Raw genomic sequence first — 72,089 nt, forward strand, 5'->3', positions numbered from 1 at the left:
TGTAGTAGAGTATAACTTGTTTGTGGGCCTGACCCACCATTATTTTTCAGGTGTTCGTCAGGAGTAGAGGTTGTTCGTGCTGAGCGGGGATCAGTCTACTTCATTCTTCCGATGCTACATAGGAGTTCCTTTATGATTCAGTTTCCTGATTTAGACAGTTATTGCTGTCATTTGTTTAGTTTGGATTTTGTAGGGGTCTACACAATATGGATTCCCGAGTTGTATTTTGGAGGATTAGTTGTATCAGAAGAGTTTATTAATTAACAGAAATATATTCTGAGGTTTATTATTAGATTATCATTTTAATTTCTTGTCAGCATTTTATTTATTCTTCTTTATTCTTTTGTACTCTGTATTCGTTTATTGCCAATTTTGTTTTTGATATTCTCGGGTATTCAGGCGTGGGCCTGGCCAACCCGCATTCGGAAATCCGGGGGTATCACAGTAGACGCGTTACAATGGCCTACGGCCTCATTACAATCCATTTACAAAATTTGACATACCAAACCTCCAATTTCACAAAATAAGCTATTATGGCCAAACTTGAGTTTTAAAAACATACATTGAGAACTTTAAGTTTAATGGCCTTAGCCTCATGTTATACATACAAAATATGCATCAAAAGGTGTACTTAGATACACATTACACATTAAAGAAGTCATCTTAACTTTTAAAATATTATACATCCATGGTATACAAAATATATCATCCAAAAATAAAGCATGCTAAACAAGTGCATGTCAATATACAAAAATGTTCCAAATCGTTCATAAGCCTCTAAAGATGATGAGCATCCAAGAACATAGTCTTCTTACTTGTAAAATAACCCAAACGACTAGGGTGAGTAATCAAGTTACTCATAGGAATAAGCATATGCGTATACCCTAAAGTTTCAATATCATTGCAAGATCAATATAGACGAATACAAGGGATTATTCCACTTAACGTCTATGTCCAAGGTGTTCTAAAGGATCATCTTAAGCTAACTTAAATGATTCTATCACAACACAATATCAATATCAATGTACTTAACAACATTAAATCGCAAAAACCAAAATTACAAGTCACAATTAAACATTAGTTGTCAATTTGGGATTGAATGCGAAACCAAATAGTGAAAAACTTGGACATCAAATCCCGGATTAAACCAAAACCTAAACGATTATTTTGGGCATTACCCGTTGGGAATACCACCCTAGTGTGCACTATCTCAAATGGGGAGAACTCGTACCTCTCGCACTAGAGCCAAACTCTAGCCATAAAAATCGTAACAATGTCCCAAGAGAATCCACAATCATGATTAACTTCAAAACTTATATACTACAATCAAGGCATGTAAACCACCTTCCATGCACAAGAAATTTGAAACCACACAAATCATGTCTTAGGATTCCAAGTCTAGAATGGCATAATAAATGACAAGTCCTCATCATGATATAATGTACAAACAATACCACCAACTTATCAATTAAATCATGCCTCAACAATAAGCTTTATATACTAAAAGTAATCAACAAGAATATAGAATTGTTATCACAACAAATATAGCAATTCAAGTCAATAAGAATTGTATATGACATCAATAATTCTATACAATATAAATACATATAATGCATGCTTAAATCCATAAATCATAAGTCACATGTGAGGATTTCCTATAATATGCAAGACTGTAATACTAAAAGTATGTACACAATATATATTAAACCCCAAAGGATCATAAAACACTTAAAGTATAAACATACTACCTCCTCTACCTCAATAGATAATTGAATCTCTATAATCCAAAACAATCAAACTTAAAATGGAAAACAAAAACTAGGGTTTTGTAGAGGAGAGTGAGAGGAAACTTTTATTTCCCAAGGTTAAAGGTCTAAGGTGAGTGGAAGGAGGCCAAAATGAAACAATAAGCTCTAAACAAAATTTTTCTTCAATGGTGGCTAGGTTAGGGTTTTTGAGAACAAAGGAAATGAAAGAGATAAAGTGAAATGTGGTGAGTGGAGGATCTAGTATTCCTCCACTCACTATGTGCTCTTACACTACCTCTTACACACACACACACACAATGCAATACTTAATTTGGTGCCTACACTTGTCACCAATCCATAGCTCCTTCCTAGGCTTAATCCTAAGCCTACACTTGTTAATCACCAAGTCAACAAGTGCAACTATCCTAGGTCAACAAGTGGGTGAATCTCCACCTTCCAAATGTCACAAGATGATGCATCCAACTCTTTCCACCCCAATGCCAACAAGTGGCTCCATGAGAGTGTGACACTTGTCACACTTTCCAAAAATTACAAAAAGGTCTTTTAACAAAATATCTTCCAAATTAAATTACAAAATAATCCCTAAGATGAAAAATAATTACTTTACATAATTACACTAAAACCCTAAAAAACATAAATATTTCCAAATAAACTATGCATCCATGCCCTTTACGAAAAAGAAGCAACTAACATACTTTTCTACAAAAGTAAAAATACAATTACGTTGAAAATCAAATATCATGGATGCATCAAAGCAAGAATCAAATCCAAGCACAAAAAGTAGAGTTATGCAAAGAAAAACGATAAACGGGAACGGGAAAAAGACAAAATAAGGAAAATGAAGAAAAAAAGAAATTACCGAAAAAAGAAAGAAAGGAAAATGACCGGGTCATTACAAGCTTGACATGCTCTATCATATACATTAAATTGAGAATATTTGAGTTACTTTGTAATCTTAATAATTTAATTAAATTCCATTATATGCTTCCATTGAGGTAGTTATGTATTGAAGTTGTTTTCATGCTTAACTTGTAAATTTGAAACTTATTGTATGATTACATTATAGTATTCCATGAGTAGAAGTTATAGTTTAACTTGCTTATATGTACATTATATACTTGACATGTCATATGCCATTGTAGCTTGAAGACATATGACAAATATTATGTGTTTTACTTGACTTGTTTGTGCATGGTAGTTGACTAATGTATTATATATATGTATTATATTATACCTTGATGCACAACTTGTTAATTTTAGAAAAGCTTACATGAACATTGAATATGTTACGGTTAGGCATGACTCTAGTACGGGGGATGTGAGCTCCCCCTGTAACATATAGTGCGCACTGGGTGGTTCCCTGTGGGCTAGTAACCTAAAATCACCAATATACGATTTTATTCCGGATTTAGTGCGCAGTAGGTAGCACCTTGAGGGCTAGTAACCCGTGATTACTTGCTTGGTCATTGAGACCATATGTCCTTATCTTTCCGCCACTACTTGATTTCGCATTCAATTCTAAGTTGTTTAATATGAATTGATTTATACCTTGCGATGTGTTGTTTGACATTTCAATTAGGTGTAGTATACATATGCTTAGTATACTTGCATGCCTTTTCTTATACAAGTTAATAGCACTAAATTGTCATAACTTGTTGTTTCCGTATTTTAGATTTTAAGTTGTTAACTTTGATAATCAATACTTTGATGCGTTGTATTAGAAGTTCTATTTTTAGTTAAAATTGCATTGAAATTATAATTTATGTTTTTATTGTTCAATGTAGCCTAGGATGATTCCTTAAACTCATTTGAAACATAAACGTTAGGTGGCATGAACCATTTCAGTTGTTTTACGTATTTTAGGTTCCAAGTTGATAACTTTGAATACCTATGTCTTGGTGCGTTGCACTATATGCTCCTATATTATTAAATTGCATGAATGGTGTGGTTTATGCTAAAAATGTTCTAAGATAGCTTAGGATGCTCCCTGAGTCTCATCTTTGACATAGACGCTAGGTGGCATGACCGTATGAATGGATTTGTATCAACTTAATAAGTTTGTAAAACGCTAGGTCTATGCATGCTCATCTCCTATGAGTAACTTTATGTTACTCACCCACGTAATGGAGACATTTTTCAGGTACAGGAATTAAGATTCGAGATTCACATTATGCTTGGGATGATTTGTAAACTTGAAGTTTATAATTCATGTAAATGTTAGCATGAAATACTATTTGTAGTTTTATATGTCAAAATTTGTATATTTGATTCTAAATATGTAATGTGTACATAAGTACACCTTTTATGATGTATTTGACATGTATGAGATGAGGTCATAGGTCGTGGACATTTATTTTGCATTCTAAGTAATTTTATTTTCAAGCCTATTTTGTTGAAAAATAGAAAAGTGCAATACTTTAACTCCATTACATTTGCATAGGTGGTGGGAAGTGGGCTTTAGCACTTCCATAGGGTCTCTTCAATTATGCATGAAGTGTGGACAAAGGCGAAACGGTCCTTTGAAACCATTTGATAATTTTTAGTTTCAAATTTCTTTTTTAAAAGCCATTTTAGGCAAAATTTTAGGTTTAATAGGTGATATTTTGTATTTAGCGACCATTGAGGCCGTATGCCATTGGAACGCGTGTAAATATGTATATTACGTTTGCGTGAATACTCACCTTATATAAAATATCACATTTGTATGAAATGGATGCTTGTTGGTCTAAAGTTTTTCCATTTAAAGTATTTTCTTTGCATTTTAAGGTTTGGATAGGTCGTATTTTATATCGGGCATTTTTGGGAGCCGCGGACCATTCCCGCGCACTTAAAATCACTATTTACGTTTGCGTGCATAATCGTTTTGGCACAAAACACTATTTAGGGTCAAATGAGCACTTGGTGCAGAGTTTTTTTTTTTTTTACCTAAACTGATTTAGGGACATTTTAGGAATTTTTTTTGAAAAATAAATTCCGGCCTTGACATAGTCACATAGAAAACGTGATTTTAGGGAAGGTTTCTTCATAACATTTTTCCAGAAAATGCTATCTCGGTCTCGAAAACCCTACGTCAAATCTGATTGTCCGGTTTTTTTTTTTAAAATTGCTTCCGCTATGCTTTCTTATGAGTTCCGTGACTTCATGGGAAGTCACGGATGTGTCTTGGGAATGATGTACATTTCCAGAGATATTGCTTCTATATAAAAGACTATTTTGCCCTTGGGGGCTTATTTGGTCTTTTTTTTATCTTTTCTTCCGCGCCGGTTCTCGTGGAGTTCCGTGGCCTCATGAAAGGTCACTTTGGTGTCCTAGCGATGTTCTATATCCCTAAAGACTTGTTTTCTGTTTTCGCTTTCGTATTTCGGATCCGTTATCGGGTCAAACTACAGTTCATTACAGGACGCACTGGCTTGAAAAACCAGAGCCGTCATATATATAGTTTGGGAATGTTTAGTTTGGGTTTTATTATATTCAGTTTTGGGGTTTTTTGGTTTAGTTTATCCCATTCTTAAACAAAATGAAGTTTATTTTATTCTTATCACACACAAACAAAATCCTGTGATTGGTGGGATAGATCGTCCACTTTTTCTTCATCTCATGCAACAAATCATGCCAAGGCCCTAGTACACAAATTAGACAAAATGATCATTTTACATGGTCTATATTTATATTTATTAATTTATTCTACTGAAATGAGGGTATTATCGTCATTTTAAGTCTCCAGAGACTATTTACACCAAATCAATAATATAGGGGTATTTTTGTAATGACCCGGTCATTTCCTTCATTTCCTTTTTCCTCAAAATTTTACGGATGAATTTTTTTCGTTGAAATTTCTTTTCTGAGTTCAGTTTCTCGTCGCTTAGTGTCGTCTCGAGTGCCCTGAAATGGTTTCTAAGACTCTTTTCTTTGGATTGACAACTTCGTTTGAGGACCGAGTCATTTCCACATTTTTCGTTTTTCGACACTATTCACTTTTCGTCCTTTTCCCTATTTCGTCCATTTCCCTATTTTGTCTTTTCCCCGTTTGTCACTTTATTAGCGTAACCTCACTCTTTGTGTTCAGAGTAGGTTTTTGACTTCGCGTATCTTCATTCTAAGTGGTTTCCACGAAATACGTATCTTCACTTCTGCAAGAAAGTACTCTAGTTGCTCCCGGAGTCCATAGGGGCATGGATGCACAGTTTTTCAAAATCTTTTTCTTTTCTTGGGGTGTTTTTCGTAAATATCTTTTGAAGATATTTTATTTCAGGGGTTTTTAAGAAAATATTTTTGGAAGATATTTTCATTCTGGGGCATTAGTGCAATTAACCCTTTTTGGAGGGGTCATTTTGCAATTAATGAAAGTTATTGTAAAATACTTCGTCTGGAACTTGGATCCTCGTACGGGATTCATTTTCACTTTTCGTTGACTTGTAAATTCTTGGAATTTCCTTCTGGTCGTTTTTCTTCAATTTCAGGGTTCTTGGCCCCGGTTACCGCTGAACTTGTTCGGGGCATAACTCTCTACTTAGGACTCAATTTTTTGACGTCATTTCTTCCATTATTCATATTTTCTCATTTTGAATCTTTTTCGTTCACGGAGTTTTGCCATTTGAGCGCGTCTGCTCAAATTTCACTTTTTCGGACCCGGCGGGGCCCGTTCGGGGCACTTTTTGAGATTTTCTATAAATAGGAGGTTATAAAATTGAAAAGCCATCTTCTCCTCTCATCAAGCACGATTAGCAGCTCCCATGGCTGCACAAAAGGGGCTACCGCCCTTCTTCACTCAATTAAACCTCATTCCCTTTGTTATAAAGTCATAGTGCCTTCGCGTTTTGTACTTGTTTTGACGGCACGCATCTTTCACCCTTATTAGAACCCGTTTCTGACCGTTTCTTGAGTTCGGGTTTGAAGTCAAGTTGTGATTTTGATGGGGCTTTTTGTGGGTTCATGTAGATCGTGTTGTTCCCGACAAAACCTAAGAGTTTCGTTTCGGTGGGCTTTTGAGATTTTCATCTCAAATTGAGGTAGGGGATGTCTTAGGTTTATATTATTATTGTATTGATTATTTTATAAGCATATACAACTTGTGAGCATGCCTTGTTCAAGTTTTTAGAATTTAATTTATTTATTTTCTTTATTTAGGATTTAATTCTAATGATGATATATAGTTTAAAATTAAATTGTGGCATGCTAGTAAATTAGGCCTTGGTGAGTTGTGTAACATATATTAAATTTGGAGTATTTGAGTAAGAATTACAAAACTTATTTAATATTTATCTTTTGTGAAAGATTAATTCACATAATTATATCAAGTATGAAACCAACTTGTAATGTGATATTAAAGTAGGCCTTGGTGAGTTCTTTAACATATATTAAATTGAGGACATTTGGATATATTTGAAAATCTAGAGAAAAATTAATTAATGAGCTTGATTAATTTTATTTTAAGTGTATTGGTCACTTAAATTGATATTGGAGGTAATAGGTTGATAATCCCTTGAAATGTAGTCTGTTTAATCACCTTGTAAGCATGTTACTAATTTGATGTAGAATTAGTACTTGAGACCACTTGAAATGGTAATTGGATTTAGCATGATATAGAATATCATTGACTTGCATAGCTTGTTTAGATATATCTTGTGTAGGTGTATAACTTGTTAGAATATTACAATTGTTTACCTTGGAAGGTAGTTACTAAATTGGGACTTATTTAGTACTTGTGGCTTAGTGTGGTAATGTGGTTCAATTGTTGTAAAATATTCTTGTTTTGGTATATAAATTGCATATTGGAGGCTTGACATATCATATGTTATCTAAACTTGAATTATAGGACATGGTTTGTGTGGATTCAACCTTATTTGTGCATGGAAGATGGTTTTATGCATTAGTGGATTTGGTATAAGTTTGGTTTAACTTATTGATTTTTGTATAAGTTTTAGACTTACTGATTTTGGAAAGCTTGTAAGGACATATTTCATGTTATGGCTAGGGTTTGGCTCTAGTACGGAGATAAGAGTATTCTAAGTCATAAGTGCGCACTAGGTAGTACCTTGTGGGTCGTAATTGCCCAGAATAACTTATGCATGTGCGCACTAGGTAGTGCCTTGTGGGTCGTAATTATCCAGAAACACTTGCTTGGTCTAGTGACCACATGTCCTAGTTTTTCTACTTTGTTTTCGCATTCAATTTCAAGTTGTTAATCATGGATTACTTGTAGCTTGAGAATTGGTGTTTGCTTATGTATTTTGATCTCATTTAGTATACTTGAAACTGTATACTTGAATTTGTATCCTTATTGGTGTATCTAAACTCTATCTAGTGTACTCACGCTTAGTATGCTTGTCTTGTGTGTGCGAATTTCATTTTAGTATACTTGTGCCATGTATAATTGTCTTGTGCGTACATGTTTAGCTTAATATACTCGTGTTAGTATACCTGATTTATGAGTACTCTATACATATATCTTATACTTGTATATGTATGCTAGATATTGCTTATCCCGTTTAACATGATTTAGTATACTTGTGAGCATGTGTACTTGAATGTCGTGCATCATGTTTTAATATGGTTTAGTATACTTGGAAAATGTATGCTTGTATATTGTATAACATATTTTAATATTGCTTAATATACTTGAGCATGTATACTTGTATGCCGTTGTTCACTTTAAATTGCATGAGTAGCTTAGGATGATCCCTGAGTTTTACTTTGATATAGACGTTAGGTGGCATGAGCCCCTTTAACTTGTTTCACCTTAAGGTGATATAATTGTAAAATGCTAGGTCGATGCATGCTCATCTCGTACGAGTAGCTTTATGTTACTCACCCAAGTAGTGGAGACATTTTTCAGGTACCGGGATCAAGATTTGGGATTCACATCGTGCTTGGATGATTTGTAGACTTGAAGTTCTCATTTCATGTAAATGTTGGCTTGAAATGCCATTTATAGCTTTATATGTCAAAATGTGTAAATTTGATTCTATTTTTGTAATGTGTACATAAGTACACTCTTTACAATGTATTTGATATGTATGAGATGAGGCCATAGGCCAATGACATGTATCTTGTATTCTATGCAACTTTAACTTCGTGAAATATTATGGAAATAATGAAAAAAATGTTACGTCATTGCTTCATAACTTTTGCATCCGATGTGAGAATTCTATTTTTCTTCTTTCATAGGATCTTATAAATCATGTTTGAAGTGTGGCCAAGGGCCAAACGGTAAATTGAAATCATTTGAAAATTTTGGTTTTCAAATTTCCCTTTTCTTGTTCATTTTTTCCTTTTTACCCGTTGGGGGGTCAGATTTTGTAGTGGTGGTATTTTTAAGCCGTGGACCATTGTAGCGCTTTAAAATAGGTAAGTTACGTTTGCGTGCATAGTCGTTTCCAGGCAAACCTTCTTCTTTGGTGAAATGAGCCTCCTATGGACTCATTTTGAAATTTTGTTGCATAGTCTGATCTAGGGGCATTTTAGACCTTTCACATCAGTTTTAATTTCTTTTTTCGACATGGTCGAATAGAAAATGTAATTTTAGGGGGGTTTCTTCTTCGTGTTGTTCTAGAAAATGTCGTCTTGGTACCGGAAATCCCTCGTGAAGTTTCAGCTTCCAGTTTGCATTTTAGCAGCTTTTTGCCTCTCTTAACCAGTTCTAATCTAGGGGCATTTTGGGAATTTTACAGTGAGTTTTTTTTTAATTCTTTCGCGAGTCACGTAGAAAACTTGATTTTAGGGGGGGTTTCTTCTTCGTGTTTTTTCAGAGAAACTCGTCTTGACCTCCGTTTTAAGCCTCAGTTCTGGTAACTCATTTTTTTTCTCTTGCTATCAGCATGTGCATGCCCTCGGGCGCCAGTGGGCTCGTGCATGGGTGCCGTGCGCGCCATGGCCTTCGTCGAGCCGCCGGGATATCTCAACTTCAAACCCTCGTTTCTCCCTCATCCGGACTCCAAATCGAATGAACTTTTTTTTGAACTTGACTAATTTTTTTCTGTCTTTCCAACAGTGTGCTCGGTTGCACCTGGATCTTTCTAGATAATTACCAGTTTACCCTTTAGCCTTAAGTGCTCGTTGTTCTTCGTCAGGCCGTTTCTCCTTTGTCCAGACTCCGAATAATACGATTCTTGAGTCCATCTTGATTTTTTTTATTGTCTTTCCAGCGGTGTGCCCGGTGGCACCCGAATTCACATTTTTTAAAAATGACTATTTTGCCCCTGGGGGCTTATATGTCATATTGTTGATCTTTTGCTTCCGCATCAGTTCTCATTTAGTTCCACGACCTCATGGAAGGTCACTTTGACTTCTTAGAGTCTTGTTTTCTGTTTTCGCTTCCCATTTCGGATCCGTTATCGGATCATCCTTACTATTCATCACAGGACACGCTGGCCTAAAAACCAGGGTCGTCACAGGTGGTATCAGAGCTCCTAGGTTCGAAAACCTTAGGACGACGGGTTTTAGATGCATATCATACTTGTGTTGTCATGTTCTATGTGTTTAGTGGCTTCTTTGTAACATGTTTACGTACTTCTGTGGACGTATGTTTAGAAGTTTACTTAACTGTCTCAGCATGATAGATATATACTTGTTGCTTTAGTATATAGTATATATTTGTGGGTCTTAGCATGTTATATGTGCTTGTTGTCTGGGGACATTGTATATGCTTGTCTGTTTCAGCATGTTGATTTACGCTTGTCTACTTAGCATGTGGGTTATACTTATTTACCTTGGCATATTGCATGTGCTTGTTATTCCTAACATGATCGTATGATGCTTACATTGACATGCCTTATGTGATTCTTTTCTACTTGTGTGAGTACGTAGTCCATTGTTGTGTTACGTGACAACTGCTTACTTTTATGTCTTGTTTAGGCATTATGGGTTGTTCCAACTTGGTTGGTTGAGACTGATGCTAGGGCGTCATCACTTGGGGTTTCATGGTGACCTTGATGTGATGATGTCATTGGGGTATTGTTTCTAGCGTCATAGGACGATGAGTCGGATTGACTCTAGTCCTTCCTTGGGGATTGGGAGGTTTGTTTTCATGAGCCCCAACGGCGGGTTCTCGTGTCTTTTCTTCTTAGAGTGATGGTTAGGGATTTAATAGGTGTGTTAACTTGGAATTCTTCTTGTCTTGCCTTGGACAGCTCTTACGAGCTTAGGTTGGGGTGTGAGTGTTCCCGTGTAATTAATTGCATTGGTACAATTAATTACTCTCCCTCGTCATTGGAGACTTGGGATTTTGCGTTTAGGGTTCTGATAGGATCCTGTGGAGTTCTTATTGAACTCATTGGCATCTTGAGTTGAGTTTTCTTGTTGGTGTTATGTAATGGTTAGTATTAAGACTCTCCATTGCGTCGTTTTGTTTTGTGTGGCGTTAGGATTCCACTATGTGTTGGGGCCAGTCTTGGGAAAGACTTGTAGGCTCTTTGTTTCAGGGACCTTAGTGTTCATTCTAGGAGATGATTCATTTCCTCGCAGTGGGGGATTTGACTCATCCAGGTTTTAGGGATTCAATTTCGTGAGTTTGTGCTTTCGAGAGGCATTTCACCCCTTCTTGCTTATGATTTTGCAAGATTGTTATTTGCATAATCATTCCTATATGTTTATATACCTTGTTGTTTTGAGCATGCCTTAGAAACATGTTAGGGGATGTGACTATTTGGTGGTTATGTGATGATATAGATGATGTGTTTTTCATTTACTATATCTGTTTGTCATACTAGCGTCATAGGTGATGTGTAGCGTGTCTCTGATGCTTGACCCCTATGTGATAGGTAGCATATTTGATTACCCTTGTACACTATGTGTTTAGTTGTATGGTGCGATATTGTTTCTGTGAAATTATTCGTAGAATTTCATTTACGTTTAGTATACTTGTACCTAGCATACTTGCGCGTTGTTTATTTCATTTCACTTTGATTTAATATACTTGAGCTTGTATACTTGTTCACCATAGATTTAGTGTTGTTTAGTATATTTGTGAATGTATACTTATGTATATATACGTGTATGTTGCATGACTAATTGCTTTATTAGTTCATTTCCTTTATCATTCCGCACTTTGCTTGGGGTTGTGTGACCTTGGTTGTCGAGATTGTGTGTGTGAGCTTGATCCAATGTCTTGATTCTTAGGCGTAGCCTTGTAGTAGGTCAGCGTTAGGATGACGTAGAGGATTTTGGGTGCATTGTCTGGTTAGAAGTCATTGTGGCTAGGGCAATGATGATGTTGTTTGATTTGTAAAGTCTGATCCATTGGCTTGAGGGCACAGACTTATCAGGCTTTGGATTCGTGACTGGTGTTGTTGACAGTGGTGTTTTGAGATTTGGGGTTGTCAGTTTTTCTAGTATTGGGGATTTAAGGCCTTAAGCATAGCGGTGCCTATGACATTGTTGTCAGGCTTTTGGATTGGCCAAAATGGTCCAACCGGACATTTTGGACCATATCGCAACTTTCACAGAATGCCTGGTTTCCGTGGTGCTTTTGGTAATGATCATTTTGACATTGATGTCATTTGTATCGATAGGTTTCACGGGTGAGCGTGTTGGGGGCAGGTGATGAATTAGGGCTTTATACTGTCATGCTTCCATACAGGTTGTGTGTGGGCAAGTACTAGTTGCCGTCGATGCTACCTTGCATTACCTAGCTAGTAATGTGAGTGTGGGCGGGCACTTGACACTGTGGATGCTACCACACCTTGGGTACGTTGTGGGCGGGTTCTAGTCAGTATTCGTGCTACCATGTTGCTTCTGGTTGTGTTCCTTGTTTCGATGTGTAGTTGCCTTGATCTCCTTGGGGTGGTTGACATTGGGTTAGTATGTCAATTTGTTGGAGAGGTGTCTCTCGGTTCGTGGTTTCTTGTCCTTTCGTTGATCTTGAGACCTTTGGAGTTATCCTTGGGTACTTTATGATCTATTCCTTGGTGTGACCTTATGTACGGTCCTTGTTCGGTTCTTCTGGGAATGTTCCTGATTTCGGGGACGAAATCTCTTTAAAGAAAGTAGGTTGTAATGACCCGGTCATTTCTTTCCTTTCCTTTTTCCTCAGAATTTTACGGATGAATTTTTTTCGTTGAAATTTCTTTTCTGAGTTCAGTTTCTTGTCGCTTAGTGTCGTCTCGAGTGCTCGGAAATGATTTTTGAGACTCTTTTCTCTGGATTGACAACTTCCTTTGAGGACCGAGTCATTTCCACATTTTTCGTTTTTCGACACTATCACTTTTCGTCATTTTCCCTACTTCGTCCTTTTCTCTATTTTATCTTTTCCCCATTTGTCACTTTGTTAGCGTAACCTCACTCATTGTGTTCGGAGTTGATTTTTAACTTCACGTATCTTCATTCTAAGTGGTTTCCACGAAATACGTATCTTCACTTTTGCAATAAAGTACTCTGGTTGCTTCCGGTGTCCATAGGGGCATGGATGCACAGTTTTTCAAAATCTTTTTCTTTTCTTGGGGTATTTTTCGTAAATATCTTTTGAAGATATTTTATTTTAGGGGTTTTTAAGAAAATATTTTTGGAAGATATTTTCATTCTGGGACATTAGTGCAATTAACCCTTTTTGGAGGGGTCATTTTGCAATTAATGAAAGTTATTGTAAAATACTTCGTCTGGAGCCTGGATCCTCGTACGGGATTTATTTTCACTTTTCGTCGACTTGTAAATTCTTGGAATTTCCTTCTGGTCATTTTTCTTCAGTTTCAGGGTTTCTGGCCCCGGTTGCCGCCGAATTTGTTCGGGGCATAACTCTCTGCTCGGGACTCGATTTTTTGACGTCATTTCTTCCATTGTTCATATTTCCTCATTTTGAATCTTTTTCGTTCACAGAGTTTTGCCATCTGCTCAAATTTCACTTTTTCAGACCCGGCGGGGCCCGTTCGGGGCACTTTTTGAGATTTTCTATAAATAGGAGGTTATAAAATTGAAAAGCCATCTTCTCCTCTCATCAAGCATGACTAGCAGCTCCCATGGCTGCCTAAAGGGAGCTGCCACCCTTCTTCTCTCAATTAAACCTCCTTCCCTTTGTTATAAAGTCATAGTGCCTTCGCGTTTTGTGCTTGTTTTGACGGCACGCATCTTTCACCCTTATTAGAACCCATTTTGGACCGTTTCTTGAGTTCGGGTTTGAAGTCAATTTGTGATTTTGATGGGGCTTTTTGTGGGTTCATGTAGATCGTGTTGTCCCCGACAAAACCTAGGAGTTTCGTCGGATTCGGAGCGGTTTCATTTCGATGGGCTTTTGAGATTTTCATCTCAAATTGAGGTAGGGGATGTCTTAGGTTTATATTATTGTTGTATTGATTATTTTATAAGCATATACAACTTGTGAGCATGCCTTGTTCAAGTTTTTAGAATTTAATTTATTTATTTTCTTTGTTTAGGATTTAATTCTAATGATGATATATAGTTTAGAATTAAATTGTTGCATGCTAGTAAATTAGGCCTTGGTGAGTTGTGTAATATATATTAAATTTGAAGAATTTGAATAAGAATTACAAAACTTATTTAATATTTATCTTTTGTGAAAGATTAATTTACATAGTTATATCAAGTATGAAACCAACTTATAATGTGATATTAAAGTAGGCCTTGGTGAGTTCTTTAACATATATTAAATTGAGGACATTTGGAAATGTTTGAAAATCTAGAGAAAAATTAATTAATGAGCTTAATTAATTTTATTTTAAGTGTGTTGGTCACTTAAATTGATACTGGAGGTAATAGGTTGATAATCCCTTGAAATGTAGTCTGTTTAATCACTTTATGAGCATATTACTAATTTGATGTAGAATTAGTACTTGAGACCTCTTGAAATGGTAATTGGACTTAGCATGATATAGAATATCTTTGACTTGCATAACTTGTTTAGATATATCTTGTGTATGTGTATAGCTTGTTAGAATATTACAATTGTTTACCTTGGAAGCTAATTACTAAATTGGGACTTATTTAGTACTTGTGGCTTAGTGTGGTAATGTGGTTCAATTGCTATAAAATATTCTTGTTTTGGTATATAAATTGCATATTGGAGGCTTGACATATCATATGCTATCTAGACTTGAATTATAGGACATGGTTTGTGTGGATTCAACCTTATTTGTGCATGGAAGATGGTTTTATGCATTAGTGGATTTGGTATAAGTTTGGTTTAACTTATTGATTTTTGTATAAGTTTTGGACTTATTGATTTTGGAAAGCTTGTAAGGACATATTTCACGTGATGGTTAGGGTTTGGCTCTAGTATGGAGACAAAAGTATTCTAAGTCAAAAGTGCGCACTAGGTAGTACCTTATGGGTCGTAATTACCCAGAATAACTTATGCATGTGCGTACTAGGTAGTGCCTTGTGGGTTATAATTACCCGGAAACACTTACTTGGTCTAGTGACCACATGTCCTAGTCTTTCTACTTTGTTTTTCCATTCAATTTCAAGTTGTTAATCATGGATTACTTGTAACTTAAGAATTGGTGTTTACTTATGTATTTTGATCTCATTTAGTATACTTGAAACTGTATACTTGAACTTGTATCCTTGTTGGTGTATCTAAACTCTATCTAGTGTATTTACGCTTAGTATGCTTGTCTTGTGTATGCGGATTTCATTTTAGTATACTTGTGCCATGTATACTTGCCTTGTGCGTACGTGTTTAACTTAGTATATTCGTGTTTGTATACTTGATTTATGAGTACTATATACATATATCTTATACTTGTGTATGTATACTAGATATTGCTTATCCCGTTTAACAAGATTTAGTATACTTGTGAGCATGTGTACTTGAATGTCGTGCATTATGTTTTAATATGGTTTAGTATACTTGGAAAATGTATGCTTGTATGTTGTATAACATATTTTAATATTGTTTAGTATATTTGAGCATGTATACTTGTATGTTGTTGTTCATTTTAAATTGCATGAGTACCTTAGGATGATCCCTGAGTCTCATTTTGACATTGACGTTAGGTGGCATGAGCCCCTTTAACATGTTTCACCTTAAGGTGATATAATTGTAAAAAGCTAGGTCGATGCATGCTCATCTCCTACGAGTAGCTTTATGTTACTCACCCACGTAGTGGGAACATTTTTCAGGTACCGGGATCAAGATTTGGGATTCACATCATGCTTGGATGATTTGTAGACTTGAAGTTCTTATTTCATGTAAATGTTGGCTTGAAATGCCATTTATAGCTTTATATGTCAAAATGTGTAAATTTGATTCTATTTTTATAATGTGTATATAAGTACACTCTTTACAATGTATTTGACATGTATGGGATGAGGTCATAGGCCAATGACATGTATCTTGTATTCTATGCAACTTTAACTTCATGAAATATTATGAAAATATTGAAAAAATGCTACGTCATTACTTCATAACTTTTGCATCGGGTGTGGGAATTCCATTTTTATTCTTTCATAGGGTCTTATAAATCATGTTTGAAGTGTGGCCAAGGGCCAAACGGTAAATTGAAATCATTTGAAAATTTTGGTTTTCAAATTTCCCTTTTCTTGTTCATTTTTGCCTTTTTGCCCGTTTGGGGGTCGGATTTTGAAGTGGTGGTATTTTTAAGCCGTGGACCATTGTAGCGTATCTAAATAGGTAAGTTACATTTGCGTGCATGGTCGTTTCCGGGCAAACCTTCTTCTTTGGTGAAATGAGTCTCCTATAGACTCATTTTGAAATTTTGTTGCATAATCTGATCTAGGGGCATTCTAAACTTTTCACATCAGTTTTAATTTCTTCTTTCGACATGGTCAAATAGAAAATGTGATTTTAAGGGGGGGTTTCTTCTTCGTGTTTTTTCAGAAAATGTCGTCTTGGTACCGGAAATCCCTCTTGAAGTTTCAGCTTGCAGTTTGCATTTTAACAGCTTTTTGCCTTTCTTGACCAGTTTTAATCTAGGGGCATTTTGGGCATTTTACAGTGAGTTTTTTTTTTGCTTCTCTTACGAGTCATGTAGAAAACTCGATTTTAGGTGGGGTTTCTTCTTCGTGTTTTTCCAGAAAAACTCGTCTTGACCTCCGTTTCAAGCCTTAGTTCTGGTAGCTCATTTTTTTTCTCTTGCTGTCAACATGTGCATGCCATCGGGCGCCGGTGGGCTCGTGCATGGGCGCCGTGTACGCCATGGCCTTCGTTGGGCCGCCGCGACGTCTCAACTTCAAACCCTCGTTTCTCCCTCGTCCGGACTCCAAGTCGAATGAACTTTTTTTTGAACTTGACTAATTTTTCGCTGTCATTCTAACGGTGTGCTCGGTTGCACCTAGATCTTCCTGGATAATTACCAGTTTACCATTTTAGCCTTAAGTGCTCGTTTTTCTTCGTCAGGCCGTTTCTCCTTCGTCCGGATTTCGAATCATGCGATTATTGAGTCCATCATGATTATTTTTTTATTGTCTTTCCAGCGGTTTGCCCGATGGCACCCGAATCCACATTTTTCAAAAATAACTATTTTGCCCCTAGGGGTTTATATGTCATATTGTTGACCTTTTGCTTCCGCATCAGTTCTCATTGAGTTTCACGATCTCATGGAAGGTCACTTTGATTTCTTAGAGTCTTGTTTTCTGTTTTCGTTTCTGCATTTCGGATCCGTTATCGGATCAGCCTTACGGTTCTTCACAGGACACGCTGGCCTAAAAATCAGGGTCGTCACAATTTTACACTACACATGGACTACTTTGCACTAAATCGATAGTAGAGGGGTTTTTTTTTTTTTTTTTTTTTTTTTTTTTGCAGTTAAACCCTATATATATTAATGTGTGTGCGTATATATAGTAATGTTCAACTGCTCCCTGGAGCAAGAAATTATATACCCACTTTTAATTATGGCCTTAGGATATAATCTACGGTAAATATTTAAGTAACTTTTCTTTTCTTTCTTTTAATAAACTTATTCTTTCTTTTCATATCATTAAATATCGTTATAGGGAAATGATAGCACTAGACAATTTATTAAAGGAAACAATAATAAAACAATTTGACTTCTATTTGCCCGGGCTTCTTCATTATCATGCCTATGTTCAACCATGAAAAGCCAATAAAAAATTTACAACCAGTGGCGGAAACCAAGTAAAATTAATCAAAAGAAGTATATAAAATGGCCATTAAATAAGATTGCTCGAGAAATATTGATTATAATCAAAATCTAAATTTCAAGATTGATCCATGTTTTATACTCAACTTAATTAAAGACTTTGAATTTGTTCAACAACTAATTAAAAATTAGGATATGATTATTGGCTTCATAATTTTTTTTGCAGGGTCTAGCAAAACAACCCTTAATATATTATTATATATCTATGTAAATGTTCAAAGTGTTAAGCATGTAAGAACATGCCAAAATGTGTATTATTGCACAATCCTAAGTTTTTTCAAAATCCTTAATTTACAGTAATTTAATGGAGAATTATGTTATCTATTTATTTACAATCATTTTGGTATATGTTTTCTTAATTTATTGCATAATTTATCAATATAATTGATAAAGTGTGGGAAGAAACGACAAATAATGAATTTTAATTTTTCAATTAATTTTACTTGATCTCAGTAACCAAGGTCGCATGGAGAGAGAGCATAACGAATAAAGCTTGGCATTAATCTTTGAAACAAAATCAATGAGAAATAAGTTTTTATGAAAAAGAACGAATCGATTTTGTATTTTTCAACATAAAATTACCCAAAATTCAATATATTAAAGAAAAGTGAGGCGATATTCGCACTTCACTTTTCTGCAATTGCACTCCATTTACCTTTTTTCTTTTAAAATAAATGACAAGAATGTCCTTGAATGCATTAATGTTTCATCTCTTAATTTATAATGTCATAACTACCATTTATATAACTTTAATTTTTTTATTTTTTACCTTTTTTACTTTCTTTACTATTTATTTTTTCCTTTCTATTTGTTATTTTTCCGGAGGTACTCTCAAAAAAAATAATTTATTCCATACTAATAATTTTATTTTTGGTATTCAAAAGAGATAATTTATTTCATAATGACATTTTTTTTAAAAAAAGTGAAAGGGATATTTATTCAACAAAGTTAACTTTTTTTTCAGTCCTATCAAAAAAGGAAACATTTTTTTTTAGGTAATTTTTTATGGGTCCTATCAAAAGAAATAATTTATTCGATAAAAATAAATTTTTTTTTTCTTACCAGAAGAGATAATTTATTCAATAAAGATAAAAAAAAATTTAATCCTCTTCTTTTAGTACTTTTTTTTTTTTGGATCTTGACAAAAAAAAATAATTTCTTTAATAAAAATATTTTTTGGGGTTTTTTTTTTCATGTCAAAAGAGATAAAAAAAAAATTGGTTAAATAAAAGAGATAAATTTTTTAATAGTTACTTTTTTATTTTTTTGTTCTGGTCAAAAGAGGTAATTTATTCAACATAAATTTTTTTTTTTTTGGTCCTATAAAAAAAAATTTATTGAAATCTTTTTTTTTTTGCCTTGTCAAAAGATTCATTATAGATCGTAGATAAGTAGAGTACATTTAAAATAACAGTTGTGTCATTTAAAAATTAATAATTATTTACTTGTAAAATTAGAGTTAAAATTGTCATTTTATTTAGATTATAATACAAATATTGAAAAGTAAAGTACAAATATCACGTCTCTGAAAGTCGTATATGTACTAAATATGATTTGAATCTCCAGCCATCCTTTCAGGCATTGATCTAGGTGATAGATAAAATATCTTATTCACACGCAGATTAAATAAAATCAATCGGCCTAATAATTTTTCACGAGTTAAAATGTAGAGTGGTGACATAGCAATAATTGTAAACCCACTTGATTGACCCATGGAATTGAGGAATAACAATTCTTGAGTACAAGAAGTTTATAAATTGACTGCTGAAAGATGAATTATTTTATTCTTGTTTCTTTTAATAAATTGTTTAGTTTTGTTCTTTTTTTATAATAATATTTAATGATATGAAAAGAAAGAATAAGTTTCTTAATATAAAAAAAGAAAAGAAAAAGAGTTAATTAACAAATTGTTATAAAATTATTAGATCTAAGACTATAATTAAAAATAAGTATATTTCGCATTGAACTAAGCACTATATTATTTAAAATAAAACAATAGTATTTAACAAAATTTTAATATTTGTTAAAAAAAAAAAAAATTAATATTTCAATTTAAACATATTAGAAGTGTATGCAGAAGCTGTGGGTGCGTGTGAGAGAGAGACAGAGGGCAGTAAACGCACACAAACACACCAACGCATCTCTCTCTAAATCTCGTTCATCGGGATTCCTTCACCACTCTCGAGATTTTCTTTCCCTTAGAAATTTATACTACGTAATTTAGTACTACTACGTATTTGTTTTATTTGATTTGTTCCTCTGTCGACTCGAGGGAGAGACTTTGGAAGCTGGAGATACCCCATGGATGAGGATGAATGGAATTAGTGCATTCCTTGGGTTTGACGGACTTTTCATGAAATACCCACAGGTGAGAGAGAATCCTCCTACAAATTTGCTTTTTGTTTGTTTCCTAGGTTTTTTTTATTTTTTATTTTATTTAATCCATGTCATGTTGAAGTTGCTTATCAACAGCTGTCTGTCTGTGATGGTCTTTATCTTGTTACCCTTTCATTAATTCACATGAAGATTGCTTGTGTGTTTCTATAATTCTCAAGAACCCTCTTTCGCTTTACTGTGATCTGTGAGATCTGGTGAATGTTCTGGGTGGTTAGGATTGTGTTCAAAAGCCACGTCTTTTTTTTTTTCCTTATTCTTATTTATTTATTTATTTATAAAACCCTGTTGTTACTAGGTTCGATGGTTTTGAATTGAATTGGGATCTGCGTAGTTTGGTTACTAGGTTTATTTTTATCTATTCTGTTTAATAATTTACATTCTTATCTTATAGGGAATTTAGGACATCCATCGCCTAGTGTTTTAAACCATTACATTTTGTAGCTCTGCTTTCATGGATTGATCTCTCAAGTAAATAATGGATAGTCTTTGTGAAGAAGAAGATCATTTCTATGATACCCGCGAAGGCATCACCTCTGCTTCCGATTCGGATTCAGACGGAGTGGACAATTTAGATACTGATTCAAGCGTTGTTGATTTGGTGCCTTCTGGAATTGGATACGAGGTCTGGAATAAAAACCCAGAAAGCATTCGTGAACGGCGCCATAAATTCCTAAAATGGATGGGATTTAGTTCAGAAGAAACTGTGAGGGAGGTTGATGAAGATGCAAATTGTGACCAATTGGAAGTGGAGATTGAAAGAGCTAAACAAAATAGTGGGGCTGTTTTGAGAACATTGGGTTTTGATGATGGGCATTCATCCAGCCAATCATCCATCTCTTATCGGTCAAATGATACTGGAGAGTTGTTAGATGGGGCATTGGACGAGAATTTTTCGTGTAGATTCAAAAATTTGGATGATGGGACTGAGTTCATTGTGGATAAACTGGGTTTGGATGGTTTTCTCACGAGACTGCGTGAAGTGGGCTCCAACCGTTTGATTACCTTTGAAGAGTTCGAGAGAACTCTGGGTTTATCCCCTTTGATTCAACCAGTCATGCGAAGACAAGTTGAAGAGGTTTCTGGTCAAAGGGAGGTAATGAAGCAAGTGAAGAGGGGATGGCTGAGGAGATTAGGTGTTGTGGCCTGTGTTGTGGATAGACAAGTTGAAGCTGGTAATTCAAGACCTCATGATTCATATCCAATTTCTGGGGTTGGGACTAAAAAAATTAGAGTTCGCACTGTCAGGAAACGGTGCAAGGAATTTTCAGCCCTTTACATGGGACAAGATATCTCAGCCCATAAGGGTTCAATTTTGACAATGAAATTTAGCCCTGATGGGCAGTACCTCGCAAGCGCTGGTGAAGACGGCATTGTGCGTGTATGGCAGGTGATGGAATCAGAAAGATCACACGAGTTTGATTTGTCTGACGTTGATCCTTCATTTGTATACTTCACAGTTAATCATCTTTCCGAACTAGTACCCCTCTATGTGGATAAAGAGAGAAGGGTTAAACCGAAGAATTTGAGCAAATCATCTGATGCAGCTTGTGTAGTTTTCCCTCAGAAACTTTTCCGAATATCTGAGAAACCCCTTCATGAATTCCATGGGCACTGTGGTGAAGTCTTGGATCTCTCCTGGTCAAAGAATAAGGTTGGTATGTCCATAGAAGCAAATCTTTCTAGTTTCCTAAATTGAATTGGCTTCTCACGATAGTTCTACTTTATGCAGTGTCTTCTTTCATCCTCCATTGATAAGACTGTTCGCTTGTGGCAAGTTGGATCTGATGAATGCCTAAAAGTCTTTATCCATACTGATTATGGTGTGCCTTTCTTTCCAATGTGTTTTTTATTATATATGTCATTTATTTTGATTGTTCTTTTAGAAAATCTTGATCTGGATACCTTCTCATAGCCTTTTCTGTTACTGCGTGAGACAGTTACATGCATTCAGTTTAATCCTGTGGATGATAATTACTTCATCAGTGGCTCCATAGATGGGAAAGTACGCATTTGGGCAGTTCCTTCTTGTCAAGTTGTTGATTGGACCGATGTAACAGAGATAGTAACGGCTGTGTGTTATCGCCTGGATGGAAAGGTTTGGTAATTTGTTGTTTTTTTTCACTTGTTGAGATGGTAATGTGGTATCGGCAAGCAAAAGCAATTATTAGTCATTTTACTTCCTATTGCAGGGTGGAATAGTTGGCTCCTTGACTGGAAATTGCCGCTTTTATGATGCATCAGGTATGCGTTCAATTTCTCAGATTTTAGTACAATAGTAAATCGCAGGGTTTCCTATATGTTGTTTTAGTAGAATTTGACATGCTTGGGGTACATATGGACCATTGTGCTCTCTGGCAGTGCTTATCTCCAAGTATTGCCTAATATTGCAAGAGAGCTTTTCTCCCTGGATACATTTTAAGTCTATCTAATGGTATCTCTCATCAACATTTGAACCACTAATTTAATCTTGTGCGTGTGTGTGTGAGATCGTTTTATCTGTAGTAGCCGAACCTATGCATGAGTAGTTTTTAGGTAACGTACACAGGGATTGAGGACACTCATTTGAAATACTTCTTCACAAAGTAAAGTTGAAAAAAAAAAAAAAAAAAAAGAAAAAAAAAAAAGAAGAGTAAAAACAATGAAAATAAGCAATTGTGGGGTTCCTTTGTAGCAGAAGATCTGAGTCCTTAAGATGTAGAATTTCATCATGTACTTGAGCACCATTGTTGTTTGTTACGACCAACAGCTGCGGAGCAAGAAACAATTACGAAACACAACATAAAAGTAAACACGCCACACACAAAGATTACAAAGACGTATGTGGTGCAGCACAAGTTGTACCTATGTCCACGGGGAAGATCCGGCAAAAGATTTCACTATGCGAAAATCCGGAGATTACAAGTTTCAGCCCCCATACCTAAGCTCTCACTCTCACCCTCACTTGCTTTCAGCGATTTTCAGTATTCTCTTTTCATTCCACCCCAAACCCTAAACACCCCTTATATACCGGGCTACAAGATAGTACTAAATAGGGTGCATGACCCGCAAGTGAAAAAAAGGGGTCAAAACTGGGTTGCAACACGACCCGGTCCAAAACAAAATTCGGGCCACAATATCACACTTTTCATCATAGAGAAGAAGAAGAAAAAGAGGTCAAGATGTTTCCGTTTGTCAATTTTATTAGTATGTGGACCGGAAACTAAGTTTAGTCGATGACATTATGTTTATCAGCAAGTTGTTAAAGCGCTAGCCTCATTTTTCATTATTAACTTAAAATTCCATTACTATTACATTTTATTTGTAATTTTAAGATTTTTCAAATTTTTTATTATTTTATCATTTAGTTTTCTTAGCATTTTGAGAGGTGCTATTACATGGATCAAGGTATGTGTGTCATGTGTATTAGTGCGTGTGTCTGTCTGATTATCAAATCCTTAATTCTAAGGACATATGGGGATTGGGGACATTGCTAAGTATTCATAGTTTCTAAAATTCTTCTTTCACTTTGTGATGAAAAAAAAAAAGTATTTTTTCATATATATAAAGTAGAGTGTTCAACATTCGCACCCACTTATTTTAGAGAAATAATGTAACAAAAGGAACATAATAAAGATATTTGTGCTCAATTATAAAATTGACTTTAATTATTTAAATATGTTTTAGTTGCATGTCAAACAATGCATTTCTGACACATCCCATATCCAAACCCAAGTTTTGTGTATCCAAAAGGCTCCTTTACGCATTTAGAAGAGTCCATGTGATGTTGGTGAGGTGTTGATGGATTGAAATTTTAGGTTTTTGTTTGCCACATCAACCTGTATCAATGTGCTATTTCAGAAAAGAAACTGAAACGAATTTTGTCATTTTAGAAAGCTATGTCCTAGTTCTAATACCTGATCTGGAGCAAGCCTTCGATAATGGATAGTATTTATGTTTTGTGCATCAGATTTTTTAATTAATAATTGTGTAGCTAGCTGCTGTAAATGGTATTAGAATATCTTGCTTCTGAGATAAGGCATGATTAATTTGAAACCTAGCTTGCCATTTGTTTCCTCTTGTTCGGAAATAGAAAGTATAAACAACATTAAGTGACAAGGCAATACAAATTTCACCTTTTAATAATTATGGGTTCTGTGCTTATAATGCTCGTACATTATCTGCTATGGAACAATAATCCTGTCAAATATGTTGGTCTAATGTAATCTGGCTGAACGTTGTACTTTAATTCTTTATCAATATGGCTGTCAGGCTTAACACTATGTGCAGCCATGCTTATCATTTTTTATGTGGATATGATTTGTAAGATACTAAATTGGAAGGTTTATATTGAAGAACCGGTAATTTAGATCCATGTGATGCTAGTTGGATTACTGCAAGGAAGATTTTGAAGAAATGTCCCATGACCATCTGGATTTATGTTTTAATGAGCCTTTTGTTTGACATTCTTGCCCTCCCCTTTTTAAATAGACAAGCTGGACTTGTCTCTACATACAACTGAAGCAGGAATCTTGTAATGTTGATGGTCCAGCTGTTTCAATGAAAGTTAATAAATCTGCAATTCAATTGACTTCTATTGAAAGTTCTTGTGTTATGATACAGGACGATTGTCTTTACACACACTAACTGATGTATTTCACATATATCAGATAATCGTCTGCAATTGTATGCTCAGATATGCTTACAGAGCAAGAAGAAGTCACCTTTTAAGAGGATAACTGGCTTCCAGGTATCAAATGCCTCTGTTCCTTATCCTTTTTCTTTGTTCATGTCTTTTGTGCTTCATCTTATGTTTAAAAACTCAATAATGTATTGCTTTCACTCTGCAGTTTTCTCCAAGTGACCCAAACAAATTAATGGTCACTTCTGCTGATTCACAGGTGCGTATTCTTCATGGGGTTGATGTCATCTGCAAATACAGAGGTCAGTGCTTGTTTTTTAAAATTAAATGCATTTAGAAATTTATTCTTTGGTAGTCTATCACCTAGTGCATTAAATGCCACGGAGTTCAGAACTACAGATCTTACAATATATTGAATTCAAACTCGACGACAAAAGGCAACAATTTTTTGGATTGTTTATGGTAATATGATTCAAAAACTGGATTGCATAGTCCACATTTATAAAATTGTTGGACCACTAAATAAAAACTCCATACCTTAAACTAGGAAAAAAAAAAGTACTCCATACCTTAATTTATATTCCTTTCAGCTACAACAACAACATAGCCTTTTTCCAATTACTTGGGGTTGGCTACATGAATCCCATGTTTCCATTCCGCTCTATCTATGAGGCCATAGTCTCAGTCAATCCACATGCTACCATATCTTTCTTTACGAACTCTACCCATGTTAACTTTGGACTCCTCTTCCCTTAGTAATTACCCTCAATGCAGAGTTTATGTTAAACTGTCAGCTGTTTTACTTTTTTCTTTGTTTCCTTGTATTCCGTGTCTCTTCAGGGCTTCGTAATGCAGGAAGTCAAATATCAGCGTCATTTACTTCAGATGGGCAGCATATTGTCTCAGCAAGTGAGGATTCTAATATCTTCATGTGGAATTACATTAGTCAGAATGGGCGTGTGTGTTCCAAAATGAAAAGCAATTTGTCTTGTGAGCGTTTCTTTTCAAACAATGCATCTGTTGCTATTCCTTGGTGTGGAATGACATGTGGAAACTCCATCTTCTCAAATATCTCAGTAGCATCTTCATCCCCTAAAATATCTGTGAACCAACCAAAATATGGCTCAGAATATGGATCTCAGCAATGCCACTTGGGTGATAGTCCACTAAACAAATTGCCGTTCTTCTCACATGATTTCTCTCTAAGCCATGGATTTTTCTCGGACTCCTTGCCAAAGGTATCTGCAACCTGGCCAGAGGAGAAGCTTCAGGCTTCAAGCTCACTTGTGGTCCCATCTGCAATGTGTAAATCTCAGTACAAGCTTCTGAAGAGCTCGTGTCAGAACGTGTTTGGCTCTCCTCATATGTGGGGTCTGGTAATTGTAACAGCTGGGTGGGATGGACGGATCAGAACATTCCAGAATTACGGATTACCAGTTCGTAGCTAAAAATAGAGAGGTTCAGCACAATGTATGTCAAGCCTGTTGTGTTGAAGGAATCTTTGGATGACTTATTTTGCCAAAATGAAAGAACTGAAGCCATGGTTGGTCCACACCTTAGTTTTGTATATGCATGTGCATTTTGAGGAGACCATGAAGAAGCCATGGTGTGTTGACCAAACATTTCAAGGCGTATTTTGATGGAACCAGTGAGCAACTTGTGGCATTGTTCCTTTGTGGAGATTTAGTTTAGTTGAGCATCAAGTAGGATGAGGTAATTTGGGATTTAATACAGTGTAATTATACCATTCTTTGATTTATTTAGTCTCAAAAGAAAAGAGAGGGTGTAGGGGGGGCCGTGTTGAGGTTAAACATGTCAATTGTGGTTTCTGTGGGGTCTTTTTGGAAATCTACATTCAAAAATGCAAGTGAAGAAAGGGAACCCGACGTTAAAACGGTAATCTTGATCTTCCAAAGCCTAACTGATACTTTACTCTTTATGACATTCATCTTAGTGCTATTTTTTGCAACAACTCATTGTGCCTTAAAAACTTTTATTACTCTCTCCATCCCATTTACTCATTTAGTAATGCTCAATAAATTACAAAATATATTCATGGTGTGTTGACAGTAATGTGATGAAGTTTTATATTTAATTAATTTTCTTAGTTTAATTCAAGAAGGGTAAATTAGGAATGTAATAAAGTATAATATATTTATTTTTTAATTGGGACAATTATCTTGGAACAACTAAATATATTTTAAAACAGATGGAATATATAAGATGAACAACTAACGAGCAATTTAGTTATAAGAATTTTTGTTACCTCTCCACTAGTGAATCTATATGACTCCATACTGCAGGAGAGTTGTTGAAATTTTGTTGATTAGCCCTCACCAATCATTATTAGAAATCTAAGTAAATGTGTAAGTTTTATTTAATTTTTTATATATAAATTTTATTCAATATTTTATTTAAGTATCAAATAGTGATTGATCAAGATCTATAGTGTGGGCAATGTGTAATAATTAATTTCCTATTCCAAATGGGGGGTAGAATTTGCAGAAGTTTAATGGTGATGCAATATGCAATTGCTGGCTGTTTAATGGGCCAAAATACACTCGTCCAAGTTGTTTTACATGACCTAATAAGTCCATGCCAATCATTGGTAAACAAAAGTTTTGCATGAGACTGGATTAACTTCTATTTCTAGCGTGACAGCCCAATAAAGATCAATGTACGTTGAAACTGTAGTAGTAGTAATGATCACTTCATGAATGACAGAGCTTCGGTTTTGGACTGTGCAAATAAAATTACGCAAAAGGACCAATGTATGGTCGTGCTTCATGACTTTTTTGCTTATTTAAGTTACGGGAGCAAAAGCAGGAGTAAATTTGAGAGTGGGAGTGCAAGTGTCAGAGTAGCAAAATTAAATCATAAATAATTAGAATTTGAGTCAAAAAGCGTGCGGAGCGTGAAAGTGAGAGTACGCTCGGAATGTGAGATCAACATCCGTTAAAAAAAATTGTGTGACTTGACTTTCAGTGCAACTCTGAAGAGCTTAAATTTAACAATTTTCTCTTTTTCATTCTTTTTTATTTTTTATATATATTTTTTGCATCACACACACACACACACATACATATAAATGTGGAGGGCCGAGGAGAAGGGCAGATGAGGAAGAAGGGTAAGTAGTCAGCTGCTTGAATACATTGTTGGCGAAAATAAGAGGAACATAATTGTCACGTGGTCCCTTGAAAATAAGCATACGTCAGATTACAATTTGGTATAAGACGCGTTCCATCATATGAGGAAAACTTCAATAGATCCTAATGGTTTAAAAAGGGAACCTCAAGGTTGTGTTTTCCTTTGTGCTGTTCAAGAGCATCAACATCAGCTAGCTCTCAGTACTAGCTAGCACCATATATATATATATATATATATATAGCTGTATATTAGAGATAGAGAGAGAAATAAATCAATAAGAGAGATGGGTAGGGCTCCTTGTTGTTCCAAGGTCGGATTGCATAGAGGTCCATGGAGTGCAACAGAGGATGCATTGCTTACCAAGTACATTCAAGCTCATGGTGAAGGAAATTGGAGATCTTTGCCCAAGAAAGCTGGTAATTAACTATGTCCATCGATCACGTACCATATATATATATTTAACCCCGTGCATTTCCTAGCTATTTTTATAATTATTTTCTTCAAGTATTTAATTGTTGCTTAATTAGCTAAATATAATCATCTCTTTCTTTGGTTCCTGAAGCATAATGATCAACACACATGACACACACATCATATGTATATATATATATATTAATGTCTACATGATGGATGAAGGTAGGTCTACTTAGATGTGGAAAAAGCTGCAGGCTAAGATGGATGAACTACTTAAGACCGGACATAAAGAGAGGGAACATCAGCCCGGAGGAAGATGACCTTATTGTCAGAATGCATGCCCTTCTGGGCAACCGTTGGTCTCTCATCGCAGGAAGGCTTCCCGGTCGAACCGATAACGAGATCAAGAACTACTGGAACACCCATCTCAGCAAAACCCAACAACAAACTAATGATCCCCGAAATACCCACAAAAAATCATCATCACAACCGTCCAAGTCCACCAAGAGCAGCAAAAACAAAAGCAAAAAGGCCAAAATTTACATTCCAAAGCCCACTAGGTTTCATTGTTTGTCAAGGAACAGCAGTTTTGATTGGACAGACACAGGCACAGGCGCAGGGACAGAGGTTGTAGTAGACGATGATATTATGAATGTGCCGTGGTCGTCGTCTAACAAGGTGATCACAGACAATGATGATGACAATAATCATGAGGTTGGCAGCTTTTTTATGTTAGGTACGGGCAATGATGATCATGGTGTTGTTAACGGCTCAGAATATTGTCAGTCTGCAGGCAACGGCAACACTAGTAGTAGTAGTCGTCGTCTAGAGAATGTGTTTGATGAGTATCTACGTACACTTCTGAATACAGATGAAGAGGATGATCAACTACTACTACTTCATGATGATCAGTTAGATTCCTTTGATATGGACTCATTATTCTTTATGTGATCCATCATATGTTCGTACGTAATTATTAGTACTGGCCGGTCTAAGCTACTTTGATTATTTCACGTGCTCACCAGCTTCCTCCATCTGGCCGTTAATGCCAACTTCGTTTGGAATTACTTCAATTGCGAGTATTAGTGTTGTTTATTTCTGTCTAGGTGCATGTTAATTAATGTAATAAGGTTATATGTGTGTGCAATTAGATATGTTAATTAATTGTGTTTTCCATTGCTTGGATTAATTTCCTTAATTTAAATAAAAGGGAAACATTAAAAAAATGTAAGTTGATCTTCTTCTACTATTAATTAAAAAAAAAAGAGATTAATTAATGTGTTGAAAAGTACATACTGTAAGGGCCCGTTTGGGAAGTATTGTGTGGTGTAGTGTAATGCTCTAACCTAGAACAGAACAAATGTTTTGTAATGTAGTGTTCTGAAATGAGAGCAAAATATGTTTGTGATGAAAATTTGGAGTGAGAATTTTGGAATTGAAATTGATTTTTTTTTTTTTTTTTTTTTTTTTGATTAGAATAAATTAACTACAGAGCTTGATTAGTTTGCAAAACAAGAATTACAGAGCTTGATTAGTTGATTTAGAAAAAAAATTAAAACAAAACCCATACACACATAATTGCAGTTGCAAAAAGAGAGAGACTAGGGCAATTGGGAGGTTGAAATAATTTGCCCTAAAAATGGATTTGCATAGTTGAGAACGAGAGATGGAGGCGTTTTGGAGGCTGAAATGATTTGCCCTAAAAAAATTAAAACAAAACCCATACAAGTTTGCAGTTGCAGAGAGAGAGAGAGAGCGAGAATAGAGATGGAGGCGTCTAAGAGGCTGAAATGATTTGCCCTAAAAAAATTAAAACAAAACCCATACAAACAAGAATTACAAAGTTTGCGAACGGCAAACCAGAACTAGAACAGTGGACCCATACACACAATCTGAAAAAAAATTAAAACAAAACCCATACACGCAAGCTAAAACAAGACCCATACACACAATCAAAACCCATACAAACAAGAATTACAAAGCTTGCGAATGTCGAACCGGAACTGGAACAGCGGGCGATGGAAACTAAAAGATATGGGTTTTGATTTTTTTGAACAATCTGAAATAATATGCCGATATGGGTTTTCAACTTCACAAATCTAAAGATTTTGTAGGGGGGGGGGGGGTGCAGGTTCCGAAGTTGAGAACGAGAGTACAGATGGAGGCGGGTTCTGAACTTCTGATCCTTGTAGATTTTGTGTTTGCAGTTGGAGAGAGAGCGAGGGAGCAAGTTCCAGAGTTCGAGAACGAGAATAGAGACGGAGGCGATCGGGAGGCTGAAATGATTTGCCCTAAAAAAAAAATTATTATTATTTCTGCTACAGTAAAAAATAAAAATAAAAAAATGGGCCTGGAACAACATAGGACACCAAATTATTGTTCCAGCTTTTGAGCCGAATATTGGATTTGTTCTGAAAGTGTTCCACTATCGTTGAGAACACAACAAGGCGGGCCAAACAATATGTGTTCTAAAAATGAGTACTGTAGCACTGTAAAAAACAACACAGAACACGGTAGAACAAACACCAACCAGGCCCTAAATACCACCATGATAACATATGATTACAGCAAAGAATTGGAACTACTCTTCTCGGACACTATGCATATACACCAGATGGACCCACTTAGATATTGATAATTCCTGCAGGCCGGGAAAGAACCCTAAATGAGCATGCAAGATAGAGTTCCTAATTTAGAGAATAAATTTAAAAAGAATTAGCCTAATTAATGTCTTCTCTTATATATATATATATATATATATATATATATATATTGTGGGATGTTGATAGAGGGAGGACTCGGATCTCGATCCATTCGCAAACACAAGGAAATTTTAGTAATGAGCAGTACGTACGTAGTATTACTAGTAAATGAAGGTAATTAGTGATCAATTAATTGCTAGCTGCAGTAGTCAGCCCTCTCCTACTATATATATATATGTATATATTCAATTCTTCGGAAGTAGCAGCCCTCTCCTACTATATATATATATATATATATTCAATTCTTTGGAAGTAGCTCCTACTATATCTATATTCTTGAGAGCCTTGGAAGTTGCCAACTGAGCAACACAATTGAATTCTTGATGAATGTAACGTGTAACACACAACATAACTATAATATAGGATGATAAATATATATTTGAAACGGCTCTAAACCAACAAAACTACCATTCTTACCAAGTGCAAAAGATTCGGGAAGAATGAAACATAAATGAAGCCCAATACAGGCTACACTTCCCATATTACATAATTTTAGGATTGAGAAATTAAACCATCCTCTCTTTTTTTAAATGAATAAAGAGTATTTATAATTTTTAATTAAGATCAATTGAAGATCAGAAATTCATTATGCATACTATGATAATTGAAGGGTCCGAACTCAGTCAATCACTATTCAACGTACAAGCAAAAAATTAAAGTTGATACATTTACTTATGTGTCTAATTTTCACCGACTAAAATTATGTAGTCCCGAACCAAATAAGAAATAAGAAATATTTAATTGTCTAATATTTGGCTCAACATTGCCCCTATAGTTTGTAGATGATCATGTGTTGATTTAGGATTTGACTAAACAAAAACTTTACCTACAAATATATATATATATATATATATATATATATATATATATATATATATATACAGTTAGATTGCAACGTGCATGAAGCATATGGGAATTTGATTGAGGTGTTAGATGGAGAAGTATAATTCCCTTAATCAAAGATATTTGGGGGCGTGACAGCCGACAAGATCCATCACAAAATTATTAAAAGAAGAACCTAGCTGTTGAGATTCATAATCATAATCAGGCAACATATATTCTAAATTAATTTCGTCCACCACCTCTTGAGGGAGGGGTCTTTATCACACAAGAAGTAGTTAATCAAAAAATATCAAGTGATTGGATGATTTTCAATTTAGGAAACAATCACTGTCTAGAAAACTAATTAATACTACTTTAAATTAACGTACATGGCAGTTCAGAAAATTTTGTTTGAATTAAATTCAATGAATCTATAATTTATAAGCTTACGCATTCAATCTGCAGATATTTCCAACAGTACATTGTCAGATGATTAATTGCAATGCAATATTGTCAATGATGAAAATGAAATTGAAAATTAATGGACCAATTGAAGGAACCCAACCCATTTGTCATGATAGGACATTAGTTTTGTTTTGTTCATGAATGACTTAGTTGAACTCGTGATCACCTACAATTCTAGAATTGATCGATAGTCCATATATATACTGGAATTATTTATGAGAGAGAAAAAATAGTCAAGAATGGTTATGCAATTTCATGGTCCCAGTAATTGGGTCATCAATTTGACGTTGATTCTTGCTATATGAAACGGATTTTGGCGCAGGTGGCCGGACAGAGGACGTCCACCACCTCATAATTTGTTCTATCGGCTTTAACTTGAGCCGAATACGCCCTACGAAAAAAAAACTTTTTCTTCTGATATTTAGGCGTAAAATATATATATTTTTTTGTAGGCTTTAACCTTGAGCCGAATACGCCCCACAAAAAAAAAAAAATTTCTTTTGATATTTAGGCGTAAAATATATATATATTTTTGTATTTAATTGTTTTAAAATATTTATTAAAAAAAATAATATTAAAATTTAATAAAAATAATTTATTCATTAATTTTTAATAAGTTAAATTATTTTACACACACCATTCTATGTATTCGGCCTCAATGGTGTTACTATTATTTTAGGGATGCTCTTGTATTCAAAGATAGGGAATAGTGCCCCCGAGGCGTAGCAGGGATAGTAAGGTGCTTGCATGCGGCTGTCGTGACCTGTGTTCAAGTCCTCTCAAGATAGAAAATAGTGCCCCCGGATAATAAGGTGCTTGCATGCGACTGCCGTGGCCCCATGTTCAAGTCCTCTCAAATTTAATACTTCCCTGACTTACCGAGTGTACCATTGGGGCGGTACTCTACATCCCCAGGTTTGTAACCTTGAGTTGGTCCCGAAGGAGCTGCCAAGGGAAGTTCCTGTTGCTAACCAAAAATATATATATTTATATATATTTCATTTTTCAAGTCTTATGGGAGACATCTTTTCCTTTTTTAGAAATGCATCTTGCATCTCCCCGCTCTTCTATCCATTTTTTATATTTTTAGGTTTGAAAACTTGCTAGTTTCTAAAATCTTGTAATCTCCGGTAAGAGATTAAAACACTGTTTTGTCAAACTCTATCTAGGGCGTTGGAATCCAATTCCAAACTCATCAAGGTAGTGTAATTCTCTTTAAAATTGATTGTTTTACAGTAGTCAGCAGTAGTCTGTTGTTTTTAATTACTAATTGGTTTTTGCTGTGGTAGGGTTTCAGGCAACCATTGGATCGGAGGATACAATGGCAGAAATTCGTATCGAAATACTGTTGTTTTCAGGTACTCTCTCTCTATGTGTTCAAATTTCTCAAATTTATTTACTGTATATATATATGGTTTTCATTGAAGATACTGATTGCCATCGTCTCGCAAGGTTTTTTTTTTTTCTTTTCTTAATTTATACCCGTTCTACTTCATTGTTACTATTTCAATGAATTAATTAATAATAATAATACTTATACACTTCTTAAAACCTAATGTGTTCTGTTCTGTTCTATCTTACATGATTAATTAACGCGTGAGATCCGATGCTTTCTATATGTTGGTGGGGACCTGGAGTTGACTTTTTTACTTAAACAATTACAGATTAATGATCTTTAACATTGCCCATGTGCTCAGGTTATTTAATTAATACTATATATGCATCCCCTATTACTTTATTCTTATACAATTCTGCTGTATTTAGTAACCTTCCAGGTGGTGAATTGCTCAAGATTCTTTCAACTTTTTTATTTATTTTTTTAATTTTATATGTTTTAGATTTGTAAATATTTTTACTAACCCCAATTTTGGGAGCAATTCCGAGTCCTGATTCCGTAATGCTTTGAGTAAGATCAAACCCTTGTGCAATTTTCAATCGCATTGTATATACCATTTTTAACCTGAACTATCTCACATTCAACATTATTACATAAATAAATAGGTGCTACTTCAACCAACTCGCAAATGTATTCTTTCTAATACCATACACCACAAAAACTCATCTTCAACTCTGTCAGTCCATCCATAACTAAAACGCAAAAAAATAGGAGCTTGTTAAGGAAAAGTTTCTTGTTTGTGTTGGCATATTTTGCGAGCAAAAGTTGCCTTGATCTACATGTGGTGTTGCTTCAATGGAATGTTCACATCTACGTTGAAGCCATGATTGTCAATCGAAGACTGAGGCAAAGGATCACATCTATACCTTGCTTCAGCATTGTTCAGATGGACTTTGCCAGGACAAGTGAAGCTACTAATGAGTTTAGTGAATGTTTTGACAAACTTGAGAATCATATTCTTCGACATTTGTATCTTCTAGTTGGAAGAGCTTTGAATTCTGAAACAAAACTATCCATGACATTAGAAGAAGATTGAAGATGCAAATTACTTTAGAAATTGACATTCTTCTTAATTATGGAAGCTGGTGGAAAGATTATTTTGGATGCCTTTCCCATTTTAAGTAATAAGAGCTAAATGCATTTCCTCTTGGAGAAGAAATTAGTAGCACAAAACTTAGGTGTAATTTTGTGCAGGTTAGTGTGCTTTAATTGAAAGGAGTACTTGTAGTCTGAATCATTCATAGAATTCCATGAAGTTGTTACTCTACTAAAACAACTAAAAGTTCAATTTGTATTCGGAGTCAAAAACACAGTTTGGGCAATTACTTTGATGGATCATTTCTCTGTCCGGTGCTTAGTATGGCAATCTGGTAACATATTGGTAATTCTTATTAATATTTAATGGCTATAGAGCAATTGCATTTGCAAATAACACCATTTCTCTTGGTATATATATTGTACAACTCTAGAAAGCTTTCTCTGAATCTCATGTGTCTAGGTTGATGCGGTGCATCCTCTTTCTTATATGTACTTGTTAAGTTGTTAACCTACTTGTACCTACAGGCTACAGCTGTTGACATAGTACTTATAGTAAAGAATGTTGAAATTTATCACTTCTATTTCAGGTTTTGAACTGCAAGATTAATCTTTCTTGAAGTGGTCAATTGGTGGAGCAGTTATGTAAATCACATTAGCTTATGTTGAAATTGTCAAAACGTCAATTGAATTCGCTAGTAATACAACATTCATTCATTTTTGGATATGGGATTTGTTTGTATCTATAAATGTAGTTCTGCTTATGCATAATAATACTCCTACCTGCTGCGGTAATATTTTGCAATTATAATTGATTTCTTTTACCTTTAAAGTTTAAATAACAAATTATTCTAAAAATCTACGATGTAGAAAAAGACTCTAGTATTTGGGGTCTAATACAGGTCTTCCCTCTCTAAGTGAATAGTTATCCTACAAGTCCTCTTCAAATCCTTCTACAGGTCCAGTTGTTGGCTTATTGCATTTCATCTGCTAGTTCTAGATCACAACCAGGTCTAACATCTCTGATCTTGTATTCTTTTGGTAAAAATTTTGTTTTCCCTATTGTTATCAAGCATAAAACAGAAGTGAAGAGAGAAATGAAACACGAAGAACATAAAGATATTACGTGGTTCAGCCACTAGGGCCTACATCCATGACACAAAAAGCCCAACGGGGTACATCACTTTATAATATATTCTCTCTTAATCTTTGTATGCAATGATCAACTCTATTTATAGGTGAAAGAATAGAGGTGATAAATATGGAAAATACATTAATGGAAGATTCCTAAAATCAGTACCATAAATCACTTTAATCAATATTCTATCATAGGCTAAAATCTCTCCTATTATATTCACATATCAAATATTCTGTCAAAGAGTAATTGAAGGGTTCCTATAATAATATTTTCCAAATATAGCATCTTCTAACACTCCTCTTCAAGCTGAAGGGTGTATGGAAATAACGCTCAGCTTGCATATCAAATCATGAAACAGATCCTTTTCTAACGATTTGGAAAAAGACAATAAAACTGCTAGAGACATGGTGAATGCGAAGAGCAATGTTACCGAACACACCGGCAGCCCAAACAAGTCCACATAGCACCGAACACATGGCGAAGGTGACGAACAATGCTACCGAACACACCGGCAACCCAAACAAGTCAATAAAAACTGCCGGTGACACGGCAAAGACGAAAACATTACCGCCAAACAAATCAGCAGCCTAAACAAGGCACAAGTAGCACCGAGAAACCCTTAGCAACATTTCAAATGCTAAGGGAATACTCCAAAATGGGGGTCCGAACCTAGAAAGAAAATTAGGCTCTGATACCATGTTGTAAAGCATAAAACAAAAGTGAAGAGAGAAATGAAACACGAAAAACACAAGGATATTACGTGGTTCAGCCAGTAGGGCCTACGTCCACAAGACAAATAACCCAAAGGGCTACATCACTTTATAATATATTCTCTCTTAATCTTTGTATGCAAAGATCACCTCTATTTATAGGTGAAAGAATAGAGGTATAAATTTTGTGTCATACACAGATGTTTACTTATATTTGAAGAATAAATGAAAGACAAACGTCTAAGTCTAGAACTCTTGGTGTATCAATTAATAAACAGTAAGTTTTGGACCTAGGAGGGACTCAGCCCATAACCTTTGCTTTGTAATTTTAAGATTCTAAAATGGCATTTATTGAATTATTGGTAATTGACGGTAATAAAATTTCCCTATGTTGTCTAAAGTCTACCATTGAGCTGAATCGGGGAAAAAAGAAAAAGAAACTATCTTTACATGGGGAATATATGTGTATGCATGAATATGCCATCTAAATCCTTAAGCTCTATCATATTGTAGATCAGCTGTGATTAAGTAGCTCAAGATCCAAAGATTGGAGTTAATTGCACTTTCTGGTGAGAACAAGTTAAACTTGTTGGTCAACCTCTCACAATACCTAATTTTAACTTGTTGGCCAGACTCTCACAATACCTAAACCGTGTAATTTTGCCGCAACATTAACTACCGATTCATGAAAGCAGCAGAAGAGATTGGAATATTGGCATGTGTAATATTGTGGAAGCTGAAGCAATAAAGAGCTTTCCTTAATGAATGGTGGGAACTAGAGATAAGCTAGTTGACGTTATATCATGGTAAAAAGTTTCATGGGAAAGTTAATTTACCACATTGTGGATGAGATTCAGAGAGCTATACAATTGCAAGGAGTCGGCCTATCATATTTTTCTCTCTCAACATTACAGAAAGTTTTACACAAAATCTGCTAATAATTAAGAACTTTATGAGCATGCGTTCGAACTCTCGGGCAACATTGTTTATTCAGAAAAGAATGATTGCAGTTTTCAACATTGTTCTAGTGGATTCTAGAAGGACAAGTAAAGCCACTTTAAAGGGTACAGAATTTTTGGCAAATCGAGAATCACATCATTCAATGTATGCATCTTCTAGTTTATCAGGCTATCACAATATAAGATTAGAAATTGCTATAATAATTGGTCACTCTTTTAAATGACGGGAACATTAGGAAGGTCCTTTTGGAGTAATAAGAGCGAAAAATGTATTTTCAGTTAGAGGAAAGGCTTATCAAAAAATTCGGAGTGATTCTGTGCATGCAAGTGTGCAATAACTAAAAGGACTAGTTGTAACTCTAAATTATCCATAAAACTCAGTAAAATAATTATTCTGCTACAACAACTTATGTTGTTTTAAATTCAAAATCTAAAAAAACTGAGACATTGTTTACTACTTGTGTAGTTGGATTCTTTATCTTGTGCTTTACTAGGGCAAACTGGTTTCACAATGGTTTTTCTTCTGTAGTGCCTAATAGCTATGATGCAATTGTGTTTACATTGCCCATAAAATTAGCTTTCTTAGTAGATATGTTATGCAACAACTTCGCAAAGCTGTCTACCAAGCGCATATGTCTGGGCTTTTTCATTCGTATAAATACTTGTTAGCATCCTTATACCTCAATATTCAGATTTAGTCCCACAAGTAAAGGATTTGTTGAAATTTTTGCCTTTAGAATGCTCAGAGTTTGAACCGTAAGTTTATTTTTCCTAAAGAGGTCAACTAATGAAACAACAGTGTTGGTCAAGGACTGAAGCAGTAATGAGATCGCTAGTAAAACATCTATTCCTGTTTGGACTAAGGGAGACCGTTTGTTTCTATAATTTAGCTTTATTTATGCATAATTATTTATACCTGCTGTGGTTATCTTACTAGCTTTCACATGAATTTAGATAATTTATGATGTCATCAATTATAAACATTTAAAATGCAGCAATGAGAGAGAGCTTGGCTTATTATTTCTCTGAAGTTTAGACTACAGTAATTGTGGCCTACTCTCTAGGTGAAAAACTAACCAAGGAGCCCTCTTTATATCCTTCTGTGGGCACTGTTGCTGCATTCTTCTGCTAGTTCAAGATCCCGACCAGGTCAAGATCCTTTCTGATCTTCTATTCATTCTATGATGTTTTTGTGTTTCCTAAAGTGTAGGATTCTAAGACAGTAGCATTTGGTGAATATTGGAATTTGATTGTAATGAAATTTGCTAATATTGTGTGTGCGTGTGTTGGTGTGTGCGTATAAAACAACTCAACACAACTCATTTTCTTGACCTTATGAGTACAATGGGAAACGAATTTGTGTGTGTGCATGAATCTGCAGGCAAACGCCATCTCTAAATCTCAGATTTCATCATATTATAGATCAACATCAAAATAAAGAATTGCTAGAATATATTTGTGTTGAAAGTAGTAAACAAACTTTTTTCCTACCTGTATCTGATGCAAGGCGGTTGAGAAAAATGCAGTGGGTGTACGTAATCCTCCCATGCCAAAGCATCTTACCTAAATGAGTATTTCAACCAATGTCTGCATGAAAGATGGACGTTGGAGATCGAAGGCTATTAGTAATATTAAGGAAGTATTACTTGTTTCCCAACTGACATTGTGGAATACTCATTTGAGCAAGAGGCCTTTCCAAGGAAGGGTTCTCTTCATATTGGGAAGAAAGAAGGGGTGGGCTATCCCTTATGTATGTATTGTATCTACCAAGACTAGTAATAGCTTGAGAGTTGGTTGTACCAGCCTTATGCCTTGTGTAGTATGGACTCTTGGGTCGTTGAATGTGGCCTGTTATTCTTTACCTATTTTTATTAACTAGTATGTTTACTTAGCTGAATATTTAAAGGGAGTGAATATATTTTCAAGGCTCAATAAAAGTTTACTAGTATAAATTATGTCCATCCTTGATCTTGAGTTCATAATTGTGGAATGATAAAGCTTCACAATTTTATCTGACTTTGCAGGGTCGAAAGCAGTAAATGCCATACACTTGAGGCTGTAATTTACTTTCAGACCATGCCCTCGATCCTTGTACCTTATTATGCTTCCTTTTCAGTTTGTCTTCCTTACTCTTCTTCCTCTCTCCAATTCTTTATTGTGATACCATGTGACTTGAGCTTGCTGGAAGGTAGCTAGCTACCCATCATTCAAATCCTTAGTTTGGTGGTGTCAATCTAATACGTTGTTAATGCTTTGATGACTTTCATAAGATTGTTTGTTCATATTCGTCGAAGGCTCGTTTGGAGGAAAGGACCTGCTAGCTAGCTAGCTTTGCATTTATTGGCACCCTTGGGTGTTTATAGGCCACTCGCACCTCCTTATTTTTCAAAGTTTCTCTATATTATTGGTCGGTCAAGTTTCCTTTTTCCTTTTAAAATTTATAGAATAGTGCACCAATTCTTAACATTCTTCTTCAATATTTTTTTCCCCAATTTAATTTGTATCGTTTTAAGCAAATATATGGTAATAATATATTAAACTACATATTTTATAAAATTTTGATAATAGAAATAAATTTTTGATAGATTTTTTTCTCTATTCATGTAGAAATTTTATTACTTAATAACTAGAGTTATAAATCTATTTTACTTGTTTGATTTGAAAAAAAAAAAAAGAAAAAGAAAAAAAAAAGAGAACATTCTTCAATTTAACTTTATTTCAAGACAAGAAACAAAGATATCATTATATTCACAAAAAAACATGAAGCTCACATACTTTCTCCAAGTGATTGTTTGCACCTAGTAAGAATTGTTTTTGAGACTTAATGCTTCATGAATCACCAAAATTTTATTATCATACTGAGATAATTTTAGATACTTTTCATTTTCCTTAAGATGTAAACAATAATAATAATAATAATAATAAAATTAATGGAGTATTATATTTGATGATGTGTGGTGAATCCATTGGGGGTAAGTGCGAGAAATACTTATGAAGTATACATTTCATAGCACTTTTACCTCTTATTTAAAAAGGTGTGTAAAAAGCATTCCTATTCTTTTTAATTTGTGCGAAAATACCTTTTAATTAATATAATACCCATTTTATCCTTTTACTCTTCCAAAAATGTCCCTACCATTTTTGTTGAATCTCGATTGTTGCAGACTCCTTCAATTCTTGTTGCAGATGGAGAGATGGTGGCAGTGGTGGATGAAGAGATGGCTGGCAACGGTGACTGTGAGATCTAGCTATGGTTGTTTAAACGAAATAAATGTCCCCAATTTGCATTTACCTCGTTTGAATCGAACATCAGATCAAAGGAATCAGTTACAGACTTATACATTTATATATACTAGTAAAATAGCACGTGCGATGCACGTGATGAATGTTTTGTAACTTATCGAATTTTTTTTTTCATATATTTTTTAATTATTTTATAGAAATTATTTTATTTTATTTATATATATCTTTGTCTAATTAGATTTTCTTTTATTAAAAAACTCATAATAAATAGATAAATGTGATAGAGTTTTATTTTAGAATTAATTAATAATATTTTTTTTATATCAAACAATAAATATTGAAATACTAAAATTCTTTACACAGAGGCTATATGTGATAGAGTTCTATTTTAAAATTAATTAATAAATTTTTTAATATTAAAAAATAAATACTAAAATGCTAAAACTCTTTACACTTTTATATTTTATTTATATGTATTATTATATTATTATATATTTTCTTTATTATAGAGTTTTATAGAAAATAAAATAAGTAATTTGTTATAGAGTTTATAAAATAATTTGTCATTTGTTGTAGAATTTTATAGAAACTATTTTATTTTCTTTAAATATATCCTTCTCTAATTAGATTTCCTTTTATTAAAAAACTCATAATAAATAGATAAGTACAGATTATATGTGATACAATTTTAAAGAAAATAAAATAGTTAATTTGTGATAGAGTTCAGGTAATTTGTGTTAGTGTTTTATAGAAACTCTTATAATATATCTTTATTTAATGTGATAGAGTTTTATTGAAAATAAAATAAATAATTTGTGGTAAAATTTTATAGAAATTAGTTATTTTCTTTATAAATATTTATATATCCTTGTCTAATTAGATTTTCTTTTATTAAAAAACTGTAATTTGTGTTAGAGTTTTATAAAAAGTATTTTATTTTTTATATCAATTAATAAATATTTTTTATATTAATAATTCTTGTCTAATTAGATTTTCTTTAATTAAAAAACTCTTGATAAATAGTAATCGGTAATTTGTGTTAGAGTTTTTTTATATAAACTCTTTTAAAAATTTATTTTATTTTCTTTAAATATATCATTGTCTAATTAGATTTCCTTTTATTAAAAAACTCCTAACAAATATATGAATACCGGTTATATGTGATAGAGTTTTAAAGAAAATAGAATAGGCAATTTGTGATAGAGTTTTATAGCAATTATTTTATTTTTCGTAAATATATTCATAATAAATAGATAAATAAATGTTATTAGTGATATAGTTTTATAGAAAATAAAATATCTAATTTGTGGTAGAGTTTTATAGAAATTATTTTATTTTCTTTAAATATATTCTTGTCTAATTAGATTTTACTTTATTAAAAAACTCATAATAAATATATAATGTGATATTGTTTTATAAAAAATAAAATCGCTTTTTTGTGGTAGATTTTATAGAAATCATTTTATTTTTTTTAAATATATTATTGTTTAATTATATCTTCTTTTATTAAAAAAAACTCATAATAAATAGGTAATATATGCTAGAGGAAATTTTTTAAAAACTCTTTTTATATCAATTAATAAATATTTTTTTATATTAATATTTCTTGTCTAGTTTGTGGTACAGTTTTAGAAAATTTATTTTATTTTTTATATTAATTAATAAATATTTTTTATATTAATAATTCTTATCTAATTAGATTTTCTTTTATTAAAAACTCATAATAAATAAATAAATAGGTGATTTGTGTTAAAGTTTTAGATTGAAACTTTTTTTAAATCAATTAATAAATATTTTTTTATATAAATAATTCTTGTCTAATTAGATTTTCTTTTTTAAAAAAACTCATAATAAATAAATAAAAAATAGGTAAATTAAAACCTCTTTTTTATATCAATTAATAAATATTTTTTTATATTAATAATACTCGTATAATTTTTTTTTTTTTAATAAAAAACTCATAATAAATAGATAAATATGTAATTTGTGTTATAGTTTTATAGAAATTTATTTAAATATATCTTTGTCTAATGTGATAGAGTTTTATTTTAAAAAATTAGGTAATTTGTGGTAGAGTTTTATAGAAATTATTTTATTTTCTTTAAATATGTCCTTGTCTAATAAGATTTCTTTTTATTAAAAAATTATAATAATAGGTAATTTGTAGTAGAATTTTAGAAAAATTATTTTATTTTATATATCAATTAATAATTTTTATATATTAATAATTATTGTCAAATTAAATTTTCTTTTATTTTAACTCAAAATAATAAATAGATAAATAGTTAATTTGTGTTAGAGTTTTATAGAAACTCTTTAAATATATCCATGTCTAATGTGATAGAGTTTTATTGAAAATAAAATAGGTAATTTATGGTAGAGTTTTAAAGAAATTATTTTATTTTCTTTAAATATATCATTGTCTAATTAAATTTTCTTTTATTAAAAAATTCATAATAAAATATAATTTGTGGTAGAGTTTTAGAGAAATTATTTTATTTTCTATATCAATTAATGAATATTTTTTATATTAATAATTTTTTAGATTTTCTTTTATTAAAAAAAAATCATAATAAATAAAAAAAATAGGTAATTTGTGTTAGAGTTTTATAGAAATTTTTTAAATATATATTTGTGTAATGTGTTTTATTGAAAATAAAATAGGGAAATTATTTCATTTTTTTTTTAAATATATCCTTACGCGCGGCACTTTCCTTTTGCTTTTTGATCTTATATTCCCATTAATAGATAGGGCTAAAAACAACGCATTGAAATGAAAACAACGCATGGAAATGAAAAAGGTGATTGTTCCAATTTGTCTAATTAGATTTCCTTTTATTAAAAAACTCATAAGATAATTTGTGTTAGAGTTATTATTTTATTTTATCTATTTAATTTTAATTGATAATTAATTTATGTCAAAGTTAACATATTTAAAATTGAATTATTTTGTCAACATCTTGTGAATTTCAAAACTCACTCGATGCGGGGCAACAAAATAAAGAAGACCGTAGAAGCCATTCCAATAAGTCTAAATATTCATTTAAATATAAATGAAATTATAGATATCAATTTCTTCTTAGCCCAATATGACGTTTCCGATTTTTACCATTTTTAATTTTTCCGGAATTTTGTCGCCGCAAGGCATTTTCGTCTTTTCACGTTATGTGTACGGGATTGTGGTTGGGTCCATTTGAATTGTGTACATTTTAAATTATGTGGATTGAGTAATTTTTGCATGTGGTGCACTTGTGTGTGTATGTGGTGTAAAATTGAAGCAAAAAGAAAAAAAGAAAAAGAAAAGAAATAGTGGCGGGACCCACCACCATCCCAAATTTGAGTTAGAGACCATATTTTTGGTCTCTTACTTCTCTCTTTCCCGTGCGTCTCTCTCTCTCCTTTTTGCTCCTTGTTTTTCTTTTTCATTTTTGTTTCCAATCTTAGAAACATGATAACTCACTCAATACTTGGAGAAATTAAAAGCCATTTGAGGCAAAACGAAGAGCACGACGAGCTCTACGCATTCATACGAGCAATTTCAGATTTGGTGCCCTCCTTGATTTTCGAATTCCTTAACCCATTTCAAGGGTTTTGTGTCAATTTGAGATAGGGGCTCTTAATCCACGAAGTTCTTGCACTTTAGTGAATTAATCTACTTGAATTGTGCCTTAGCATGATTCATTGCTTTGATTTTAGTTTAACATTACTTAATTGAGAATATATGAATATGAATGAATATGTGTTAACTTGATTGTATATAGAAGCATGCTATATGTTGAGTTATGTGTTCATTGTGTTGCTAATATACTATAAATGATGTATGAAGGACATGCCTAAGTGTTGAATTTATAATTCCATTATGCTGTTTCTATTGTGTAAAAGCATGTTGTAGCTTCCTTAAAAGTTCTTATGAATTGTGTTAGCTAATTGTGAGATGATGAACATTGGCATAACATAAATGCATCTATGCATTTACATTGGGCATGAAATGGGAATAATTGATTTTGAAATGAAAATGAGAAGTTTTGGGAAAGAATGTATTGATGAAAGTGTTTTGATAAAACTCAATCGCTGCGGAGTCACCAACAGGCCGGTAGGTTAATGTAACCTAGAGGGAACTAAGGAGATTGCCCTAACGTGGTTAAGCTATATGGGCCCCATAATGACGCTGCGGAGTCACCAAAGGTCAGGGACAGTAGCCAATCCTTCTCTCGGCGCTGCGAATTCACCAAAGGGGGTTACATTAACGGTTTGGAAGTTATAGTTTGAAAATGGGGAGCGACATCAGCATGCATTGCATCCCATAGCATTCTATTGTTTATAATGAGACTTCTTGTTACGTTGTGTTATTCCAACAATGTATGATCCCTATCCCTATTGTCCTATTCTTTTGTTGGATTTACGGGGACACAAGAGACGTGTCTTAAGTGTCACATATTGAGCAATTTACTCACCCCACATAATTAATATTTTTCATGTCACGGCAAGGATTTGGCGGATGATAATCTACCACAGGGCTAAGGGAATGTGAAAGCATTTTTGAATGTATTTTTGTAGAACTTGAAACTACCTTGTAAAGTACATGACACGAAGTGTGTTGTATTTTTTTTTGGGCAACATGTAAAATATGTGGACTAATCGTGTAAATGGACATTGGATAATGTGATTAAGTTTTACACCAGTCGACGTCGACCGGTATCTTGGTAATTACTATTTTAAATTCTCAAATTACACTTTGACATCCATTTGAAGTTGCACGTAATTATTTTATGACCCAATAAAATGCCATAATTATATTTTAACCCCCGAAAGGACTATATTGCCCCGAACCTTATTTTATTTACTATGTGATACAAGTTAATGACCGTTGTACCCTTGAGTCTCAATTTATTGAATTGTGATAAATTATCATTTTGCCCTTTTCAGGCTTTGATATTTTTATTTAATGTGAAAAGACCGTTTTACCCTCGGATGATTTTGGGTCGAGTAAGGACCCGTTTAATGATCCAGATCCATGAGGATTTGGGTCGTTACACCCAACCTGTTGGACCCACGCGAAGATACACACAAAAAGTCCAGAAGTCAAACTAAGATTATAGTAAAGTCAGAGAGATCCGATTCAGATAATGAATAAGATAGAGTAAAAGAATCAATTACAATGGTATCATAAAGAAAAGAGTGCTACCAGTTTAGAGGATGGCAGCTTGCCACTATTACTTAAAAAATGTTATCAGCAATTGATATTTTATGCACCAATTGATTTATTAAATATTTTATTTTGCATTAACACTTTTATGAAGTAAATAATAATTAATTTATTAATTTATAAAAAATGACTACAATTCTTTGATGTATTCTTTACATATGAAGCAAATAATAAAAATCGAGTACAATTCTTTGATAGATATGCTTGTAAAAAATGACTACAATTATCTAATGTATTCTTTACATATAAAGCAAATAATAAAAATTGAGTACAATTCTCTGATTGATGTGCTTGTTGTCTTCAGAGAATTTCTGATCTTGTATCTGGTACGATTTTAGATATGTTTGTTGTCTTCAGAGAATTTGTGGCTTCTTCAAGGCTTAGGTGAGTCTTTGAATTTCTGTTCCTTGGATTTCTAGAATTCTCAATTTCTATACCCTTCCTCCTTCCTCAATGCCTCTATTTATAGGCTTATTGGATTATAAGATGATGACATGTGTCCTCTCCTGATAAGGACATAATCATAACTGGGCCGGACCGAATGATGTCATTATCTTTTATAATAATAGTATAGATATAGATATAAATTTTGTATTATAGTTTTATAGAAACTCTTTTAATAATAGTATAGATTTATTAGGGAATTTGTAATTTGAATTTATAGAAACTCTTTTAATAATAGTATAGATTTAGAATAAATAGGTAATTTTAATTTTATTAGTTAATTTTTAGAGTTTTATATCAATTAATAAATATTTTTTTATATTAATAAATAAATACTGAAACACTGAAACACTTAGCACATTTAACAATAGTATCGATATATATATTATCAAATGTGTTGCTAAGGGCATTTTAGTTCAATTTTTATAAATAGGACCTATTTGCACAAATGTCATAGTCCAGGGGTGTTTTTTGCACGGGAGGGGTGCAATATGAACTATATGCATGTTATAGGAGTGTTTTTTGCACTTGACCCGAATTCATTTGTATTAGATAAATTGTTTCTGTGTATGTGTTATATATATATATATATTTGTGTAAATCTGATGTGTTATAGTAGATTTACACAAAAAATTTGGACTACTCATATTTAGCTCTAAAGATTATTTTATACTTTTTGTATAAAAGATATATATCAACCATGTGTCATGCCGGACCCATATAACGTTTACAAATCTACTTAATATAGGGTTGACTCGTTAATGAAATGAGAAAAAGGTAGGAGAAATAAAATATGTTTGATACGGCGGTGTAAAAGGATAAAAAAATTTACATATTATACATGGCTTTAAAAAAACTTGCACAAAATTATGTTTTAACATAGTGCTAGAAATGCACTAAGTGTTTATAATTTCTTTAAATAGTTTAAATGGTGTTTAGTAACTACTGTGGGAGAGGTCATGTGAGAGCAAGAGCTATATCATGTGTCAACAACTAGTGCAAATATGTGGAGGAGCGATGAAAATATGTTAGTTACTGTAATAAAAATATATATGATGGGTTTGCAATTGAGTTGGAACTTTTAGTTGTGGAAGAAACTAAAATGGTATAATGGTAGATGTGTACTAAAAAAGGTGATGACAAAAGTGGTAACAAAGGTTGTGTATTTAAATTTTTTGCTTTCGGCCTCCAATTATATGAGCCAGCCATGTATGTATCTCTATATAACGAACCAAATCCCTACAACATTTCAAAGAGATATGCAAAAACCAACCACCCAATCATCTTCCATATGAACAGAATTTCTACATACATTGATATATATATATATATATATCAGCAACAAATATTCTCTTAGTGCAACTTTAAAGATGTTCACTACCGTAAAGGGGAAAATGATTTCAAGTTGCCGTAAGAAATTATTACTGCAACTTTATAGTATTGCACTGATCTCGTTTAGGAAAAAGTAGAAATATATCTTTCTTGAAACATTAATAAGATTAGGACTACTTGTAAACCCGTACATGACAATCTTAACAGCATATTTAAGCGTGACGATGAAGCTTTGCCTTTTGGCATTGCATTCAGGCACGGATCAATTAAGGACCAGTGGAGTTTTTTTTTTTTGGGATAATGTTTGGATCCTGTCGTATGAGGATAAGTTTTGTCCTGTTATCTGATGTAGCCCTATCATATTTTGACATTTGTCATAATTTGATACAACATTAAAAAAATGATCAATTTGGATCAACCCATTACAAACGGGACTTTCTTCCCTCACTGGTCAACACCCACAGGCTCTATGGAAGAGAAAGAGTGTAGAGAGAGAGAGAGAGAGTACGCGGAAGAGACGAAGCACCAGTAGTCTTTATTTGAGTTTGGTTGTCTTTGTTCACATTGTCTTTGAATCTCAGCTCCAATTTTACTACCACCCCTAACACATGACTTTCACAATTTTATTTGAGGGTGTAGAGAGAGAGTACACAGAAGAGATGAAGCACCAGTAGTCAATCTAAACACCGAACTTTGCCTAAGAAAAAAATAACAAAACCAACTATGATTTGTGTTCTTAAATGGGTATTTTATAAAAATTTCATAGTGAGAGAAAGTAGAGAGAGAAAGAGATACGTTTCAGTGGCAGAATGACAGAGACATGGGAACAAGGAGAGGAAACAGAGAGAGTGGGAGAAAATCTCTGTAATTCATGAGAAAAAAAAATGGTGGTTTTTTTAGCAAATTGAGGATTTTGTTGAGTATAATGCTGCAACAAAAGGTTGAATTTTATTTGTTTGTTTGGCGAGAGAGAAAATTCAAAGCAAGTGGGGTGGTCTTTTGGATTCTTCTTTGGGTCTTCCCTTCAACTTTCTTCTTCATTTTCTCATTTAAAGCTTTTATTTTTGCTCATTTAATGGAGCTCCCACTGTAATTAAAAGCATAAAACTGTGAGTACGAGTCCACCAAGGACAGCCACCGCCAGAAAAACGATGATGAAGAAGAAGCACGTGGGCGCAAGTGAGATCTACTCACAGGAGTGCGTGGGCGCGTGTCGCTCCCGGCGAATATCTCAAACTGCCGTTCTTTGTTGTTGCCGTCGACTTGACTTGCCTTGGGTGAAGAAATATCAACCTAACATTTCAACAGTCAACACTAATGGGTAGAGAGAGAAAGTCGTGGGAAATGTGTAGAAGAGTGGTCTGGGTTTGGAGGAGAGAGAAGAGTTGAGTCTTATGAGAGAAGGGGAAGCATTGGATAACACTAGATCAAGTAGAGACTAAGACGAAGTGGCCATTTTTATGCTTTGAGTTTACTTTCTTGGTCTGAATTGTAAAAAAATGGAAAGCCGAGAGAGTGAGAGAGGAAAAAAAAAAGGTTTCAATTCTAATTGGATTCTATCCGGGTACCGGGTTGATCCAAATTGCTCCTTTTTTTAATATTATATCAAATTATGACAGATGTCAAATTTTGACAGGCCACGTCAGGACAAAACTTGTCCTCATAGGATAGGATCCAAACATTATTCATTTTTGTTTTTTATCTACAATATTGTTTGTTAAAATTTAAAAATGTCCTCACTCAATTTATAAAACATCTCACTTAACATTCTTGATCCGGCAGTTTCTATTTTAGATCCAACACTCTTTTTCACTCTCCATTATCCCCACATTTATTATAATCAATTCTTTCTCACACGCTCTCATATTCTCACTCATTTTTTTAAAATACCCACTATACATTAATGCATCCATTGATATTTTTAGTTAAAATGAAAATAAAGTAAATTGATTTTGCTTACCGTAAAAATAAAAAATAAAAAAAAAAATAAAAAATAAAAAATAAAAAAAAAATCAATTCTGTGGTTGAAGTCGAACCTATCAGGCGAGACATGTAAAATAACTTGCCGAAATTTTATAGATAAATTATTTTTATTAAATTTTAATATTTTTTTTTTCGCAAATATTTTACGACAATCAAACATCAAAAAATAAAATATATATATATATATATATATATATATATTATAAAATATTTACATTCAAACAAACGGAGCCAAAGTCACAAATATACATGATTGTATAATCTTTGGCATGTGCATAACGTGACAAGTACATGGTTATGAGATGCATGTGATATCATAATAGAGAAATAAAGATAAAAATGTGTTGCAAAATATAAGAAGATTATGTTACATAAATCAATATGTTGTAAGCACAGCAGGTGCAGAGGTGGTAGTAGAACAAAATTGGACCTTGAACTCTATTTTTGGTAATCAGTTTCACAAGTGGGACACACCATAATAAGTACCCACGAATCCAATTCAGTGGAAGGCCCATGACTCCCAGAGGGTGGAGTGATACAACTCATGAATTTAAAGAAAATTCAGACTTATCCTATTACATTTAGCACCATTAATAATTAATGGACAAATTTGAAACAACCAATGTATGTAACCTCCTCACACTAACCCATCTTTTCTAAACTTCATCATATATACTACTTGACAAAGCAGCAAGTAACGAAGCTTTATCTTCTGTAATAGGCTGGTTGGTAGCAAAGGGAGAGAGAGAGAGAGAGTGATGACCTTCAAATTTGCAGATGTCCGGCTCCGGCTGAGACGGCTAGTCAGAGTCCAGGTTCCAGGAAGTAAGGTTTTGCAGGAGAAGCGGACGCGGCTCTACATAATCCGGCGCTGTATATACATTCTGCTTTGCTGGAGATCACACAATAAACATGAACCATGATCCATCTCATTTCATCCAACAACAGTACTAATCACTCAATTTCTTCCCATAATATATATATATAGCGATGAATTTTGGGCTCCACTTTCCATTACATTTTTATTACGTATACCCTGCATTAATCTCAGTGCTTTGTTCCATCTTATTGTTGGTACTAATATTTATATGGGATTTTGTTTTACAAGTTCCCAAGAGAGAAATGATAAGAGCATTTTCAAAACTTGCGACATTAATGTTGTATAACTGCCTCTGCACATTTTTTCTTTCTTTTCCCTGCATTGTTTTCACTTTGAATTCTTGCATTGTTTTCAAGACATTAATGATGTAGATTATGTTTTTTAAGTGTGACTTTGTTTCTAAAGAAATTTGTTGAATCCAAATTCCCACTACAAGTTCCATATATATGCGCAATAAGATCCAAAATGATTTTGTGTAAAACATTCAATCAATTGACAAGCTTAATTACCTTCTACTGTATCATTTACTTGTGGGGAAGGGGAAGGGGAAGGTGGTGGCTATATATATATATATATATATTAGAAAATGGACACGCGCAATGCACGTAAATAAAAATTTATATTAGATAAATAATTATATTTTATATATTATTTTATCTCAAAATAAAATAAAATTAACTTTAATTTTGAATCTTCCAAACCAAAAAATGAAAAAAGAAAATATTTTTTATCACGGAATATTAACTAACTAATAATATTTTTTTATCACAATGACTCCTTTTGCAGAAAAATCGTTTTTAATTGGTATTTAAATTTTTTTGGTTCATTTTTACTGAATGGTGATGCGACTTTTTCTAATTTCTCCTTTGTTAATATTTACATTAATCTTGTTATTTACTTCATGATCATTTAGTTTTAGTTGTTGTATTGATTATGTTGGACAACTATTATTTTACTATTTTATCCGACATATTTGTCCTTTGTGAAAGGTTGTGTCATTTATATAAACGTTTGTGTCCTTCAATAATTGATGTGTTGTTTCAGATTAAACTTATTAATAACAATAATGTAAATTTAAAATCTCTTTAATTATTTTTTATTAACTTATTTAAGTTAATATTTAATTAATAAAATTGTACACAAATAGAAAATAATTTAATTAGAATTATTATTAATTTTTTGGGTGATAATTATTAATATAAAGAATTTTAAAAAGTCACATAACTAATAACATGATTTATATGAGGGTCTTAATCATCTTTCTATCTAATTATTAAAATATTAAAAAATAAAACTTTGAAGTGATAAAGAGAGTCGGTATATGATTATTGATACATGAGAAAGAAAAAAAATGCATAGAAATTTTTTGATCAGTATAGTGAAAAAAATACATAGAAATTTATAGAGGAAAAAGTTCAGTATCCAAAATATGATCTTAGACATCATAAAAAGCCCATAGCATAAATTCCAAGGTTTTAGATATAAATATCAAATGCCCAAAGCTTTAGAAGAGAATAAATTTTTTATTTAACTAAGAAGTTTTTCTTGGTTTGTTTGTGTTGATGCCACTAAACCGTTGCTAATAAAGAAAACATTCGAAACACATTATAATAAAGAATGAATGAATTACTAAAGAAAACATACATATCTAAAAAGATAACAGTAAGTACAAATAGTGTTTATCAATAACTATGTAAAATCTTAATATTGCATAATATAATTATCATATATCACTACCTTTATTAAGAGTACTTATTATGTGTAGTTTGAAGAATTTATTAATACGTGGATCTACCACATAAATGATGCAAGGAACATGTGCAATATGCCAATTGGGACAAATGAGTACCAAGTGTGACTTAACTAAAAAAAAGTTGGATGGAAATTATTATTATTATTTTTATTATTATTATTATCACAAAAACATTGCAGCAATACTCCCACTCATATTAAGACATGTGACAGACCAAAGAAGAAGAAAAATTCAAATTGAATAGCAAATAAGATTTCATACTTCTAAAAAAAATGGGAACCCCACCTTCCCTTACCATATTCCATGAATTCAAAATTTTAGTATAACATTATACATTACACAAATATATCTTATTTTAAAAAAAAATTCTAAAATACACAACTCATCACAATTATAATATATCTTGTTTTTTTCTCTATCAAAGTCCATTTAGTTTTGACTATTTTATTAATGTTTTAATTATAATTTTAGTTATTTTACATGTGTTTTTTTGTTATTTGATAGGTCATTTATAAAATTGATCAATTATGAACACCCAAATATTGAGTTAGGGACCTTTTTCAATTGAAACATTTATTTTAATTGTGGTTTTATGATATCTGTCACGTCACTCTAACAGTTGTATTTTAAATTAAACACTCCTGGTACGATACTTCAAAATAAAAAAAAATTACAAATAATTAGAAACATTAAAATTATATTTATCTATAAATAAAAAATCGCAACATTGACTATATTTGGCAGTGTTTTTAACTTATTGAGAAGCAACGACAAAAATGTATATACATAGAAGGATAGAAATAGTTTTATAAAGAAACTCTTTCATGTAATAATTACGTATATTGAATAAAAGTTATATGTAAAAAAAACTCTAAAATATTTCAATAATAATGTGATATAGAAGAAAATATAAATAAATATAAAAAATACAGAGACAAAAAAAAGAGTTTTTAGAGGAGAGAAGAGTTGTAACCTAAATATATAATTTATTTAAGAAGTATAGTGTACTTACAATGTTGGCCTGGAAATGAAAAAAAAGTTTTTGCAGATCGAGAAGAAGATAGTATGAAAGAATTTTTTTTTTTTTTTTTTTGAGATCATATATAAGCGACAAACAACCTTTCACAATAGACGTCTCTTTTAAATATAAAATTAGAAAGGGCGTCTTAACTGTTGATGCCTTTTAAAAAAGGAAGCGTTGTCTCTTTAGGAAAAAGAAGAAAGAAAGAAAACAAAAACGATGTGTAAAAAGAAAGACATCTTAATTGTTGATACCTTTTAGAAAAAGAAAACGTCGACTTTTTCAGAAAAAAAGAAGAAAGAAAGAAAACACAAACAGTGTGTAAAAAGGAAACGTGAAACGTGTCGTATAATATTTTTGTAAATTAAAAAAATTATTTTAAAATATATATAAAAAATTAAAATTGAATTCACTTTTATATATATATATATATATATATATATATATATATATTCTTCCTACATAACTTCAACAGCTCCAATGCAACTGATTTTAAATCACCCCACGGTAACTAGGAGGCTACCTGTTACAGGGCTAAATCAAGTGGCTAACACTACCCTAGTTTAGAATTGTTAGAATGTTTTGTGAAAAATCATGAAGAGTTAGTTCTTTCTGATACTTGGTGGACAACCATTATATATCATGTCACCATCATTTACATTTGTAAGTTGCGCGGAATCGATATGAAATTTAATTTAAAAAATAATTTTTAATATAATGAACAGATTTTATTTGTTCATTTATTTAATTATTACTTATTTTGATTTTATCGAAATAAATTTAAAATTAAACCAACAAAGCAATAACAAAATACAAGCAAAGTAAATAAAATTTGAGAGATGACATCGGAGTTTTTAGCGAGGAATTTTTGTTCATCTCGAAATATGTAACGCGGTCTCAAGCGAAACGATTCAATTATGTTTGAAATAAAATACAATGAATTTTTTTGCTCACAATTAAAGTGATTTTTTGTATTAAAAAAAAAAAAAAAACTCTCAAACAATTCTTTCAATTAGAAAAATAATAATCCTCAAGTCCTTAAAAATTTTAGAGTTTGCTTTGTTTGGTTGGAATGATAGAAAAATAGATGGAAGAGATAGGAGGAAAAATGGATGAGATATTCCTAGGGAAGGGAGGGTGTTTTTCCCATTTTATGTTTGATTGAATAGAATGAATAGTAGAAATGATGAATGGAGTGATACTTTTTTCTTATTTGGTTGGAAGGAAGGGAAGGAGAGTTTTTATATTATTTTTTACCAATATACTCTTTTATAATTTTATATAAAAGGTAGATATTTATTTCAAAAATTTTGAAAAGGTTAAAATTGTAAATTATCAATTCATAGGTAGTTATGCCTTCTTTCTCTCCTCTCTTCCCCTCAAAAGTGGGCGAATAGAAAAACATAAAGGAATAAGGGATGAAACATCCCTTTTTGTTTCCTCCCTCTCTTCCCTTCCCTCTAACCAAATACGAAAATATTCATTCATCTCTTATTTCATCCATTCCCCCTCAATTCTTCCCTCCAACTAAACATATTAAAGATAGTTTATATAGACTTAGAGAGTCTAAAAATAGTTTTTAAAATCGTGTAAGAATTGCCCTACAAGTTTGAGTAAAAAAAATGATCAAAATATGAAGTGCAACCGGTTTTACGTTACAATTAGGGTGGGGACTTGGGTGGGCCTAACCCTAGCAACCCGATTCTCATTTGAAAATTTTATGGGTGTGATCAATGCTCTTGTATTTATGGGACGATACTGAGTTCAAACATTAAAGTCCAAATTTACTTTGGACGGGATTTGTGACTACATTTTACTAATCCGAGCAACCCGAAATACAAGAAAAATAGATAATTTTTATGATTTAGCATTTATAATAGGTTTTTCACCTAACTTTAGACACACTTGCTAAAAAAAATTATAGTAATTGAATTTTAGTTAAGGAAACAAAATAATAAAAAATATAAATTTAGGTTCTTTCCAAATTTTAATAAGAATGAAATTTATTAAGTCCCACAAATTTTTAGATTCTAATAACATTGTTTGGTTAATTTATGTCCCTTATATTTTATGTCAATTGTACATAGTTATATATTTTACTATTTTCAACCCAAAAAAATAAAACCAGTGTGATATGACACAGGTTAAGACTTGACACCGGCCGAGGTTTGAGAACCTTGGGTTTGGACTTTGGAGTGGGCACTTTGGCCGCCCAAGTCCCACACCCCTAATGTAACGGGTGGGCGCTTGCCCATTTATTCAAAAGGTCGAACTGTTGGGTAGTGCTACATACCCACCCATTTATACCCATGTTATTTCCCATCCGGATCCGATGTGGGACAAGTCTCCCCTTGTAACATCCTCTCCCACCCGAACTCGCAATGTCCTGCCTGCCCGGGGTGGCTCACCCAGACGCCTTTCGGGTCGGGCGCTTGGCGTGGCACCAGATCAAGGACTGGGTCTAGCTCTGATACTAACTGTAACGGATAGGCGCTTGCCTATTTATCCAAAACTCGAACTATTGGATAGTACTACATACCCAACCATTTATACCCACATTACTTCCCATCCGAATTCGATATGGGACAAGTCTCTCCTTGTAACACCTAGTCACAACCGGTTATGTAACCAGTTCTACCTACACCGGTTATGTAACCGGTTCTACTTACACGGGAGAGTTAATTTTGGCAGGAAGAAGTAGCAGCACTCCGCCAACACCACTATGTCCACTCTAATCGAATCAGAGAGCTCAAGCTCCACCGTCAATTTCGCCGACCACTTACCTCTTCAACTCATCCAATCGGAGACAATCCCTCCGGCTCCGACCCGCTCCGAATCCGCCATAGATTGGTTGCCGGACTTCGCCGGCTACTCATGGATCGCCTACGCAGCCTCCTCTCTCCTCGTGATCTCTCACTTCCCGTCCCCACTGTCCGAAGAAGAAGCCCTAATCGGTCCCATTTTTCGCCAAGTCATCGAACTCTCCTCCGACGGTACGGATGCCGTATCGGCAGTTGCTTGGTCCCCTGCCACACCCTCGCTCGGAGATCTTGCTGCCGCATTGGATAACTGCATCGGCTTGTTTTCGCATAACTCTGCAACTTCAAGTGGTACGTGGTGTACATTCAGACTATACTATGTACAGATTCAATTTGGAATTGTTCTATTGATCATAAAAATATATAGAAGCTTAATCAATCCCAAACAATACATATTGTTAGCGCTTGCGCGTACACACAGTGTGTACATATGTTGATAATATCATATGAATACTGTGTACTTCGAGTACATATGAATTGAATTCCCCAATGTAGTATCATGGAAGCTGACCTAGAATCTTATAGGTTAATTTTCTGGGTTGAATTTTTTATTGAATTGGTAAATTGAAATTATTCTATTGTAGTATTATTTTGAGTATGCTCGGAATGTATTATGCTTGTGAATGATTCAGCTATAAGTTCTCTCACGTGGGGACAAAATAATACTTTGAAGGACTCCTCATGTATCGAAGTCTTACAACAAAGTCATCATCTTTGTTGTTAGACTATTCCACTGAGTGTTGCTCACTTCAACAGGTGCTTTGTCCATGAGGGGCAGATTGTTTCTCACAATCACTATATCAGTATGACTGTGAGCTCAGTATGTGGAAAATTTAAGGAGAGACTCGAATAACAAGTGCTTGTCATGTCGTGTGAACCAACAGTAAGTGAAGCCAGTGGTGAACGCTGTACGTAATATACAGGAGATGTTGAATTAGTGGGGCAGAATGTAGAGTGGTAAGAAATACCTATATTACATGGACTACTAAAAAATGCATGAAGTGCCCGTGTTGGTTGCATGACACTCGGGCATCGTAGTTGTTAAAGGCGCGCCTAGGTTCCAAAAAAGCCCCAGGCTCGTCAGGGCTCAGCTAAAGCGCCTCAACCTACTACAAGTGAGGCGTCTTCAATCAAGTTGACATAAATCCCTCAGGCTCTTTTTAGTAAGCTCCAAGCTCAAAAAAGGCGTGCCTTGTATTTTTTAATCATTTATTCATATCATTTTATTTTTTACTTAATGACTACTAAATTAAAAGGTTCTATATGATATCGTATTGTTTAACCTTATAAAATATTTGACAAAATTTATAAATTTATGGTTCACTACTTCAATTAATTGCAATTACTGCTTGATTATGAATATATATAATAATATATGTTGAAATATGCATTATTATATGCACGCGCCTTGCTTCAATCAGGCTCGCTCCTTGTGCTTAGGCTCCAGGTTGGCGCCTTAGTTTGCCTTGATCCTTTAACAACTATGATCGGTATGAAATGTGTGTCCTTAATATGATCGTGGTAAGTATATAATAATTTAAATTTACTATGCAATTTATGTAAAACACTCTTATTATGATCTTTTTGTTATATTATTGCTTCAAGTATGTGAAAACATTAATTTATTTTAGACAGTAAAAGAAAAAATATCAAATAATATTAATATTTAGCCGCATTCCCTTGTCCTTGGATTTAGAAATTTCATAAATCCGACACTAACACACATACTTGTACCCAAGTCCATGTAACGTAGACCAGTATGTACTTTGAGTTGAATTTTTGTATTCGTCTCAGCCCAAAGGCCATTTTAGTCTGAGACATGTTTCTTCCTTCATCGTAACCTTTCACGCATTTTCTTTGATAATGTATTCTATAATTTGATATATGAAGTACACACAATTAGAATATATGCTATATTTTACATGTATCAATAATGTGCATCACATTCGCATCTTCGCTTTTATCTACTGATATGCAATGATACATGGAGTATGAATGTGGTACATATAATATGTGCACAATTCAATTTGTTTGGTCATTTGAAAAAAGACCGACTTCTAAATTTCTATCTTCTGAAAAGACCATTATAATTAAAAGAAAGTTTTGAATGGTTCTCTCTCTCTCTCTGTTCCTTTTATTTTTTGTATTCTTTTTAATTTTTTAACTTTCTTTACAAAAAGATCTTTTGGTGATGCTTAGCGTTTGACACAACACATTTACAGGCTTCCACACCCCTGAATATCTGCTACAGGGGTCAACTACATCTTTGGATTTCCCTTTCTTCTACCAACCCTCTGTTTGAATAATTTAAATTTGAACTTTTTTAGTCATATTCAGGTTCTTTTTGTTGGAGCCAGGCTGCAGTGCTTGTGCAATCTACCAAGGTAGAAGCCATCAAGTGGACAGGATCAGGGGATGGGATAGTATCGGGCGGCATTGATGTTGTTTTGTGGAGGAATAAAGGCAGGTCCTGGGAAATAGCATGGAAATTTAAAACAGAACTGCCTCAAACTCTGGTTTCTGCTACCTGGTCCATCGAAGAACCTTCAGCAACAGCACCTCTTGGTAAACTGCATGGTGAAGGACCATCTTCACTGATCAGAGAGGCAACCAAATGCGTGTTTGTGTGTTATAGTGATAGAAATTCCATATATGTGAAAGCTGAGCTACACCATCCTCTGCCTGTTTCTATGATTCAGTGGAGGCCATCAACAAGAAGACAATCAAAGAAGGATGATAGACATTCACTTAGGCATGTGTTATTGACGTGCTGCTTAGATGGAACTGTAAGGTTATGGAGTGAGATTGATGATGGCAGGGTTAAAAAAACCAGCAAGGACATTAATGATCAGAAAACAAGGCGGTCTTTCCATGTTGTTGCTGTAATTGAGATAAACCAGGCATTGAATGGAATGCTGGGCTCCGATATATATGTAAGATGGGCAATCGAAAGTGATGGTCTAATCAGTACTGGTAAAGGAGATATCCATTATTTTTCTTCAGAAGGTAATCACTATGATAAGGCTGGCTGGTGCGAGTGGTTAATTGGGTTTGGTCCTAAAATGTTTGTGACTTATTGGGCCATCCACTGTCTTGATGATGTTGCCCCAATGAGATTCCCACGAGTGACTTTATGGAAGAGAGAAGAGCTAAAAGATTCCGAAGAGGGAAACAGAAGTTTGCTACTTAATAAAGTTGTTATCTCAAGGAATCAAGTCTGCAGTCCACCAACAACATGCTCTTTAATTCGGTTATTGCCTTGTAATTCCTTTGGTTGGTTACTCTTCTATACTCAGACATCAACTGATTCTGTGGATGTATCTTTAAATAAACCCAGGACGAATAATTTATTGTCATGTTGTGCTGGTGGAGTACTGAACATAGACGGCCATACTGGAAAAATTTTACAAGTTGCAGTGCATCCTTATATATGTGAAGCTGGGCTTGTTGTTTCTTTGGATAGTGATGGATTGCTTCTGTTTTGGTCAGTTTCCACCATTTCCAATTGCATCATGGGCCTGCCAACATTGAATCCCTCTTGGAAACTTTCTGGAAAATTTGTACTTCAGGATTCTTATCCTATATATACAAGCATGAGTTGGGCACCGGCAGTACTAGATGAAGACCTTGTTCTTCTTATGGGACATGCCGGTGGTATTGATTGCTTTATAGTTAAGATTTCTAAAAGTGAAGAAGAGAAAATGCTATGTCACAACTTATGCACCATCCCTTTTACAAGTCATGGTTATGAAGTTGGGCCTGCCAATATCTGTTCACTTCCTTTGCCTTCGACCTGTAACAAAACCTTTGTTTCCAATATTTTTTTGCTGCTAGCTGCATGGAAGAAGGGCTTTCACGCTTTATCATGGAAAATTATCATGCATTCTTATGATTTATCTGGAAGCTGCTGTGGATGCAATATTGACGCTGGAGATACAGCTGAAAACAGCACATGGAAATTTGAAAGTATTTTTGGTGGTAAGAAATACTGTGTTGCTATTGATCCTTGCTCGTCTGTATTACCACATCCACACAACCATGATCAGGTTACATGTTTTGCCATGATCTCTCCCAATAATTATATTCTCTTTGGAGAACAAAAGTGGATTTCCGTTAATGCCTCGTCTAGCAACTATTCTGCATATCAAATGGTCACTGGCTGCACTAATGGTAGTTTAAAACTATGGAGAAGTTTGCCAGCAAAACCACCAAGCTCAAACTCACAGTGGGAGCTTGTGGGCAAGCTTGCCGCTCATCAAGGCCCCATCATTGCAATTTCATTTTCTGATTGTGGTCAAAAGATTGCAACTGTCTGCCCGACAGGTCATTCAAAAAAATTTACCACTCTTAATATATGGAACTGTGTGCACCTCACAGTTGCAGGCAGTTTTATACTAGAAGATACATTATCTCTTGATGGAGATTTTATTACTTTAAATTGGTTGACTATGGGGAATGGTCAGCTGTTACTTGGGGTTTGCTTGCAAAATGAATTGAAGGTATATGCTCAAAGACGCTGTGGTGGTCAGTCTCTTCTGGAACATGAACAGGGAAAACTTTCAGAAAGAAATATTTGGTTTTGCATTGCATTTGCTCATTCCTACCCTCCCATCCGTGATTTCCTTTGGGGCCCTAGAATGACTGCTGTGGTTGTTTATGATGATTACTTTTGTCTCTTTAGTGAATGGATATTTTTGGGCGATAAGGAACACCAAACTAACTGCAACTTGAAAATTAGCAAGGGAAAGCCTCTTGATTGCAATGGTGGATCAGATAACCATATGCTTACTGCAATTTTCACTGATTGTGAGATTTGTGATCTCAAAAGATCATCAACGGAAGACATTGGTAAACAATGCTGGTCCAGGCCTCGTATGAAAATGAATATAAAAAATGATATTCTATCAAGCATTTTCATAGCAAGTGTGCAACAGAAGAATAATCTGGCTATTGCTTCTGGTTTCTGGAGAGTGTCAGACGTACTTGAAAAGTTATGTGGAGCTCTCCCTGTTTATCACCCTGAGGCACTCCTGATGAATATTTGTTCAGGTATTACAAGTCAGTTGACCATTTATTTTTTAAAATATCACATCAACTTCAAGATTCAGAAATCTAATTGAAAAATTAAAATTCTGAGAAAAAGAAAGATAAGATTACCACTCGTAAGAAGCTTGACATTATATCCTGTTGGACTTATTGCAATTGTTTTATTACTGGCAATATGTACTACTATGGGAACACTCTGTTCTTTGCATTAATGCAGAGGTTTCTGCATTACAAGGAAGGGTGCCCTCCAAAAATGATGTTTATTGGAAGCGGGGACGAAACTATGTGGAGACTATGGCTCCCCCAAAATGTTTGGTCCTAAAAAATACGAACCTTTATATAGTGAGTTTCAAAATATCCAAAAGATTTATTATGTTGCCCGCCCAAAAAATTTTGAGGAATCTCCACATGAATCATTTAGTTCTTATTTTTGGAACTCCACTTTTGGAAGGAAATTTCAATAATCCAAATATAACCTCTGTCCATATTATTTTTCTTTTTTTATGCATTTAGTGAGTTATGGAATACTTTTAATCTATAAAAAATATTCTTAGATCTACTTTCCAAAATTATGTTGCGAAGAAAATTATTGGACTTGATAATTTTTTCAAATTTATTTTCATGCTACTAATTCCGCCTCTGCAACTAAAAATTCCTGGGTCCATCATTTGAAGGAATTTCTAGCATTCTAGAAGTAATTTGTACTTTAAATGTGAACACATCTAGAATAAATCTGGTGGCTACGTCTTGAAACTCATGCCTATATCTATGAAAGAATTGCTGATGTCGTTTCCTCTTTGGTTTTAAACATCAAGACTATGCTTGATAGATATTAGTAATTCCATTATCATGGGAGGAGCAGGTCACCTTTTTGTAGATGTATGAATTATGTATTTCTTTTTCAGTTTTCAGTGGCTTACTGTTTATTTTATTTTATTGTATTTTTTTGTGTTCCTTTTGTTCTTGATAAGAATTTACTGAATATATTGATTATAAAAATTGAAGCAGCTCTGCCTATTAACAAAAATTAATTGTCATAGCTATAGTCTTTGTTTTGATCCGCCAATGTTTTCTAATGACTACCAGTCATTCATGGAGGCGCAGCTTTTGTTCTATATATATATTTTTTATTTGGTGAAAATTAAATGCTTCCTCTATGCTTGTAAAACCAAGTTAATGCATTTAATCTTTTAAGAAGACATTATCAAACAGGGCAGTTGGTGATCCACATTGACTGCATCTGAATCGATTATGATGCTTTGGGGCTTTGGCCTTAGAGTAGAATGGAAAAGTTGGACTTATTTAATCGACCCCAAGGAGTTGGGAAAAGGCTTTATTGAGTTGAGTATGCTGCTACTATGATTTTGTTTGTGTATTCTTAATTTAACAAGTCAACAATATTTCAATAATTATTTTAGAATTGCTGGATATGGGATATAGTAGGCGTGCATGGGTCTTATTTAAGATTAATTTATGTTGTTTAGAGGTTTGGTCATATTGTTTAATAAGGTGCACTAAACCTTCCTGAACTTCTCGCGAGTTAGAGAGAACTCCCTGATGCTTCAAGTAACCCCCTATATAATAGCAAACTTGCAAAAAAGGTCATGATGTTAAGTTGCCATTAACTGTAAGGTAAAATGACTATTTTTCCCTTTGAAAAAAGGGTGAATTGTAGTAAACCCACTGAACTATTTGCTAGTTTAAAAAAGAACCCCTACTTAGTTGCTGTGAACTCCCAAGAATTAAAAGGGGTTGCCAAATATAAATTTCTGGGGGTTTAGTGCATTTTCGGGAATAGATTAGGGGGGTTTACTGCTCTTAAATATCTCACCTGACACCCACAACCGTTAGGTTTTAGATGCCGCATTGATGTAAGGGGTCTCTTTGCAAGAATCATGATACTATAAGGGGTTATCAGCCAAAAGAAAAGGTTTAGGTGCGTTTCTTGCTTCTTCCAGCAAAGTTCAGGGGTTTACCGCACTTAACCATATATAATACCTATGTCTTAACAGGAACTTGAACCATGCCCCTCCTACTCATGCTAACAGCTGATGGCGAAACTACATACTTGAGAAGTTAGGAAGAGTAAGAGAAGTCCAACAACCTATATATATCCATGTAATCTTTATATTCACTAGAAAAAGTGTGAGTTGTGATATATAATACCTTAGTGACTGACTCCTAAGGAATATATATATTTTTTTTGATAAGTAAATTTTATTGAAGAACCGCTCAAAAGGGGAGCGGGGCCCAAGTACAAAAAACAAGGCCAAAGTGCCTCAAGCCTTCAAAGAGGCCAAAAAAACAACCAACTCCTCTACAGATCGAAAATCCCTCCCTGAAACCCAACAAAAAAGAGTGGAAAGAATAGAGAACTTAAGCATAGAGATAGGCTTTTCCTTTCCATTGAAGTATCTCCTATTTCTCTCAAGCCAAATGCACCACCAAACACAAAGAGGCGTAGCCCTCCAAGCGTCCTGAATGAGAGCCCCCACTGAAAATCCTCTCCAAGCCTCAATCAACCCTCTAGTGGAGCTAGGCATCACCCACGAGACCCCAAACAACCCAATCATCAAGTCCCAACAGCCCCTAGCCATGCTACAATGCAGCAGAAAGTGATCAACAGTCTCCTCATCATGCAAACACAAATAACATCTATTAATCACCACCTGGTTCCTCCTCCTCAAATTATCCTGGGTTAAAATCCTACCCAAGACAGAAGTTCACGCAAAGAAGGCCACCTTGAGGGGGGGCTTTGGATCGCCAAATAGACTTCCAAGGGAAAAAGCCTCCAGCGCCAACCGTAATGCACCGGATCCCATCAGAACACTACAGTTAAGCGTGCTTGGGCGAGAGTAGTACTAGGATGGGTGACCCCCTGGGAAGTCTTCGTGCTGCACCCCTTCTTTGTAAATTATGTCCCTCAGTACTCAATCATATGATTTTTCTAAGGAATTTTTGATGAGAATTCTTCTTGTTCTCTTCAAGTAATGTTCTTAGGGGTTGCTATTCAAATCTCCCAAATGCGCCTATGTGCCTCTACCATATCTTGCTCAAATAAACCTTAAAACATCCGCCCATGTGTTTCCTTTATCATAAAGATTTACATATGTTTTTCTTAAATTTAGAAAAATCATATGATTGGGTACCGAGGGACATAATTTGGTGAGCTTTACAAAGAAAACAAATTCATACAGAAATGATGAAGATTATTAAGGATATGCATATGAATACAGAAACTAGTGTTCACTTTATATGTTGCGAGACTAGTGGGGTTTATATATATATATATATATATATATATATATATATATATAAATAGGATTGTACCAAGGATCAAGCACTAAGCCCATATTTATCAAAAAAAAATTGTAGATGAAATCACGAAAGACTTACAAGGAGACATGCCATTGTGCTTGTTGTTATAGTGCTATTGGATATTTCTAAAGGAAATTTAGCAACAAAATTAGATTTGTGGAGAAATGCATTAGAATCAAAGGGATATTGATAATATAATGATCACATTTCAAAACCAAAGGATCCAAAATAATCATTTCCAATACTTAAGATGTAATACATAAGAATTATGAGATAGATGGTGAAATAATTAGTGGAATTGGATCAGGTTGGACAAAATGGAGTAAGGTAGTGTGTTTTATGTGGTAAAAGAATAATAAAAAAGGTTAGTAAAATTTTATAGATTGGTTATTAGACCAACTATCTTATATGGAGCAAAGTGTTGGTCTTAAAAAAGAAATAAAAACAATGAATTCATTTAGCTGAAATGAGGATGTTAGATGGGTGGTAGGAGTGACTAGAAAAGATTGGTTTCTAATCAAAGTGTGTGAGAGTAATTTAAAGTGGCGCTTATTAGCGATAAAATAAGAGAAAATAGACTTATGTGGTATGGATGCATACAAAGAAGACATATAGATGCACTTGTAAGAAGGGGAAGACTAAGGGTAAGAGTCAGAGGGTGACCCAAATTAACATGAGATGAAGTTATGAAAAATGGCGTTTAAAGTTAAATATTATAGGAGAGATACTTTGTAGTAGAAAAGAATGGAAAAATGAAAATTATGTAACTGCCCCTATTCATATGGGATTGAGGTAAGGATGATGATGATTAATATTTTGTCCAGAATTTCTGGCAGCTACTTTTCTGAAATTCCAGCAACCAGTCACTATGAAACTTAAACTGGTTCCTACTTGTTTTGTCTATGTATCCTATTATCCTATACATTTTTTTCTACCTTTGAAGTTCATAAACTTAAAATCTTTCCATTACCTAAACCCACCATAAAACCAACTTTGGATTAGCATTGTATGGGGTACTCGAGTGCTTTCATAGATGGTACATAATTTGCACACTTGAGAGCACATGCTCTGGTTCGAATTACAGGTTTCATCTTAAGAAAAATAAGAAATTATGCCTATTGAAAGTACTTTTGAACATATATATATATATATATATATATATATATATATATATATATATATATATATATTGTACTTTAAATTCGAAAACTGATCCTCAAAAGTGTGTTTGGATAAATCTTCTGCACATTATTCTACTAAAAATAGGTCTTCTACAAAAATATTTAACCGAAAAAAAATAAGTAAAGGTAAAGTGGTGGTGTTGGTGATTAGTGGTTGTGAAGATTGTGGATTGGTGGAGGAGATGGTGGAAATAGTGGTGGTGATGAAGGATGTGGTCTGCTGGTAGAAGATGGTTACACTTTCCTTTTCTTTTGAAGAGTAAATAAACATTTTTTTTGGCTTCATGGGCAATAAACTTTTGCTTCATCTAAAACACAAGTTTCCAATTTCTAGAAACATTTGAGGTTCATCACCAAATACAATCTTTTCCATTGTTTTCCATTTTGCTTCCTGAAGCGTTAGAGGTTCTTATTTATCATGTTAATACCAGAAAGGTGACTAGATTTTAGTTCTATATTACCGCATGTTGATTTTAAACTGTTCATAAATTCATTTCACATGAGCTTGTGATTGTTGTTATATCTTGACCAGATGTTAACTTTCACCATAAATTCAATTGTGCTCAGGCTATTGGAAACGTGCATATGTAGCTCTACAGCATCTTGTTGAATATCTTACTTCTAGTAATGCTTTTGTAAAAAGATATCGCTCTGCAAGTTCTGGCCACATCATTTCGCCAGTTCACTTGTCAAATTATCTTGAAGGATTTCTTTCAACAAGTTCAAGTGACAAGGCATTTCAATGGGGTGAAGATGCCTCTTTAATTTCATCATCTTCACAGCTTCAGAAAGGCTCTACTCATTCTGCATACAGTTGGGGATCCGACAATGCATTCACTTCATCTTCAACAAAATCTGAACTTCAAGACTTTGTTGAACCAATTGAGAAGTTGTATGATTTTGCAGCTATTACCAACACAGAAAAGATGCAAGTTCTTGCTGTTATTGATCTTCTCCATGATATTAGTAACCCGCACTCCACTTCTGTTTATGGAAGCCTTGATGAACCTGGTCGAAGGTACCTCTGACTATGTAGGCCCTTTGGATTTAAGATAATTTTTTGCCATTTTATTAATGATCTGCTCACATAAAGCTCTTAGGACTAGTTTATGATTTCAATGGATTCATTTTGATTTTACAGAGGTCAATGCTATAGAATCTTATATACTGGATTTTTTATTTTTTAATTAAGTGCCTACAGGAAAGTGTAAAACTGATTGTTGGACAACATAGTAACTATTGAAGATGATAGTATGAGGACCAAAACCTTAGGTGATAGAATGTCATGTATTTATCAAACTGTTATTAGATTGGTCTTTGAGTTGTAATTGGTGTAGGAATGTCTTGTTAGACATGGGCCGAAAGTAATTGTCCTTGAGCCTCAAGTAGTTGCATTCTTTGCCCAACAAGGATTCAAATCTTTGTCCACCAAAGATTTGTTGATGAAGTACCGAGCATTGCCCAAGAGCTTTTATTACACTTGGCCCACACCTACTATTGGAGACGTGGGAAAGATAGATTGAGGGATTTTTATTATTTATTATTATTATTATTATTATGGATATTTCAGTAATTTATTATTTTAGGGTTTTATTTATGTTACTAGGATTTGATTAGGGTTTTCCTCGATGCCTATTTATATGTGGGTTGATAACATTGTTAAGGTACCTTTTTATGATTGATTATTAAATATATTGATATTTCAGTAATTTTTTCCCCTTTATTCTTCTTCTCTCCTCTCTTGTTCTCTCTTGGTTAATTGCTATTTTATCCAATTTTATTGTTCTTCATTTGATATCACATTTTTTTTTTTCTCTCTCTCTCTAAAGGTTTTGGGTTGCGGTGCGGTTTAAACAGCTATATTTTGTCCGGAGATTTGGTAGATTAGCATTTTCAGGAGAGTTGGCTGTTGACTCAGGTCTGGTTGCATGGGCTTTCCACTCTGATTGTCAAGAAAATTTGTTGGGCTCGCTTTTACATAATGAATCATCTTGGCAAGAAATGCGGAGCATAGGCTTTGGGTTTTGGTATACAAATGCAACACAATTGCGCTTAAAGGTAAAGTGTGAAGCTGATTCGTTTACTCTCTTTATTTTATAAAAAAGTTTCCCCACTGCCGTTGATCGTATATTTCTCTCATTTTTTCATAATACTTTTATCTGTGAATAACATTTTTTGTTTTCCTTCCTCCCTCGTCTTATATTTTATTTTTTTCACTTCAATTTGCTTCTCTGTACTCACTCTTTCTTGTTTTACCTTTGTTGAGGTCTGTTTGTTTTGTTCTTTTTCTGATTTTTACTTCTTATATCTGTTATTATCCTAGTTAAACAATACTTGGACTCGTGTCAGCACAATTTAATACGACAATAACAACCTGGCCTTTATCCAATTACTTGGGGTCAACTCAATTTAATGTTCATGTTTGAAGAGATTAGCTTTTCCGGTGCTTGAAATGTGTGTGTGTATATATATATATATATATGTATGTATGTATGTATGTATTTGTGTGCGCATTTTCTGGGTGTGAATTCCATCTGCCTACCATTTTACTTGGATTTTTTAACCATTGATTTATTATAATCAAAGTCATTCTATTGGCAAAATAGTGACTACAGTACTGTTGTATACAACATTTATCAACTTTGACACAGGTTATTTTGTTTTAGATGGAGAAGCTGGCAAGACAACAGTATTTGAAAAATAAGGATCCAAAGGCTTGTGCACTTCTGTATATAGCGTTGAATAGGCTTCAAGTTTTGGCTGGTCTCTTTAAAATTAGCAAAGATGAAAAGGACAAGCCGCTGGTGGGATTTCTTTCACGCAATTTTCAGGTATTATGCGGTTTATAAAATATTCTTTCATGCAATTTTCAGCAGCGCAGGAATTGTCTGAATAATTTTTAAGGTGGTAATTTGTTGATCCTTTTCTTGGGATATTCAAGAAAACATATAAAATAATTGAACATCTTTGTTTCTTTCTTTTCTTTTTTTCCCTCTCTTAATAGAACTTCTTCTCTAATATCCCCAGGTAACTTAATGTTTATTTTCCGTATGTCTGTTAGTTGCATGATTTGCATCTTGCTCACTGTATAAAATGATGCTATTTATCCTAACCAGTCATAAAGTGGAGTTAAATTTCTATCTGTTGTACTTAATGAGCAGTCACATCAACTCACTGTTTCATGTATAAAACAGCAGCTGCTTGGGGGAAAAAATGTCTTGGTTTTTACCTTTAATCTTAATTTAACTGTTTAAGTAACTTTACTTTCTTTTTTCTGAGTTCTTGGATTATATTTTGCTCATCGTGCATATAATGACTGCCAGAAATAAATTGGCTTAAATTTTTTATATTGTTGTATTCTGAGCAGTCACATCAACTTGCTGTCACAGGAGGATAAAAATAAGGCAGCTGCTTTGAAAAATGCGTTTGTTTTAATGGGAAGACATCAACTGGAACTGGCTATTGCTTTCTTTTTGCTTGGAGGTGATACTTCTTCTGCTGTAAATGTTTGTGCAAAAAACCTTGGAGATGAACAGCTTGCTCTTGTAATTTGTCGGCTTGTTGATGGATATGGGGGGCCATTAGAACGTAATCTTATATCAAAGTTCATGCTTCCATCTGCAATTGAAAAAGGCGATTATTGGCTCTCAAGCTTTCTGGAGGTGCTTCGTTACGGATTTAAGTTTGTTGAAAATGTGTTCCTTGTATAGCTTCATATATGTACATTTAATTGGTTTTTGGCATGTTATAGGCTTATGTTTACTCTTCTCATTTGCAGTGGGTATCAGGGAATTACTCACAATCTTTTCTGAACATGGTTGGTGTCCAAATGGCTACTGTGGGCAATAAGTCAGCTCTCCTATCCGATCATGCTTCATTTTTAGATCCAAGCATCGGTGAGTATTGCCTAATGTTGGCAACCAAAAATAGCATGAAAATTGCTGTAGGGGAGCAAAATGCTGCAATCCTTGGTAGGTGGGCAATCCTGATGAGTGCAACTGCCTTAAACAGATGCGGCATGCCTGTAAGTTTATCTAAAAATATTTTGTTTCTTACCTGGATTATAATTGCTGAATGATAATATGATGTTTCAATCGAAGTTCCTTTTTTGAAATCTCGCACTTTCAGAAATATTGACACCCATTACCTACTCGATTCGGATCTATTTTGGTTGCATCACATCCATGTTGTGTTATACCTTATAACTTGCATGCTGATGAAATAAGTCATGATATTGCACAGAGATTTGTTCTCATTGCATGTTATATATTCTTTTTGGATAGAGACTTGCTCTAATTGCATTCAAGTATATATGTTTATTTCTGATTGATATTTCTAATTTGAGTCGTAGTAAAGTCATTTGGCCATATATTTGAATATCCGTGTTTCATAGAAGTTAAAATTAAGATATTTCTTGTTTTTTTCTTACTTGTAGAAAAAGTTTATGTTTGCTTATGTTTATTAGTTCTGAAATGCTACCAGATATTATCTAGTCAAATTTGCTTAAGCTAGTTAAAACTTACTAGAAAAACACTTCTCATAATTTTTTTCCTAGGCCCTCGAAACAAGTTTCCTGACAAGTTTCCCTAATTATTTTATAACATTAATATGTTAGTTTGCAATACAAGATTTCTTTTGTTTTATATTGGTTTCATCAAAGTTCCCTGATGTCTCTTAATAATCTATCAATTTCATTCATATCGCCTATTGTACCTGTTTCCCATGGTTATTTGAACAATATTTCCTTCTTCCATTCCTTTTACTATTAGTTATAATGCTTAAAGCTTTTAAAGTGCAAAAAGAATTATAGAAAAGAGCAATGGTAGAAGAGGTAGGAGACTATAAGAAGCTCAAAGAGCCTCACGCGATTAAGGAGAATAAAAAGAAATGTAGATGAATTTAGGTGTGCACACAGTTTGGATTGGATCAGTTTAGGAGTATTTTGGAACCAAACTGGTCCCAATATTTCCATAGTTGGTTTTTATAAAAATTGGAACCAAACCAGACTGTGAAAACCAATGGAACCAAACCGAACCATGAGGGGTTGGTTCGGTTCTACGGTTCTAGAAAGAAGCCTGTTGAAGATGATTATCCAGAGGAAAACAGAAGAAAATTTGGTGAGCTGGGTGAGGATTAGTAATGAAGAACCAGGGGTCAAGAGCTATTGCTCCGAAATTTCGTGAAACTGGACCAGAGACCAACCGGTGGAGGCCTTGAAGATAGGATACCTATGCACAGCTGACATTCTCTCATAGCGACCAAGGATATTGAACCAGTTGTTGGAGAAAGATTAGGGATTGAGAGAGTAGCGGTGGCAGATGGAGGATCAACGGCAGCGAGACAGAGAGAGGATCGATGGCGGCAAGGCTGAAGGAGGATCTAGTGTTGTGACGGTGAACACTGAACAGAGAGAGAGAGAGAGAGAGAGGAGGAGGCATGAGGCCTGGCTGAGATCATGAAGTGAAGGGAACTTAGGGTTAGGAAACCTATGATCGTATAAAATTTCTATTACATATATTATATCCAACAACAACCAAGCCTTCTTCCCATCTACTTGGGGTCGGCTATTATATATATATATATATATGTTTAAGCGACAGTTCGGTTCGGTTTGGTTTTGTAGGACCCCAAACCCAAACCGAACTGTTAATTAACAATTCCATGTTTTTGGAACCAGGACTGGACCAAACAGTGAAAAATTGGGACCAAACCGACCAGTTCGGTGTACAAGTTCGACAATTTTTTTGTGCACCCCTATAAGGATTGGTTAGGAATCACTCAATCACTTACTTGGAGATGACTTAAGGTTGGAATTCCATATCACAATCCTCGAAGAGCAAAATTGTTGGGAAACTTAATTAAAACCTTATTCTGTATTGAATTGAAACCATGGAATAGTTATTAATAAACTTTCAGGATTTTCTAACACTAATAGAACTTGGACTCCGTTTCTTGAAATTGATACTTGGACTAGTGTAACCAAATAGACTTCCTAAAGTCCACAAATGATGACTCAATACCAGAACTTCACCAAGAAGACAACCCATAGGCCACCATGTCTAGCAGATTTGGAACTATTAAATTAACTTCTGCCTTTTAAAATATAAAATATATAGAACTGAGCAGCTATATACTAACCTTAAAAAAATGAACATAAT

General features: G+C 33.8%; 3 protein-coding genes and 1 long non-coding RNA gene across 12 annotated transcripts in view; all 4 read left to right on the forward strand.

The window, feature by feature from the left end:
• The first annotated feature begins 19,797 nt into the window (after positions 1-19,797).
• LOC132298886 (uncharacterized) lies at positions 19,798-26,829 on the forward strand. Of its 3 annotated transcripts, none has more exons than XM_059795227.1 (8): positions 19,798-20,210; positions 20,631-21,890; positions 21,969-22,059; positions 22,177-22,334; positions 22,429-22,480; positions 24,886-24,965; positions 25,117-25,159; positions 25,698-26,829. In XM_059795227.1, exons 2-8 carry the CDS (start codon positions 20,715-20,717, stop codon positions 26,303-26,305), a joined length of 2,208 nt encoding a protein of 735 aa, XP_059651210.1. In that variant the 5' UTR covers positions 19,798-20,210; positions 20,631-20,714; the 3' UTR covers positions 26,306-26,829. The 3 variants fall into 3 exon arrangements, with proteins under 3 accessions (XP_059651210.1, XP_059651209.1, XP_059651208.1); XM_059795226.1 differs by having other exon boundaries at positions 19,801-20,210; positions 20,681-21,890; positions 25,066-25,159; XM_059795225.1 differs by having other exon boundaries at positions 19,802-20,210; positions 25,066-25,159.
• A 1,288-nt stretch (positions 26,830-28,117) lies between these two features.
• On the forward strand, positions 28,118-29,517 carry LOC132298887 (myb-related protein 308-like). 2 transcript variants are annotated; one of them, XM_059795229.1, is made up of 2 exons: positions 28,118-28,420; positions 28,645-29,517. In XM_059795229.1, the coding sequence occupies exons 1-2, from the start codon at positions 28,288-28,290 to the stop codon at positions 29,367-29,369; spliced, it is 858 nt and encodes a 285-aa protein (XP_059651212.1). In that variant the 5' UTR covers positions 28,118-28,287; the 3' UTR covers positions 29,370-29,517. The 2 variants fall into 2 exon arrangements, with proteins under 2 accessions (XP_059651212.1, XP_059651213.1); XM_059795230.1 differs by having other exon boundaries at positions 28,350-28,420; positions 28,641-29,517.
• A 3,667-nt stretch (positions 29,518-33,184) lies between these two features.
• Positions 33,185-41,169, forward strand: LOC132298888 (uncharacterized). Of its 5 annotated transcripts, none has more exons than XR_009479984.1 (4): positions 33,185-33,667; positions 33,757-33,825; positions 38,701-38,854; positions 40,870-41,169. It is a non-coding gene; the product is annotated as an uncharacterized LOC132298888 (long non-coding RNA). The 5 variants fall into 5 exon arrangements; XR_009479986.1 differs by having other exon boundaries at positions 40,892-41,169; XR_009479985.1 differs by lacking the exon at positions 40,870-41,169 and adding an exon at positions 39,232-39,296.
• A 15,068-nt stretch (positions 41,170-56,237) lies between these two features.
• LOC132298889 (uncharacterized) overlaps positions 56,238-72,089 on the forward strand; it is a 24,626-nt gene continuing 8,774 nt past the window's right edge. For both annotated transcript variants that reach the window (XR_009479988.1, XM_059795231.1), the window contains exons 1-7: positions 56,238-56,677; positions 58,724-61,435; positions 66,499-66,949; positions 67,761-67,989; positions 68,598-68,762; positions 69,321-69,593; positions 69,710-69,955. Coding sequence is in view for 1 of the 2 variants with exons in the window: in XM_059795231.1 (XP_059651214.1) it covers positions 56,290-56,677; positions 58,724-61,435; positions 66,499-66,949; positions 67,761-67,989; positions 68,598-68,762; positions 69,321-69,593; positions 69,710-69,955 (4,464 nt within the window). In the remaining variant the exon portion in view is untranslated. The remainder of the gene's footprint in view (positions 56,678-58,723; positions 61,436-66,498; positions 66,950-67,760; positions 67,990-68,597; positions 68,763-69,320; positions 69,594-69,709; positions 69,956-72,089) is intronic.

The sequence above is a fragment of the Cornus florida genome, unplaced genomic scaffold, assembly GCF_030987335.1.
Source record: "Cornus florida cultivar Cherokee Brave unplaced genomic scaffold, ASM3098733v1 CherokeeBrave_3.0.0_Hap2_Chr03, whole genome shotgun sequence".
NCBI lineage: Eukaryota > Viridiplantae > Streptophyta > Magnoliopsida > Cornales > Cornaceae > Cornus > Cornus florida.

Excerpts from the sequence above, each read along its gene's own strand:
- LOC132298886 (XM_059795226.1), top strand. The coding sequence starts at position 20,715 with ATGGATAGTCTTTGTGAAGAAGAAGATCATTTCTATGATACCCGCGAA. Across the intron at positions 22,335-22,428 it reads GTTATCGCCTGGATGGAAAG|GGTGGAATAGTTGGCTCCTT; the intron begins GTTTGGTAATTT and ends TTCCTATTGCAG. Across the intron at positions 25,160-25,697 it reads TGTCATCTGCAAATACAGAG|GGCTTCGTAATGCAGGAAGT; the intron begins GTCAGTGCTTGT and ends GTGTCTCTTCAG.
- LOC132298887 (XM_059795229.1), top strand. The coding sequence starts at position 28,288 with ATGGGTAGGGCTCCTTGTTGTTCCAAGGTCGGATTGCATAGAGGTCCA. Across the intron at positions 28,421-28,644 it reads ATCTTTGCCCAAGAAAGCTG|GTCTACTTAGATGTGGAAAA; the intron begins GTAATTAACTAT and ends GGATGAAGGTAG.